Below are 62,466 nucleotides of genomic sequence, written 5' to 3'. Positions count from 1 at the left end.
CCCCCCCCCCCCCCCCCCGCCCCCGCAGGCGCTGGGGACACCTGGGGGAATGTTCCTGGGGGAATATTCGCTTGCTGAGCCTGAGATGCTGGCGGTGCCTGTTGACCCAGCTGATGCCTGAGGCTGGGTTGGGGATGGGGAGCTGTGCGAGGGGCGTGGGAGGGAGCAACAGAGCCAGCTGCCCTGCCTCTAACCCTGTGCCTGCCGGGCATAACTGTTCCCAGAATCCTGCGGGGCAAGGCTCAGGGAGAGCAGGGGAGCCAGGGGGGGGCTGATCTGGGGGAGCAGTGGCCTTGAGGCTGCCTCGGCCTTATTCAGCAGGAACCATGCCTCTGTGTGTGATCACGAGTGTAAGCCCATGTGGGGTCTGCATGCGTCTGCGAACCTGAATGTGGCTTCGGTGTTTTTGTATGTCTGCGGCCTGTGGCCTGTTAGTGTCTGTGTGTTTGTGTGCCTGTGGGATTTCAAGTGTGGGTATGAATTACTCTAGAGACAGTGATGTGTCCCTTCCCTGATGTCCCAGCCCCAGGTTGGGCCATCTCCCATGTAGGGGCTGGGATGGCAGCTGGCCTCTGGGGACAAGTGCTCTTCTAGATGGCCTCCTGCAGGAACCAAGGTTCTCTGTCCTTCCACTTCTTCCTACTTAGCAAAAGAAAGGGCAGGCAGGGCACAGGGACATCTCAGTCTGCTCCAGCGGCCCATCTGCTGGCCCCTTGGCAGACAGAGGGACCCAGGCTCAGGTGCTCCCCCAGCTTGGCCTAGTGCTGGCTCTGGGCTTGGGGGACTGAGTGGAAGTGGGAGGACAGGGCAGAGTGAGGCACGCAGATGCTGTGGCGTGTCTGCCCACTTGGCACACTCAAAGTGTTAAAGGTGAGACATGGAAACTCACTCCTAGGGGGGAAACTATATATTTTTAAAGTAGATTAGCACATTTCCCATAGGTCTCTGCCATTCGAAGAGAACCCTAGAGAGTGAGCCCCACCTCCTCTGGCTGGGCTGCCTCCTTCCTTGGCAGGTGGCTTAGAGACAGGACCAGCCGGGAGCCCCAGGGAAGGCCCTTCCCCGGGGCCTCCTCCATTGGCCTCAGCCTCCCAGGCGTTTCCTGTCCCTGAAGTGGGGCCCTTCTCCCCACACCCATCTGTAGAAGTTTCAGGCTCATGCTTGGGCACAGCCAATGCAGAGATCACATACACACAGTGGGGTCCACGGGCCAACCCTCTAGCCCGTCATCCTTTTGTTCAATTGGTCTTTCAACCCCGTCCTTCCTCATTTATTCTCCCTCCCAACCGGTCTTCTCCATCCACCCACGCACAGGGTGGAGTCACTCTCCTTCCTTTCCCTCATTTTTCTCACTGAGGCTTTCTTGGGCAGCCCACTCCCAGAGATAATATGAAGTACATTCCTTTCCCTAAATCTGAAAACATTGTGTTCAGCGTGTACGGTGTCACGCTCCCATACAGTAAGTCCTTTAGTCCTTACAAACCACCACCGGGCGCTTATCTTCATCCTCATTTTACCAAGGAACCGGCTAATCAATGGGTCCCAAGCTTCAGCGCCAAAGAGCAGAACCAACATCTTGGCCATGCCTTCTGGCCCCTGGACCACTGCTCGACAGTGCCCCCAATGGCCCCAACAAGGGCTGGGGGGGGGATTAGGTCCCTCCCAGTATGGAAGCCCTTTACTGGCTGCACCAGAAGCCCCCCAGCAGATGCGTTCCCCCTCCCTTAAGTCTCCAAAGATGCTCCTGTATGCCGTTCAGACCAAGACCTGGTAGGGGGAAAGCAGTCTGCTGGAAACTGTTTCAGCTTGGGGCCCTGGGGAGCTGGGTTTGAGCACTAGACACCCAAGAGGATGCCCTTCCCCGGGGTCCGGCTCACTGCTTGCTCACCAGTCCAGGGGAAGAGGCTATGGGAAGGCCAGGGGATCCTGTGTGGGGCCTTCCCCACTCTCTCAGGCTTCCCAGCTTTTCCTGGGGCCCCTCCAGCCCCAGCCTGTGAACAGGGGATACCCTATTTTTCCCAGGGCAAGAAGAGAAGCACAAGTTCAGAAAATAATTTAATAGAGAAACAATGAATTACATTCTTTACACCTAGCCTCCTGCAAGGAACACACCTCTTGTCCCAAGGAGGCACTAAAGGGCACAAAGGTCAGAGATCACCAGCACCCTTGCGGACTTTTTAAAAAGAGCCCCCAAATAAATCCACTGTGTGTACATTCTTCTCCAGATTAAAGTCACTTTGTCCTCTTAAAAACCCATGTGGGGAGCTGAGGAGGTATTAGCAGCCCCATGGAGAGCTGGGGAGATCAGGCCCAGAAAGGGGAAGGGACTTGCCCAGGGTCGCACACTGGGGTGGCAGCAACGCCAGACCCAGAGCCCGGTCTCCTGATTGCCGGCTCCTCTGCAGCCTGCTGGGTCAGGCAGCCCCAACCTCCCCCCTCCAGGCCAGGACCAGCTCCGGGGCCAGTGGGGGCGATAGACGAAAGCTGAAGACCACTCCCCTTGTGCCCCCTGGGCCAGAGCAGGAACAAGGCATGGCTTTCTCAAATTTGCCCCACCCCTGAAGAGTACATGATTTTCATGTCTGAAGGATTATCTTAGAATTTTGAGAGGGTGGGCGAGGGCCAGCTCTAGGAAAACTGGGGAGCTCTGTGAGGCTGAGTGCACACCGTGCGGTGGGTGGTCCCTGAGGGGTCTTGGACTGCCCCGCTCCAGTGCAAGGAGGGAGGCGAGTCGCAATAAGGGTTCCCAGGAAGGACCAGGGGGGCGGGGGTGCACAGGGCACAGCTGCCTACTGACAGGGCAAGGGGCAAGAGCAGAAGTGCCCTGCAGGGGGCCACCTGCCCTGTTCTCAGAGCAAAACCAGAGGCCTCATGCCCCCGAAATTGACAGGCTCAGAATCAAGCTACCACCACATAACCGAAGTCACACGAATGAAACTCTTCTCCCAGAGTCCTGCTCCCCTTCTCCCAGGGGCCAAGGCTGGTGCTCCCAACACGGACAAGGCCCATTGTACCGTCTGAGAAGTGCAGAGGATCCTGCAGGGGGCTGGGGATCCTGGGACGTGGGGGGTCTCAGTGGCTCATCCAGGAAGCCTGCTCTGTAGTGTTGCAGAGGCCATAGGACTCGGGCGTCAGTCTAGGGGAGTGTGTCCCCACTTAGGGGTGGCTGTGCGTCTGTCCAGTCATCCTTCCAGGGTCACTGCAGGGTGCATGCTGTGGAGAGGCAGGGGGGAAAGTCCGTCTTAAGTCTCTGGCATGGAGGCAGAATCCAGGGTTGCCCCCAGCCCTTCCCCCTCCTTGGTAGAGGGTCCGGGTCCGACCCCAGGGCAGGACTCACAGCTACGAACAGACTCTGATAGTCCCTCTTTGTCCAGGGTCTCAGCGGCCCAGCGAGACTCCCTCATCTGTGGAGCGTAAAGGCAGTGCAGGGGTGAGAGACAGCCGGAGGCGGGCACGGGGCCGCTGAGCGACTGAGCACGAATGCCAAGGACAGAGACAGCGATGGGGAGACCTTTAGAGGAAGACGGAAGGGGGAGACATGCAAGGGGGCGCAGGGCAGAGAGGGGCAGAACACACCCAGCCCACGTGCCCACCTTGACCTGCTCCTTCAGGTACTCAGCTCGAGCCATGAGGTTCTGAACCTACCGAGGGAAGACATGCCCATGGGGGTGTAGGCCGGAGGGGCCTTCAAATTGCTTTCCTTCTCACTCCTGATGCTCTCCAGAACCCTCTACCCACCCAAACAACGGCCCCTCTGAGCTCATCATCTGCTCGCTTCTCCAAGAGGCCTTTCCAACCGAAGCAGCACAGCCCACTTTCCGCTGCTGGGTCCCCAGACCCTGTCTGTCCCCACGCCCTGACCCCCGGCACCCACGCCCCTGATGGAGCGCACGGGGCCCCTGACTTCCCCAGTCTGTGAGGTCTGACTCCCGGACCTGGAACACCCTGAGGGAAGCTGAGGAGGTCCCCCAACATGGGAGCAGGGGGAGGAGGGGAAGAGGAAGCCTCCCAACCCTCCCAACCGCAGCGGGCACCTCGGTGTGAAGCAACTCCCGCCTCCGGCCTGGGGGCTCCGCTACAAAGAAAGGGAGGGTGCGGTGAGGGCTGGGCAGCCCGGGGCTTGGGGGAGTGTGGGGATGGGGGGCCTCACCTGCCAGTAGCACCAGCAACTCCCCCAGGCCGTGCTGGTACAGGTCCAGGGCAGCCTGCTCCCCGCCGGCTTCCTCCTCCTATGGCCACAGGCACACTGGGTCACTTAGGGTCACGCTCTGCACTCTTCCTGCCCCGCGCAGGCCCCTCGTGCTGGGTACAAACCTTGGCTGTGGCGGCTGAAGCCACTTCCAGGGCAGCAAGGAGGCGAGGTTTGTCCCGGGCCATCTCTGGGATGAGGGCAAAGGCTCAGGATGAGGGGAGCAGCCTGTTTTTCATCTCAGGGAACCTCCCCCAGGCTGCCGCCCCTCAGGCTGGAGGGAAGCTGCTGGGAGCTGAGGCCAGGAACCAGGCCTACCTCTGAGCAGATCTCGGGCAGAGGTCCCCTGCCTCAGCAGGGCCCGATTGGAGGAGGAGACGATGGCTTTGAGCTCCTCAGCCCGGGACACGTACTGCCCCACCTGCAGGAGGTGAGGGGCTGAGAAGGGGCTGTCCCACCCCACCGCCCTCACCAGCACCCACCTCCAAGTTCTCCTCTGGTTCCTCAGCGACTACCCCACGCTGTAATGCCAGGGAGCAACTGAGGCGGGCCTGACCCTCCCCGGGAGAGACGTTCTGGTTCTCAGGTCTAAGAAAGCCGGTCTGCAGAGACCCCAGGATCGCTCACCCCTTTCCTTCAGGAGACTCCCTCACCCACCTTTGCTTTAATTGCCTCCTTCCGCTGGGCATCCATCTCATCTGTAGAAAGCGGGGGTTTACATGAGGCGTCTGCCCTGCCCCCACACCAAATCCTCTGGAATCCTCAAAAGGACCAAGCGCCAGATTTACCCTCTGCTTTGTCTCCCACAAAATTCTGGGCGGGGAGCTGCTTCTGGAATCCATCCACTGCAGCCGTGGCTGCCCCACCCCTGCTGCACCCAGGGGCTCTGGGCACTCACAGTGCAGGGCGGGCACGAAGAAGTCCAGCGCCTGGCAGTACAGAGATAAAGCAGCCGCGGCGTCCCCGTCCTGGTCCTTCTTCACGGCCTGCACCACCAGGGCGGTCTGGGGGACAGGCGGTCGGGGGTCAGGCCCACCCCCCATGCTCACCACGAACAGAGACAAGCAGGTACCCGGTGCACCACCGAATGGGGTCGATGAGCCCCCAACCTGCCCTCCTCCCACGCCCTCCTGCTGGCCCACTTACTGCTCGGGCCAGGCTCTCCCCACTGGGCATGTGCTCTAGGTCCACCCAGGGGTGGGCGAAGAAGTCCTGGAAGGAGATGCGACGGTTGGGGTCCCGCTCTAGGAGCCGCTGCAGCAGGTCCCGGCAGTCTCGGGAGAGTGGGGGCCGCAAGGGGAGCTGCGGGAGACAGATCACACAGGGCCCAGCACCTCAGCCCCCCGCCCAGGGGCCGGTTGGGACCACCTGGTGCGGGGACGGCCCAGAGATACGGGTGTGCAGGTGGAGAATCGGAGGCCCGGGAAGAGCAGCGACGGGCCGAGGCGCTGGAGCCAGTGCAGGGCCACGCCCTCACCGGAAGCCTTGCTGGGGCGGCTTCTCCCCTCTCGGGATCACTCCTGGGAAGCCTGGGCCTGGCCTGCTTGCTTTGCTCCCACAGGGGGCCCGCACACAACTGCTGGGGCAGGCCCTTTGCTCCCTGCCGTGAGTGAGCTGATCCGGGTTCCCGGAACCTTAGCACCTCACCCTGCCCTCTAGAGCATGCCCAGCACCACAGAGCTGGCCTGGAGCCATAGCCTGGGCTGTGCAGGTGGCAGAGAAGGCTCTGAACTCAGGGCCCTGACCCCTCTTCCAACAGGTTGCCGGGACCCTTCAAGACCCACCTCAATAACCCGGTTGCTCCGGATCTTCTCTTCCAGCTCCGTGAACGACCTGGAGGCAAAGGGGGGCTGCCCGAAGAGGGCTTCTGTGGAAGGGAGGCAGAGGGCAGGCTGGGAGGGGATAGGGTCAAGCCCGGCCTGGCCCACTCCTTGGGGTCGGCAGGGGGACACCCCTCAGGGCAGGGTCCCCAGGGCCCACAGAATTACATTCGTTAGAACTCTTCAGGAGTGGCCCAGAAAGGCCTTGCCTGAGGACACACAGTAGAGGTTCCGGGGTTGGGGCCAGGGACAGAGCTCTCACCGTACAGAATGACCCCTACGGACCAGAGGTCCACACGAGCGTCATACTGCCGCTGACACACCATCTCGGGGGCCATGTAGAGTGGGGAGCCACGGAGCACATGCTTCTCGTCCCAGGGAGACATGTGCTGTGCGAAGCCGAAGTCTGCGGGCAAGAGGCCAGGCAGCAGGGCCCCGATTCAGCTGCTGTGGCTCCTGCCCTCTAAAGCTTCACCCTGTGCTCCAGTGCAGGGCTCGTCCCCACCCACCAGGCTCATCAGGATCAATCCTACTCTGCAGCCTCTGCTCACACTCTTTCTCTCCAAATTAGCCTATAACACCCTCCTACATCTTCCTCTGGGAGCCAGAATAAATCCCACGCACCCTGCACAGCCCCCTCAGGCATCTCTTTCCAGGAAGCCCACCGTGATTGCACCAGCTATGAGGATAAGGGCCCACCAGCGGTTAGGAGCCGAGGTTTTACCTTGCTTTCTGGCCTCCCAGCCTCAAGACCATTCTTGGCCACAGCCACCTCCTCCTCCACCTCCCACCCTCCAACACTGCCACAGACGGAGTCACAGGTTGAGCCCCAGTCCTGGGGACGGACCAATTCCCAACCCTGCTCACACACTGAGCCCTTCCCATCGTCACACATGGGGTCCTGACCCTGACCCTAGACTGAGCCCTGACCCCATCCAGTCCACTGCTGGAGTTGAGGGTGGGGAGGCCGAGAAATGTTCTGCCTTTGGTGGTAGGGCCCGTCCCTGCACCTGCCAGCCCGTCACTGTTTGATGACTCAACAGAGGGTGCCATGAGAACCAGGGCTGCTGAGCGAGCTGGGCAGCAGGAGGCCTCTGCACGCCCACCCTCCAAACCTCATCCCTGCTGGTCCAGACTCACACCTGCCAGTTTAAGGTGGGGCTTCTCCAAGGAGCTCAGCAGAATGTTCTGTGGCTTCAGATCCAGGTGAGAGATATTCCGTTCATGCAGAAACTGCAGAGCACTAGCTGGGGAATAAGACCCATGTGGAGAAACAGGTCAGAGGAGCCCATCCCTCACCGGCCTCTCACCTCCCCCAGCCTTCCATCTGCCCCTTCAAGCCTGCCCAGCCTGACTTCTGCGCTGGCTGCTCTACTGAATGTTTTAATACTTAAATATCAGGTTCCTGCCACTTCTAAGAATTTGCCCCCTAACCCCTTGGACCGTTTCACAAGTCCCCTCCCCCTCCTAGAAGCCTCCCCAGCCCCCCAGCCCTTACGGTCTTGTTCTTTTCCTTGGCAAAATCCTACCCCTGGGCCCTGGAACATTCTAGAAGTTCCTTATATTATGTTCCATGTGGAAACCTGGACTCCCCACAAATGGGGGCTCCTCTCTGTCTGTCACGGCATCCTTAAGCCAGGGATAGGCACATGGGAAAGATGGGGCCCTAACAATCCAAACTGAGACAGAGACAACTGCTAAGAAAGGCTCTAAGCCTGGGGTGGGGGGTCGAGGGGGGCAGAGATCACCGGAAGGGGTGTCAGGCGAGGGTCAGAGGCTTTTACCCAACTGCTGCATGAAGACACGGGCCACCCTCTCAGGCAGAATCCTGCGGGTATGGATGAAACGAGACAGGTCACCCCCTGCGCAGAACTCCATGATGAGGTAGATGTTGTCGCTGTCCCACTGTGGTTACAGAGGCAGACAGGCAGCTTGAAGAGAATGTCCCTTCTCCAGCTCCCTTTGGAGGTGGCCCCCCACCCCAGGCCCGCACCTGGAAGTCTTTCAGCTGTACAATGTGGGGGTGTCGAATGCCCTTGAGGATCTCAATCTCTGTCAGGAGGTTCTCCACAGATGCCTTGTTCAGACTCTTCTTGGCCACGCACTTTATGGCTACCACCTCACGAGTGTCCTTCTGTGGGGACAGGAGATTTGAGCGTTCTGCCTTGAGGGGGCCAGAGCCCATGCCTGGCCCCTCTTCCCCCATCATTGGGCCTCCCCACTCACACCAGCCTGCAGGCTTCCCAGCTTCCCCTTCTCAGGCCAGGGAGGCACCGGTGTTCTGGAATCCCCGCCTCCCCACCCAGTCTGGTGTTCTCCTCCGTAATCTATTTCATTGTGTTCCCGAGTGCCCCCACTAAGGCATGTCATTCGGGGTTCTAGAGCGGCGCACGCCGATTCCTAACCGGGTCCAGCCTTCCAGAACCCTGTCCCAGACTCCTCCCAGCCCATCAAGGATCCTCCCCGTTCTGCGCCTATCCCACAGCCAGTGACACCGCGCTCCACAGAGGCCTCCATCTGCCTCTCCAGACAAAACAGGGCTGTGTGGGCGTGCGTTTGTTTTTAAGACCTAAGGGTGGCAGTCAGCTCCCGGCTCCTACGCCGAAGGGCGGCCGGCCGCGGGCCCCTCACTGCTCGCACGCCGCGTCTCGCCTCTCTCTCGCTGGACGCCCACCCGGGCTCGCTCGGGGTCTGGCGGGCACAGGGGCCGGGTCCTCATTGGTTCCCCAGCCCCGTCCCTGCCCGGCGCCGGGGTCCCCGGGGGCGCCCCGCCCCGCACCCACCTTGGCATAAGCCTTGTACACCGTGGCGTACGTGCCGCTGCCCAGGCGCTCCGTGAGGATGAAGCCGTCCAGCCGCGGGGGGCCCCAGCCGGGCCCCGCCATCCCGGCCGCCCCGCGCCCGCCGCTTCCTGCTTCCCGGAGTCGCGTTCCGGCGCGCAGCCCAGCGGTCAGGGCGCGTGGCCGCGGGGCGGACTCCACGCTGCCCCCAGCGCCGCCCGCCGGGACTGCAGCGCGGTGGGCGGGCCGCCCTCCCACCCCGCCCCCACGGCCCCGCCTCCCCCAGGTGCTCCAGATGCTGCTCCCGGGCGCCGGCTCACGGGAGATCACGTGGTGGGAGCACAGCGGACCCCGCGGCAGACGAGGTCGCCGAGGGTGGGGGGGGAAATCCCATCCGGGCTTTACGGCTCACGTGAAGGACAAGAGCTGAGGTCCCGGGCTGAGCCGGTGTGCCACGTGGCAGGTAAGAGTTAAAGAAGCTCCCCAGCGTGCCCCGCCCGCTCAGAACCAGCCGCTCTAAAGTAGAGATACTGAGACAAGAAGGTGCTTTTGGCCAAATAGTCTCAGGAAGGGGCTCGGCCCCTCCCACACCAGCCAGAGCAGGGCGGCCAGATGCAGAATCTGGCCACTGGAGCCTCGAGCTCAGTGCAGGCTCTGTGGGCCACTCCCACCCTCCCAAGGCCACCAGACATTAGGACTAGGGTTGTCTGAAAATGTCTTGTTTTTATTTAAAGCACAAAAATTGAGACATAACATATACATTTGTACATGAAGAAAAAAATACCAGAAAGTTTACAAAACCTTGGTTACTGCCATGATCATTCAGTGGCCCTGGGGCTGAGTGGGCTGCCGGTCTGCACGCTGTCCCGGGGTGGGCCCCAGGCCCCAGAGGCAGGCAGTTGGTCAGCTTTTTGAGAAGTCCCCTCAGTCCACACACCCACCCTGTGTACAGCCTTTAGAGGACAGGGTGCAGGTTTTATCTGTTGATTCCCAGGTGCCCATCACACGGACACACTTGACGAATCCCCAGGACCAGTGACAGGTGACCTAGGTTTTACTGAGGGGATGGGGGAGCCCTCAGAAAAGTGGCTCATCAGTCCTGCATGAGGGACGCAGTTCTGGACTGATTCTTGTCCCCCCGCCCCCAAGAGTCATACACATGAGATACTGCTGAACGGAGAAGGCAGAGTGGGGTAGAATCTGAGGCCACGGCAAAGGGCCGCTGTCCTTCAGGAGGAGAGGAAATTGAAACAGGGCCAAACCACACCAGGACAGTCAGACTCCACCCTCCTAGACAACTGTCAAAGGCTGGGCAGGACTACTTGGGGTCAGTGTCCTCCATCCCTTCCTCCTCCCCAAATCCCAGACAACCCTCCTGCACATTCATTAGGTCTAGAGAGGGGAGAGGGCTCAGAGACGGCCCAAAGGGCACAAGTACCCCCACACCAGGAAAGTGCAGGGGGCATTAAAGGGCTATAAATCTGTGAGAAACATTAAGGCAGGGAAGAGCCTGGGAGCGACCATGCCAGAGGCTCTGGAAGCCCAGAGACCACCTCAGAGTGATCTGGGGAACAGAGCTTTCCATCCACGTGGACTGCAGCTCATCTAAAGGGGAGCCCTTGGGAGACTACCCCAGCCTGGGCAGGAAGGAAAGGCAGGACTGTGGAAACCACAGGCTGGGTCTGTGGAGCCAGATTCAGGCCAGGCCTGCTGGGGGAGGAGTGGAATCCCAGGATCCTGGCAGAAATAAAACTCCAGCTGGTGTGGGCCCAGGTCAGCTGGTGATCCCAAGTGTGTGCATGTATGCGACGCACACGTGTGTACGTACGTGTGTAGGGGGAAGTGAACTACAGTCCCACTGCTTCGAACCTACCGAAGCACCACCAGAGAAGGAAAGACAGCTTTTTTCTTTTTTCTCTTGTGTTAAAAAAAAAAAAAAAAAAAGGTCCCTGTCCCTCCCTCCCCTCCCCTCGGGCAGAATGGAGAGCAGGCGGCTAAGGAAGGAGGGAGGGAGGAAGGACCGTGCAAGACCCTCCCCAGGTCTGTGCTGGGCATGACCACTGTTTAAGGCACCACGGCAAGTGCAGCCAGAAGGCAGGCGAGAGAAAAGGCTGGGGCAGAGGAAGGAGAGGCAGGAGGACTAGTTCCCCTGGAAGGCTCCTCGGGCGGCAGAGGAGGCGGCGCTGCGGAAGGTCCTGTTGCTGAAGATCCCCTGGGAAAACTCCTCCTGGGCCTGCTGGAAGCTGGCCCCCGTCCGGCGGTACAGGGAGTGCACCTGCGGAAAGAGGCTGGGCTGAGAAGTGCACCCTGGGGGCCCGCCTGACCTCCCACCCGAAACCTGGGGACAGTCACTGGACCTCTGCGACCTGGGGGGCCCAACTGTCTCCAGTGATGGGCAGCCCCAAGGCGAAGGCAGGAAAGAGGCGCCTGCTTGCTCAGGCTGCGGTTGGCCCAGCGGCCACCACTCACCCGCTTCAGAAGGAAGAGCGAGAGCACAGCGCACAGGGTGAAGAAGCCAGCCACCACCATCATGATGATCGACACAGGCAAGTGGTCTTGCTTCAGCGTAGACAGGGCTGCAATCCAACCACTGCAAAGGGGGGAGGAGGAAGCCAGAGGGAACACAGTGAGAGTGGGCCCCAGAGGTGCCCGTGAGGGTCTCTTCCCTAAGTGGCTGCTGTAGGCTGACCAGCCACCACCCAAGCAGCTCCCTACAGCACGAAGCCGTGGGCCGGAGGCCAGGCCTCTGTGAGGCTGACAGGCCCCACACTGCCCTCGGACAGGAGTCGTCCAAGCCACTCTAGGGGACGTGGAAAGCCTAGCTGCTCACTCCCAAAGCCCACCCTCTGGGAAAGAGGACCACTGGCCAACCCACTGCATTCAGCCTATCACCTCAGCTCCTCCCGCTGGGACCCAGGGCAGCCCCTCTGCCTCCAGTCGGTAGGAAGGTGACCTTCCTGAGCCCCAGTGGTTCTTATCTATAACGGGGATATGCCCACATCTCCTGATTTAAAAACTCACTACAAAGCCACAGTTCTCAAAACAGTGCAGTACTGGCACAAGGACATACAGATCGGGGCGCCTGGGTGGCGCAGCGGTTAAGCGTCTGCCTTTGGCTCAGGACGTGATCCCGGCGTTCTGGGATCGAGCCCCACATCAGGCTCCTCCGCTGGGAGCCTGCTTCTTCCTCTCCTACTCCCCCTGCCTGTGTTCCCTCTCTCGCTGGCTGTCTCTCTCTGTCAAATAAAATCTTTAAAAAAAGAAAAGAAAAGAAAAGAAAAGGACATACAGATCAATGGAAAAGAACTGAGTCCAGAAACAGACCGATACATCGATCATCAACTGATTTTGGACAAGGGTGCCAAGACCCCAGTCTGTCCAACAAACGGTGCCGGGCAGCCACATGCAAAACAATGAAGCTGGACCCGGACTTCAACCACGCACGGAAATGGAACTCAAGGTGGATCAGAGACCTAGTATGAGCTAAAACTAAAATACCTAGAAGAAAACCGTTTACTCTCCATGGCTTTGGGTTGGGCACTGGTTTTAGATATGACACTGAAAACATAAGCAACAAAAGAAAAAAACCGGACTTCATCAAAATTAAAAACTTTTGTGCATCAAAGGACACTAATACAAGAATGAAAAAATAATACACATAAGGGGGAAATGTGTTAATCTGATAAATTAGTATCCAGAATACATTAAGAACTCGACAACAAAAAGGCAACCCAATTACTAGAGAAAGACCTGCACAGACATTTCTTCAACCAAGATACACAAATGGCCAAAAAGCACGTAAGAGATAGCACATAGTGCTAACACCACTAGTTATTCAGAAAATGCCAATCAAAACCACAGCGAGAGGGGCGCCCGGGTGGCTCAGTCAGTGAAGCACCCAACTCTTGATCTCAGCTCAGGTCTTGGTCTCGGGGTCATGGGTTCGGGCCCCATGTTGGGCTCCACGCTGGGTGTGGAGCCGACTTAAAAGACCACCACAGTGAGATGATATACCTCTAAGTTGGGAACAAAACAAAATAAGACAAAACAAGCATTGGTGAGGCTGTGGAAAAACAAGAACCCTTGTACACTGCCAAAGGAAATGGTGCGGCCACTGCAGGAAACTGTTGGCCACTCCTCCACAGACTGACCACGTGACCCAGCAATTTCACTCCAGATACATAACCGAAACAACAAAACCAGGTATTCGAAGACTTGTACAGAAATGTTCATGGCAGCACTGTTCACAACAGCAAAAAGGAGGAAACCACCCCAGGGTCTGTCCACTGATGAGCAGACAAGCGGATGGACGAGTGCTCCATAAAAAGGATGTACACATCCATGTACAGCATGAGCCTTAAAACATTCATGCTGAGTGAGGCCAGCGCAAAAAACCACATGCTGTATGGTTCCACTTAAATGTCTGGAGTAGGCAGATCGAGAGAGAGAGAGAGAGAGAGAGAGAGAGCGCGCATGTGCGTGCACGCGCACAGGCAGCTTCATGGCTGCCAGGGGCTCCGGGAAGGAGGGAGCAGGATGCCTGCTAATGAGTAGAGAGTCTCCTCTCAGGGTGACACAGATGGCCTAGAACTAGACAATGGACAGGGCTGCATAACACTATGGATCTACTTAACGCCACTGAATTTCTTACTTTAAGATGGTTTAAGTCGTCAATAAAATAAATTTTATGTTCTGTGTATTTTATACTTGATAACAAGAAAGGGGGGATTCTATCCACCCAGCCGTGAGGGTTGGGAGGTGAGGTGGGGAGGCGCTGGGAAGCTGGAGGCTGCTGAGCTTGGGAGGGGGGAGGGGGGAGGGGGCAGGGCAGGGGGCAGGGCGGGGGGGGGGGGGGGGGCCTGGACCAGAACTCAAGCCTTCTGACTCCCGAGCTGGGGAGCAAAGAGGCCTTATGCCATAGCCTGTCTTCCAGGATGCCACTGAGGGTAGTGAGTGATGACACTTTCAAAGAGAAAGGGGCCATCCCAGAAACAGCAGAGCGAGATGGATGAGGGGTGGCGGGAGGGCAGTGGGCACGCTCGGAGCGCAAGATGAGTCAGCCCCCTCCCTCCGCCCTGCATTTGCCAGCTCCACTGGAGGGAAGGGACCAAAGTAGCACAGCCCTTCCAGGCTCAGGCTCTCAGCCAAGTGGCAGCCTGACCTTTCTATAATGTTCCCTGTGCACTGGGGCAGAAAGGAAAACATCAGCCAGCAGCTTTTCTTTTTGAGGCTAATTTTGAGCTGAGGGCTCTGGCACCCAGGAAACTCAAGCCAGCTCTACGCTCAAAGCAAGGAGCCAATCCAGGAGAGGCTAGGGCTCCAGCTCCTGACATTACATGGCCTCTGGACAAAGTCACAGCACAGAGTCCACAAAAGGCCAGGGCCTCTGTCCGCAAGTGCCCAAACCCGAGGGCTCGCCTGGGGCCTGTAGAAGTAGCACCAGCCTCTTGGAGGGCACGGCAGAAGCAAAGAAAGAGGACGCAATCCTCCACAGGACGTAGCCCTGGTCGCCTAAGGGTTCAGGGCAGGTCCACCCACAACACCCCAGAAAGTGGTGAACAGGCGAGGCAGGGAGTGGCGACCAGTGAAGAACTGGAGGGGCATGAGGATGCCACCAGCCCCTGGGTCCTCTGGGAGGGCTCTCTGGGAGCGGGGAGACAGGGCGAGAGAGGCCAGGCCGCCTCCCAAGCATCAGCCCCTCATGCTGCCCCAGGTCTCACCTGTCCCCCAGGCCAGGGATGCCAACCAACTGGATGATATAGACCCCTATTTGACAAAAAAACAGGAAGAAGAACACGAAGAAGCTGAAAGAGTTGTCGGACCTGCGGAGAGAGGGGGAAATGCACGTCACAAGTGGGCTGGGGGTTCACTGCTCAGTATTCCTCGCTTGGCATGGCATTAGGAGCCCCGAGGCAGGATGGGAGTGCAGACAGCTCCAGGGGAGCAGCCACACTGTCCAGAGGACACAGACATCCACAACCATAATCAAAAAGGGTTTGCCACTCGTTGCCCTCCAGTTTAAGGGGTCAGTGCTTGCCACTCTACTCAAAGAGCTAATAAAGTTGCTCCCCAGAGGACGACATAAAGAGCCTAACGGTCCATTTCCTGGGGTACGTATCTGCACTTCTTAAGAGACAAGGAAATCTAGGCCAAAGGTATAAATATCTAATAATAAGACTGTTGGCCTGGGTGGAAGAAAAGGTATTTGGGGAGCACAGAACTCTAGACCAAACCTCCATCTCCATGTCCTCGAAGGCTGGTGTACTGCCTGAGGAGTGCATGGGAGGGTTTGGCCCCTACTGCCCCTCTCTCCCTGCGGCCTGCTAGGTTCCCAGGCTTGAAAGCAGCAACTCGGAGGCACCATGCCACAAGCCCTGAGGGTCTGTGAGGTGGAGCCGCTCATGTCCACACTGCCTATTCTAGGTCAACTGGTCTGCACTCAGCAGGCTCAAGAGAGTTCCTGGGGAGGCAGGGGAGAGGCGTAAACAAGCTTGGAGCGATAAGCCATGGAGAGCTTATCAAAGGGGACTCCCTAAAGCCTCAGAAGGGAGCTGAAGAAGCCCCGCCCTCTTCCCAGTGACGGAAATCCTAACGCATCAGACAGCATGGCAGCAGGTGGGAGCGCACGGACCCTTCTCTAGGTCTCCCACGCCTAGTCCAAGGACAGTGCCCAGAGCAGACCCCGGGCATGACATCGCAGGAAAATGGCTCCTGACCCCCGTCTGCTCCAACTGTGGGTAGGAATGGGAAAGTGGATCACACCACCATCCTACTCTGCTCTGAGGCTGGGATGGGGTCCCTGGGCATAAGGCCCTTGGCCTGCTACCTGGGATGCCAGCCATACTCTACCCCCTTGCCCCAGCCGCACTCACCTGAAAGCCTTATAGATGGGTCGGTACCAGCAAAGGAAGGCACAGGGGGTGAAGATGATAAACCACAGGATCGAAAGGCCGAAGTCCACTCCCTTGGAGCTGTCGACTAAGAACCACGCCAGGCAGGCAAGCAGGTTCAGAAACAGAGTCACCGAATGCACTGGGGAGGGTGAGGAGAGAGAGAGATGGGCTGGTGCCAAGGGGATGGAAGGGCTCCCAGGCCTGGCAAACCACCCCCTGGAGAGGACATGAGGTCCATACAGCGAGGGCAGCGGCAGAAACACCACACATCACGAAGAGCCAATCGTGCGGGCAGAAGGCCCCCCAACCCGAGGAGCAGCTGGAGCGGACAGGGCTCTGGAGTGCACCGCATTTTCCCCCCGGAGCTCCGAGGGCGGGGCCAGGACTCACACATCCAGAGATAGTACAGCATCTTGCATATCCGCTGGTAGTCGGCAGGGATCTCCACCGAGAAGTCCTGATAGAAGCAGGGCTTGACAGGGCACCAGAAGGGCAAGGGCGGCCAGTTGTTCTCTCTCACTGTGTACAAAGAGGCAATGAGGTCAGGCTTGGCCTCTGCAGCAGCATGGTGGGGTGCACACCCCAGCAGTTTACGAGCCAAACCAGGGCTCCCAGAAGGGGGCCGGCAAGTGGGGGTCAGGGCTGCTATGGGTAGGCAGTGGGATGGGCAGAGTGGGATGGGGCATGAATACCCACAAGCCCACTCCAGGATAATGCATCCCAAATGCACTGGGAAACAGAGCAAAATGGCCTAAGTGATGATTTTTACGAACAACCAGCCCGTAAGCACAAGGGGTTATCATCATGAAGGTTAGGGGGAATCGCACGCAGGACCAGCGCCCCTTACTCTAGCAAGAACTTTCAGAGCAGGAAGGAGCGTGGAAACAATCTACAGCCGCGAGGACCACCCTGCGGGTCTCCCGGCCTCCACCTCACTGCTCTTCCTGGCGCTGGCAGCGGCGCCGCTGAGATGTTCTAGAGCCCAACAGAGCTGCGGGGCCGCCCCGGACCAAGCAGGCTCAGCGGAGGCTCCTGCGCCAGGCACGCTGGCCCAGAGACCAGTCGCCTCCCCTACCGTGTAAGTTGGCCACTGTGTTCTGCAGCTCCCGCTCCTTGCGCTCTAGCTCGGCTGCTTTCCTGTCCAGCTCTTCCTGCTGCCGAAGCAGGCTCGCCTGTGCTGCGGAGGCCACGGCCTGGGGGGCACAGAGGGTGGGGGCAGCCGGACATGGGAGAAGGAGGGACAGCGTCAGCCTGAGTAGGAAACCAGAAGGGCCTTGCCCCATGCAGGGAGAGCCAATCCCAGCCCCACAGTGTCTTGGGTACCAGAGACCACCACAGAGACGCCAAGGCGACCTGTCTCCTGTGACACCTCTGTCCTCTTAGGTGTTAACCAGCCTTAAGCAGGGCTCTTGTCTCCCCTTCCTCCCTGAGCTTGAGATGAGAGAACTATCCCCCATTCTGGAATCCAGGCAAAGCTCAATTACAGTGACCTTTGGGGCAACAGCAAAGGGAAAATGGCCTCACGAGAGACTAACCTTAACCAGAAACCCGGAGAGCCACACCTCACTTGAAGAGCCTGGAGGGTGTGCGTGTGAAGGGGACACAGTGCAGGCCTGCTAGCAGTGAGTGCGGGGAGGCACACGAGGGCAGACCAAGGTGCACCTAGGGCCTCAGGGATCTCAGCACCACCCCACCCCACCCCCAGGTGCAACCCCTGACGTCACCTGAACTGTGACCAGCTACATCCCAGGCCAGCCCCCTAGGCTTGGCCCTGCTCCGCCCAGCTGTGCATGCCGAGTCCAAGCTTTATCCCCTGTCCAGGCAGAGCAAGGCCTCCAAGGGAGGCATCTAGGGAGCTCTACGTGAGGCATTCCAGCCCAGGGCCCTGGGACCCGCTCCTGCCGGGAGCCACTAGTGCCCAGCTCCTCCTGAAATCTACAGTCCTTAGGGAATGGCTATCAAACCAGTCACCTTGCAGGATGACAAACCGGGAGTATGTGTACATACGTACGTGTGCATGCGTGTGTACGCATACACACGCTCACTCTCTCCCTCTCTCCAAAGAGAGTTTTCGAAGAGCTAAGGCTGCCTTCGGGAGGTAAACTTCACGCCCTGGGGGCAAAAGCAGGACCAGAATTGACCACGCTGGACCATGGTGAGGGTCTTAGCCCTCTCTCCCAAGTCCGGTCAGACAGTGGGAGCAGCTTGGGGCCCACAAGAGTCCAAAGCCCAGCTCGGGCCTTGCCCTCACTCCCGCTCATCTACACTTTGCCTACCTTCGGAAGCCTTCGCATGTAGCTGTCTCTGAGAATACTATCTCCTCCTAGTAGCATCTGCCTCTCTGAGAGCTCGCTCACTGCCAGGAATCTGCTGGCCTGTCTAAGCAGGAGCTGCAACATACGACTCCACTGTGGGTCACGCTCACCAGCGCGGGGTGGCGGGGAGCGCGCGGCAGGGTGGTGAGGGGATGGAGTAGGGGATCAGGCACGAGGCAGACAAGATTTACAGTATTTGGTGAAGGGACAAAGAAAATAAGAAGAAAGGCAGGAATAAAAAAGGTAAAAAAAGAAAAATGAGAGAGAGAGAGATTCTGGGCCCCAAGTAAGAGAGGACAAACCAAAGGGTCCACAAGGATCTAGAACGGCACGAGAGGGGCAAATGCTCTCACCGAACACACCAAGGACTCCTGTCTGGTAAGCAGAGCTTATTTTCGGTGGTAGTAGTGGGCTGGGGGTGAGGATCTAGGCTGGCTGAGCAGACCCTCCATGTGCAAGTGACCAGCTCCAAAGAGATTATCAAGAGGGCCCTTGAAAGGGAGCCAAGAATGAAGGCCCTCTGTCTACCCCCTCCCCCAATCTCAGGGCTCAGGTACTGGTCTGGGTGCTTCCCTTGCTGGAAAGGACAGGCTGAAGGGATCTTGGTCAACAGTACCTGGGGGGTTGGCTGGGTTGGTTCCACCGAGGGCTGGAGAACCGCTGGCTGCGAGGGCCCAGGGAGCTGTGTGACAGGAACTGTTGTCGCTGCATTTGTCTGTGTGGAACACACCAAAGGAGGCAGGTGAGTGGCTCCACCGGTCAGCCACACAGGGACAAACCCACAGCAGGGTAAGTGGCATGCCCCTGCCTGTGAGGGACATTCCCTCTGGGGCAGGCCTGGGCCTACCTCTGTGGCTTCCTGGCCATCAAGCCTCAGGCGCTGGGCAATGTGATGCTTCACCCAGCACCCCTGGCTCTGCTGGAGTCACAGCTCCCCAGCACGGTCCTACTCTCTTCAGGGAGGGGCCCAGATCACAGATCCGGAGGGGAGAACTGGGGACTTCTTCACCCTTCCCCCACCCCAAGCTCATGTTAGGACTGTTCCTTTGAGGGCTGAAGCTTCTCAGAGTTGCCTCTGCCTCTGCCAAGGCTCCTTGCCCCAGAAACCTAGCACCAGCCAGAGGACCCAGGGACCCAGAAAGAGGGCATGCTCACCAACCTCTGAGAAGGGGTTGAATTCAGCCAGGCCACCTTGTGGAGCATTGGTCAGCTGGGTCACAGAGGGATCCTGCAAAGGGAAAAAAACAAAAACAAAAACAAACAAAAACAGCCATGAGACGCCCTGGGAAGAAGAGAGAACCTTGACGAAGGGGAGGGACATCGCCATCTCTCTCGCTCTTTTTTTTTTTTATGATATGTTAGTCACCATACAGTACATCCTTAGTTTTTGATGTAGTGTTCCATGATTCATTATTTGCGTATAACACGCAGTGCACCATGCAATGTGTGCCCTCCTTACTACCCATCACCAGCCTATCCCAGTCCCCCACCCCCCTCCCCTCTGAAGCCCTCAGTTTGTTTCCCAGAGTCCATAGTTTCTCATGGTTCATTCCCCTTCTGTTTAACCCCCCCCTTCATTCTTCCCTTCCTTCTCCTACCGATCTCCCTGCTATTCCTTATGTTCCACAAATGAGTGAAACCATATGATAATTGTCTTTCTCTGCTTGACTTATTTCGCTTAGCATGATCTCCTCCAGTCTCATCCATGTTGTTGCAAATGTTGGGTAATCATTCTTTCTGATGGCTGAGTAATATTCCATTGTATATATGGACCACATCTTCTTAATCCAACCATCTGATGAAGGGCATCTCGGCTCCTTCCACAGTATGGCCATTGTGGACAATGCTGTTATGAACATTGGGGTGCACATGGCCCTTCTCTTCACTACGTCTGTATCTTTGTGGTAAATACCCAGTAGTGCAATTGCTGGGTCACAGGGTAGCTCTATTTTTAACTTTTTGAGGGACCTCCATACTGTTTTCCAAAGTGGCTGTACCAACTTGCATTCTCACCAACAATGTAAGAGGGTTCCCCTATCTCCACATCCTCTCCAACATTTGTTGTTTCCTGCCTTGTCCATTTTTGCCATTCTAACTGGCGTAAGGTGGTATCTCAGTGTGGTTTTGATTTGAATTTCCCTGATGGCTAATGATGTTGAACATTTTTTCATGTGTCTGTTAGTCATTTGTATGTCTGTATCGGAAAAGTGTCTGTTCGTATCTTCTGCCCATTTTTTTGATTATTTGTTTCTTGGGTATTGAGTTTGAGAAGTTCTTTATAGATCTTGGATACCAGCCTTTTATCTGTAGTGTCATTTGCAAATATCTTCTCCCATTCCATGGGCTGCCTCTTTGTTTTGTTGACTGTTTCCTTTGCTGGGCAGAAGCTTTGTATCTTGACGAAATCCCAAAAGTTCATTTTTTCTTTTGTTTCCCTTGCCTTTGGAGACATGTCATGAAAGAACTTGCTGTGGCCAATGTCGAAGAGGTTACAGCCTATGTTCTTCTCTATGATTTTGATGGATTCCTGTCTTACATCAAGGTCTTTCATCCATTTGGAGTTTATCTTTGTGTATGGTGTGAGAGAGTGGTCGTTTCATTCTTCTGTATACAGCTGTCCAATTTTCCCAGCACCATTTATGGAAGAGACTGTCTTTTTTCCACTGGATGTTTTTTTCCTGCTTTGTCAAAGATTAGTTGACCATAGAGTCGAGAGTCCATTCTGGAGTCTGTATTCTGTTCCATTGGTCTATGTGTCTGTTTTTGTACCACGACCATGCTGTCTTGGTGATCACAGCTTTGTAGTATAGCTTGAAATCAGGCAATGTGATGCCCCCAGCTTTGCTTTTCTTTTTCAACATTTCCTTGACGATTCGGGGTCTTTTCTGGTTCCACACAGATTTTAGGATTGTTTGTTCTAGCACTTTGAAAAATGTCATTGGTATTTTGATCAGGATGGCATTGATAATAATTAATAATAATTAATAATTGGTAATTAGTAATTAATAAATAATTACTAATTAATAAACATTAACTATGTTTATTCTTCCGATCCATGAGCATGGAATGTTTTTCCACCTTTTTGTGTCCTCTTCAATGTCTTTCATCAGTGTTCTGTAGTTTCTAGAATATAGATCCTTTACCTCTCTGATTAAGTTTATTCCAAGATATCTTACGGTTTTTGGTGCTATTGTAAATGGAATCGATTCCCTAATTTCTCTTTCTTCAGTATCACTGTTCGTGTATAGAAATGACATCACCAACTCTTGGCCCCTCCTAGGGCCAGCGGGCACCCTCAGGGATACCTGGCTGAAGGGAGACAGATAAGGCCGTTCCTGGTGCCCTGAAAAGCCTCTCAGGAAGGCTCCTGTGCCCAGCCCCTGCCACACCAGAGCTGTGGTCTCTTCTCCCTTTCTGGAAAAGGAGGAGTTCAGCCCCGATGACTTCCCAGAAGAGACCCAGAGCAAGCTTCCCACTCTGGTACCTTGGAATAGATACCACCCATGTCCTTGTTAGTGCCCTTTTCCAGATTCAAAACAGTTCACAGTATTTACATCTAGGGACTAGGGGGGGCAAGGGGAGAAACTTATTTTTTACTTCATAACCTTTCTGTACTGTTGCATTTATTATTTTACAGAAAGCACTTATTCCTCTTCTTTTTTAAAGGACAGTTTCAGGTTCTGGAACAAAAACACGCTGCTGGCTGCCAGTGCTGGTTTTATTAAACCAGGCACACTTGCTAGGAACAGAGGCATGAAGGGCTCAGACGAAAAGCCAGGAGAATGTTTTTGGGTTTTTTTTCCTGGATTCTTTTCAAAAAATGCAAAAATGTCCTCAGACCACAGTTTTTTCCTGAGTTTTCCTTCCTGAGTCTTCCCTTCCCCATCTGACCTCTGCCAAGGCCAGCCCTCTGGCCTAGGGCCCGCACAGCACTCCCTGTAATCTCCTGCATCCCAGCAGCCTCCCTGCTGGCCTGGGGCCAGTGGCCAGCAGCCTCATCCTGCCCCCTCCCCGCACTCTATCATCCCTTTCCCCTCCCCTTCCCTGTACATAATAGGTACGGGGCTCAGGTCCAGCTCGACAGCGATGCCTGGGCTCTGCGAGAAACAGCTGTGAAGGATGGACACGAGGCTGCTGCACTCTGCCAAGGCCCCGGTTACAAGGCCTCCCCTGGCCCCCTAACCCTCCCAACAACCCCCCCCTCCAGTCCCTCACAACGGTCCACATGCTCCCGTCCTGCTGGCCCAGCTTCACCTCCACTGGACGGATTCTCAAACTCAATATTCACATTAGACACACCCTCAGAGGGCAACCCCCTCACATCTCAGATGTGGAAACACCCTCACCACGGTGCTGTACTTGTCTTAGGTCTCAAAATGGTTGGCTCCCTATTCTGTACGTTCACAGAACCAGGGGACAGCGGTGACTGTTCTCTCTGATGTTTTTCACAATACCAATTCTTGTCTTCCCACCTGGGCTTCCGGTTCCGGACCGATGAGACTGGATGGCTGGCTGGCCCCAGGGTCTAGCCCAGAGCTGGGCACACAGCTCCAACTGACTTCTTCTCTCTGGACATACCTCATCTCTGCACCCCCACCCAATTTCTTCTGCAAGGAGGTCACATGGCTATGTCCCTGCCTGGTGGCCCCCGCAACTTGGACAAAGTGACAGGTGAAGTTCAGAAGGCCACCTGAGCTGGAGGAACTGGCCTTGAGGTTATTCGTTGGCTGAATGCCTAGCAGATTTCTCCCAGAATCACTGGGCTGGCTTCCTACAAGAAAGATTTGGAGCTCAGGCTCTGTTCCCCTTTCTGGCTTCACAAAACACCAAGCCACAGCAGACTGGGTGAGCTGAAGTCACTGAAATCAGATCCACCATCCAAGGAACTGGTTACCTGAGTCTGTGTCACAGGACGGAGGACAGAGGGGTGGCTCTGGTAGCAGTTTCGGGTGCTGGCCCACATGTCTGCCTGAGGTGCACACATTTTAATAGGCAACCTTCAGACCATGAAGAGAGGTCACTTCCTTGACCAGAAGGCAAAGCCCAAGAGGATTCCAGGGGTGGGTGAGCTGACTCCTTGGCCTAGAGTGATCTCTCCTCCTTTTCACTAAAATCTTCAACACTTGGTCCTGGCCCCCTCAGCAGTCTCACCACAAACACTGTCTCCCCAACAGCCTGTGACCTCTGCAGCCAGATGCTGCTGTGACTAGTTCACACTTCTGGCTGCTAGTGCTTGCCGAAGGCCCGACGCGGAGAAGCACATGGGATGTTTGAGAGCCCACGCCCTGTGCCCTCCTCCACTTTCTCTGGGAGGCACCGCCCAAAAGCTGGGGGGGGGGGCGCCTGCATCACTGCAGCAGCCCCAGGGCCTCAGAAGAGGGGCCTGGAACACTCTGGGAGACCTGGGCTCTTTCTGAAAGATAAGAAGCTCAGGCCTGGCAGGAGAGGAAGGGAGCTAACACTGACAGTGTCTACTATGTGCCAGGCTTACACAATGACGCTATGGTGAAGTTCTAGTCACCCCAAAACTGGCCACTGTGTCAAGCCGTCAGAAATGAAGGTTCTACCAGCCTTCCTCAACCTGGCTCTTCGAAAGAATTCTGGCCCAACGCCCTAAGGCATCCCCTGTCTTCAACGACCTGACTTCTCTCCCGGGCACCTACAACAGTCCTGGTTCTAAACCATCCCTGAGAATGGAGAGAACCGTCACTTCAGCCAGCTTCTGTGCTGTGGCTCAGCTGAGGAGCCCTGGCTGAGAAAAGCTACAACTCCCCGCCCCCCATGTCAACGCCATGACCACCCTGTAGCTGGAGAAAGCCCCAAATCAGAAAGGGGAAGTAGTCTGTCCAAGATCTCAGGGGTAGTGGCTGAGCCGGATCCTGAATTTGTCTATCTCCAGGGACACACCGCTAAGCCTGAGAGGGGAAGGCCTGCTCAGCAGCGTAGCCCCAAAGCCTGGTGCAGTCGACAGACGGAAGGCGCTCCATGTGCGGCTGAATGAAGGCACCCCACTCCTGAGGAACACCGACAGGGCACATGAGTGAGCAGGACAACTGTTTCTCTTCAGTTCTTTATTCCTGGACTTCAGGGAGTCCTTGGCGAACCCCCATGGTAGGAGACACGCAGAGTTTTGCAGTAAGGACCACACCGAGCGGTCTGAATGAAGACCCTCAGCTTCTAGCCCGAACCACAAATAAGTCACAGCAGCAACCTCCTTTCCCACTCGCCAAACATCAGCGGACTCATAAGCGGGTCAAGTAGCTATTTCAAGGGATGGCAAGAACTAAGTTTCACCTATAGAGAGGTAACCTAAACCGCCTTGGTACACAAAGGACTCAGACTGGCTAATGCCCTTCGCTGAATTTGTAACAAAGAAAACACGCCTGCACGCAGTTCTTTTCATTCAGGGAAGAGTCACGGTGTGAGGGCCACACCACGACGAAGAGGGTGCAACTCTTGCCCTCCTGGAGTCAAGGATCGAGGATTCTAGCAGAGACTTGTGTGTGCAGCACAGGAGCCCAGGGCAGAGTGAGCAAGGGAAGGGGGGGGAGACAGCGGAGAGGAGGGGCCCACCACCGCTGGGGAAGGGGAACCCTTCGTGTAGCGGCAGCGAGAGAGGGAAAAGAGGCAGGCAGGCAGGCTGGAGCTCCGCAGGGAAGGGCCCGGGAAAAACACGCTTGTTTCCGGTTTGGCAGTCACTTTCCATGTCACAGGTCCCGGCCGTGCTTGAGCTGTGACTTTTCCTTGCTTTTCCATCCCACACTCCACCCACGCTCCCCATGTGGGATTTCAGGTTCCAAATAAACACATTAAATAAATACCTCATGAACAACAACAGAAAACACTCGGCCATTCTCTCTGGGAGGCAGTGTTACCAATACTTTGGAACCTCTGTGAAGTCCTATTTACTTTGGAGACAAGGCTGTGCGTCATGGGACAAAAAAGGGCAATCATCCCCAGCCCGGCTGGCTGGGTCCCAAGTGAAAAGAGCCACAGTTAACCTCGGTACTGTCCTACCTGAGACTCCATCCTGAGGAAATACGATAAAAATGTGTAAAGATCTGTAGCTGCAAAGATATTTATTGCACCAATATTTACAATAGGAGAAAAAATACACGGGCGCCTGGGTGGCTCAGTCAGTTGAGCATTTGACTTCAGTTTCTGCTCAGGTCATGATCTCGGGGCTGGATTCCGACGGAGCCCTGAGCCCGGCTCCGCACTCAGCAGGGAGTCTGCTTGAGATTCTTTCTCTCCCCTTCCCTCTGCCTCTTCCCCCACTCACTCTCATTCTCTTTCTCTTAAAAATAAATAAAATCTTTAAACAAAAATCGGGAAATGACTTAAACATCCAATGACAGTGAGCATAAGAATGTTTTGGTACACGTTCCCTCAATGGTCTGCACAGCCATGAAAAATCACAACTATGAACACAGGGCAGCAACACAGAAAAGGCTTTGTTATATGAACCCCAAGTAACAATTCTGTCAAAAGCACTCATATGAAAAGAGACTGGCAGGAAAACACATCAAAAGAACAATGGTTGCAAAAGGCAAGAAATCTAAACGATCTATTTTGTCTTCCAAATTTTCCATGTGATTATGTTATTTTTACCTTAAAAAAGCACATGCGCCCACGCCTTTTTTAAAAGAGCCTGAGGACCCACCAAATGAGCAAGGTGCACGCGGGGCCTCTCTCCCTGCCACGGCAGTGATGTACAGAGCAGCCCAGAAAAGTGAGGCTGAACCACCCCGCCGGGCACCTGAGGCCTCCAGGCCTTGGCACCTGCACCCCGGGCAGCGGTTGGTCCGTGGTCAAACTGAGCCACCTGCCACCCCTTCCACCTTTGTTTCCTCCTTACACAAACCGTCCCACACCATGCACAGGGCTCAGACACCGAAAAAAGGCCTTGGTTCCTGCGCTTGCGAAGAGAACAAGCAGGAGGGCGGAGGTGCGGCAAGATGTGCACTGAAGAGGGCGACGCACCTGCTTCATGGAGGAGGGAGGGACTAAGCGGCCGGAAGTCAGGGAAGGCTTTACTCAGGCGGCACCCAAGTCGGATCTTGAGCGATGACAGACGTTTAGCAAGCACGAAGGAGGGCGGCAAGAGCAGTGTTGGCAAAGGCGCAGCAGCTCGAAAGGATGTGGGACCACCCAATCAGGTGGCCGCCAGGATTCACCCAAGGCAGGACCAAGGACACGGAAATTGACTGAAAACCCTGCAAGGGAGCAGTGGGCAGGACAGCAAAGGAGAGACGGTCTGCCATGAAGCAGGGGCGGGGGGCGGGGGGCTATAGTTAAGGGAGAAGTGAGGAGGTATGGGAACGTATGGCATTTTCCCTTTTTGGCACCTGTGCCCAGTTGTAAGGAGCCCACTGGTCAGCAGGGGCTTATGGATCTTCTGAGGTGGGTCACTTAATAAGCCTGTTTGCTTTCAGCTAGGGGGCCACTGTGGGCCCTTCTACCTGACTCAGGTTTCCAGTGCTCAAACCCGTCGCTTAAAAGCAGCTTCTAGGGGCACCTGAGTAGCTCAGTTAAGGGTCTGACTCTTGGCTTTGGCTCAGGGTGGTGAGATCAAGACCAGGGTTGGGCTCTGCGCTCAGTGGGGGATCTGTCTGAGATTCTCCCACTCCCTCTCCCCCTACCCCCGCTCTAAAATAATCTTTAAAAAATAAAAAAAAATAAAAATAAAAGCAGCCTCTACACCGGAGAAGTTTCCAGGGGCTGTGGAGTGAACAGTATAGACAGAGGAGCCAGGAGTGCCAAGGAACCAGCCTGAAGCAGGGGTCCGGGCAGGCTGCAGGAGTTTGGACTCCACCCGTGGGCAGCGCAGGGCAACTGGAGACTGGCGTCTGCCGCAGTGCAGAGAGTGCAGTGAGCAGCGAGCAAGGCCTGGACAGGACCGCAGTCCACAGGGGTGACAGGACCAAGGCATGACAGCTGGGAGCAGAGAAGAGGGGACAGACTCCAGACGCCCTGCTCAGGGAGATGCCACAGGCTCGGCCACTCTCTGGGCAAGAAAGGAGGAAGGGAAGTTGAGGGACTGGGTGGCTAGCTTGGGTGACTGGTGAACAGAGCCACTGCTGAGCAAGATCAGTGATCACGGGGGAAGAGGAACAGGTTTTTCAGGAGTGGCTGTGTGGGAGCAGGAGAGGCCCGGAGAAGATCCCGAGTTGGTCTGGAGACAGCTACGGACTAGGTCTGCTTGAAAAGGTTGGCAACGTCCAGGTGAAACATGAGACTACTGGTTTGAAGCTCAGGAGAAGGTAAGGGCTAGAATTCTAGGTCTTTGTCTGTTTTTTGGTTTTTTTTTAAAGTAGGCTCCACACCCAACGTGGAGTCACACACTCTACCAACTGAGCGAGCCAGGTGCCCCCAGAGCTCCAGATCTGCGACCGCGGGGATGTGGGTGCTACTCTGAGCCACAGTGAAAGAGGACTTCGCGGCCCCTGTTCTGACCTCAAGCATTCTAGCTGTGTTCTTCTTTCCAGCTGGTCCCTGGGCGCAGGCTGAAGACCCTGAGGGCCAAGCGTCCTCTGATGGGAACCGAAACTACCCCCTCAAGCAACAAGGACTGTCCTGAGCCAGCAAGACTCCACCTGTGATTGCCTTGAAGACAATGAGGGATTTAACGTTCACTGCAGACCTGCACAGACCCAACCTTTGCCCCACACTTTCCCGACGTAAACCTGAAAGCCCTGTCCCGCACTTGGGCGACCCTCTTTGGGATGCTAGCCCGCTGTCTTCCCGCTGTCTTCCTGGTATCGGGCTCCCTGCGATTAAGTCCTCTCTTGTTTCACCACCACTCATCTCTCCGCCTCTGGATTTTGTTAGTGGCAAGTGGCCTGTTTGGGTCCCCGGAGCCAGGTGCTCCTGCACCCCACATGCTGGCTACAGTGTAAACGGAAGAACTTAGAGAGGTAAACAGTGAGAACAAAGTCAAGGACAGAACTCCAGGTTTCACAGCCTGAAAACAGGCAGAAGGTGGTGACAGTCCCAGCGTTAAAGAGGCCAGGGCAGAGAGAACCACCAGAGGGACTGGCCAAGCTAGCGAGTGTGCCCCAAGCAGCAGGCATGCCCCAGGCCCACAGTGGGAGAGGCGGCAGGCTCTCAGGGGGAAGAAGTGCCTGGGGCTGCAGGGCAACAGCAGGCAGAAGCGACTTTTGGTTCTTGGTGCTCCGTCACCAGAAGTAGGAAATACCCTCTCTCCCCATCTGCCAGGCTCTCTGCTCTCGGCCTAAGCCTGTCTACCACAGGACTCTGCCCTTCCTCCTCAGATCCCTCACAGCTCCTTCTGGCAAGTTTTGACTACCGTCCTCATACCTACAGTGTTATCGTGCGCAGCTAGCATTTCTTGGCTCTCCTGCCAGGTCAGAAGTTCTGGCAGGCCACGGGCTCATTTACCTGCACCTCCGGCACAGGCCCTTGGAGCAGCAGCAGCTCAGTGCTGCGCATACAGGTGTCGGCATCTCAGCGGGGCGCTGCCGGACAGGTCACACCTTGCTAATGTGCACAGCACTCTTCTCTGAAAGAGCGGCAAGTACCCCTTGTTGGTCCTGGTTAAATATTACCACCGCTCTGAACACAGAATTATCCTACTCCAAGCAGCTGCAAAGAAAACCGAAGTGTAGGATTCAAGTTCAGCAGTGTCTCCAGCCAGGTGCTTTCTAGCACCCAGCCTGGCTCCGGGTGCCAGCCAGAGGCAGGGAGAGGACTCCCCTCCACCCCAGTCTGCCAGCTGTCTGGACTCCCACTGTCTGAACTTTACCATTTTCAACTTTCTTGAGACAATGCTCCTATTGCACAAGAAAGTTCTAACAGGTCCATCTGGTGGTTTTAAGAATTCCCGAAGTTACAGTCAGCTGGAGCCCATCCTCTCTGGGAAGTGGCAAAGCCTCGCTGTCTGTGCAGGGAGCTTTGTTCACACCCAAATCACGTTTCTGCCACCACTTTCTCCTCCCACGGGAGAGAAACGTTTTAAATCCTTGGGAAGCAGCCACACCACTGAGATTATCTTTTAATTGCGAGGAGGCAACGTGTGAAAGTGATATTGTGTGATCTGGCAACTCAGGACGCTGAAAGGTTTTCTCTGTTCAAGCACCACCAGCTACTTCACTCCCCCTCCTGAGATCGATGCCGTCTGCCTGGGGCAACATGGCAGAGATGCCCAGTAGGAAAGCAGCCCTGGCGCTGGCCTGGGTGACCTGCTTGTTGGCGGACTGCTGGAACCTTCAACAGGCGTGCCAATGCCCACCTGCAGCCCTCTCCCTCTTCGACACCCCGACAAGCCTTCCTGAGACGCTCTTGGGAGCAGCCACGCTGGGATCAGTCCAAAGCAGGACCCGCATACCCAGAGATTGCAGAGCAGATGCACCATAATTAACAGAGGGATGAGGGAGTGCCAGGGGAGGTTGTGAAATCGGTAATCCTTGGCTTGCAGTTTCCTGCTTCCTCCTGGAAGTTTGGTAAAACTTCTGCTGCGCTCTTGTGACAACTGTGTGCTCTCCGCTCTTACAAGGCAGGAAGTTTGCTAAGAATCCCAATCACAACTCTATGCAAAGAAGAGGTCATAAAAGCCCATGCCCACTGTGCAGGGGGGAAGATGGAGGCGGGGAGCAGGAAGTGGATAAAAAAACACGGGGAAAGAAGTCAATTTAAAGGCACACCGGAAGTTGCACGGCCTATTACAAGAGCTGGCAGAAAAAGGATTCCATGGTTGGATAAGTCTGAGAAATGCCGGGTCAGACAAAGTTGAGCACATGTCTTTACTGCAGGACTGCTCAGAGCCTTTCACAAACTAACAAGCCTTGTCAATCTGCAAGAAAAATGGAATTCAGAGTGACTCCCAAACTTATGTGACTACATAACCTTAAGCACCTTCTAGCACTGGTATTACTCAGAACATATGCAGCTAAAAAGCACAGCAGATGTGTCTTAAAAAGCTCAATATAGGGGCGCCTGGGTGGCACAGCGGTTAAGCATCTGCCTTTGGCTCAGGGCGTGATCCCGGCATTGTGGGATCGAGCCCCACATCAGGCTCCTCCGCTATGAGCCTGCTTCTTCCTCTCCCACTCCCCCTGCTTGTGTTCCTTCTCTCACTGGCTGTCTCTATCTCTGTCGAATAAATAAATAAAATCTTTAAAAAAAAAAAAAAAAAGCTCAATATAATCTGTATTATTCCAGCCCCACACACTGGGGAAAAACTTGCGTAGCTAACACTAATTAGTGAGTACTAACTAAAACTCACTTAGCTAGTACTAATCACCCCTACCAGTAGTCTCATTCCAAGAACAGGGGCAGTGATGACGAAGATACATTCTTTCCTTAGCTGGCCTAAAAAACCCCAGCGCAGTTTAAGACCAATATGTGAACTTCAAAAGCCCCAGATGTGGGCTCCTTCCTGCTGCGAATTAGCTGGTGACTCTGGCACGTCCCGTCCTTACTGGGTTCCTGGTTTCCTCCTCTCGGGACTGAGGGTTTACAATAGATTTCGGAGGATGCCCCCTGGATCTAATAGGCCTCCATGGACTCTGAACACTGAGTATACTTTCATGACCTACCACGGACTGACGGAAAACATGACTCTGCTCTGAAAGCTGGTTAGGTGTGACAGTTTCTGAGCCTACTGCCTCTCCCCTTGCTCTCTCCTGAGCTCTGTGCTAACACCCTGGGTAAATGAAGCTGGGCTCACACCCAGTCAACCCAGGGCTGCACCCTCCCAATGACCCAGCCCTGGCAGTCAGGGAAGCAAACACTTCCATCACAAGGACAGGGAGGGCAGCTCTCCAGGAGAGCTTGAGGGCCTCACGTCCAAAGCTCCTTCTCCCCACGGGACTGTGTGCCAAGAGGAAAAACCCAGGCCAGCATAAGGAGGAGCGGAGCCACAGCCAGCCAGCTTTCGTCTTCCCACACAGGATTCCCCACCAGATGTTGCTCTTTATAGGGCCACAGCTGCTTCCTGTCCTGCCATATCCTGGGGCTGCCTGATGGACAGACTGTCTCACTTGAATGCAGAAGTTACTTCTACCACAGTTTGCACAATCATTCCTGGGGCTGAAGATGCGGTTTCAGCCTAAGACTTTCAAGCTGCTATTAATACAGGGCAGCATTCAGGCCAATTATCTTGCCCACTGCTAGCGCTGGGGACAAGTTCTTTGCATCTTTGGACAGCTGACTGCCTCTCAGATAGCAGCAGACATTTTATTTCTGATTCTGACAGGAAAAAAAAAAAAAGCAAATCATTACACAGAAGGCATTCCAAGAGACTACTAGATCCTTACTAAAACTCAAAGTCCAGTGTTATAAAGCAGTTTTGGAATTAAACCAAACTCTTACCAGATGACACCAGCAGAAAAAAAAATGCAAATGTTTTTTTCTTACTCAATTGAGATGACTGCATTACATAAGAGACAAGGTTCCATCAAGAAGCATTAAGCTGCAAGAGGAATGTTCAGGATGTTACAAAGACCAAACTACTAAAATTTGCCCTGAGGGCTCCCTTTGACTAAGTACCTTGAGACCAAGAAAGAGGCATAAAATGTTCACTCTGACAGTATACAATTATTCCCTGCTAGTCTCCTTTGTCTTTGCTCTGACCCTTGAAGGAATTCAAGGTGAGAAAACTCATGCTGTGAGCTGCAGGAAGGACCCCTCTAAGTACTTCCCCCACACCTGCAGGAAACTTTGCAGCTGCCAATGGCCAGAATAAAATACAAGCAGATGAGTTAATGTGCCTGGTGACATCCTGACAGAGCAGAAACCTCGGGGCTCATAAATCACCAGTCAGCACAATCAAGCTTCCCTAGAACTGGTTTTGAGCAGACATGAAACGAGACACAGGAGATGTGGAGCTAACAGAAGCCCCAGCACTTCGCTGTGTTAAAAGAATATCCCTGTACCCTCAGCTCAAAAGCAGAAAGGTTTCGGCTTTAAGTAGGAAGACTTCTTCCGCTATCCTTTGCTCAAAAGATCAGGCCAGCTCAAAGGTCAACACATCTCTACTACCCTAACAACACACACAGGTCCATCAGACCACACTTCTTGTGCTTCAAGACCCTCAGAGCCCCCTCACTTCTCCCTCCCTAACCTGGGCTCTCCCTCCTATCTAGCTAAAATCCCAGTCCAAACTAGACCCGTGGCCAAGGTGTGGAATTCTTATCAAGTCCGTATTTCAGCGTGTGTTGGCTACCTCCCCACCCTCTCCCAATCTTCCTTAGCAAATCTAGCAAATCTCAGTGGGCCTTCTATACCTTGTAGGCTAGTTTGGCTGTTCGGGGGGTCGGGGGAGAGCTGAACTTGGGATCTCCTTCCCACTAGAAGCTTCCACCTCTTCATTTTGTTGTCACCCTCTTTCCTAATGTCACTCAAGGCAGGTGTCTCGCCAAGACTGCGGGATGGGGTAGCCACACTTCCCCCTCAGTTGAAGTCGCTTCTCTCCTCGACGCTGGGGTGGGTCTCCCTGACCGCGTCTGCTTCAGTCCCCTTCCTTAGCAGGGTCCAGCCAGAGGGGCGACATCCGGAGAGCTAAAGGGTCCCACCACCTCTCCCCGAGCTAGGGGGTCCCACCACCTCTCCCGAAGCTACAGCGCCCCGCCCCCTCCGCAGTTCCACCTGCTGCTAGTCCCGCCCCCCCAGACACTACGATAGGCCAGCCCCCAGAGCCCATTCTCCCATTGGGCAAACAGCCCGTCTCTCCTACGCCACGTCTCCCGGCTCCAGCGAAAGACGCCCGAGCCGCGGCCTTTGGCACTAGAGAGAACTGAGTTGGGGGCTCTACCTGGAAGGGGTTTACGTCCACTGGGTCTGCGAAGGGGTTGGTGTCGAAGGACGACATGGCGGTCGGAGGCTGACGAGCGAGCTCCGCCAGCGCTTCTGCCTCCGGGCACCCAGACCCAGCGGCGCTCTCCGCGCAGACCCTCCACTTCCGGGAGCGAGGCAGCCGTTCTGGCGCAGGCGCAGCGCCTTCCCAGGGGGCGTGGTCCTGACGTCACAGAGGCCCGCCCCGCCCTCCTGCCCAGCCCACTACAGAGCGGCCGGTGGGCATTCCGCTTCCATCCGCTCCTTTCCTATACTTGCGCTTCGGGCTTAGGGGCGGCACCCAGGCACAAGGGAGCCGGAGGCGGAGACGTTCCCAGCAGCCTCTCGGTCTGATAGCTTCTAACTCTGTGTTGGAAAATTACCAAGTAAACTCGGCTAAGTGGAGTTGGAAAATTAACCCCTTCATTTCCCTGGAGGGCAAGTTTGGGAAGTCGCACTGGTCCAGGCAGGAGACTGGAGTCTGAGCCTATTTCGGCGGGAGTGGGAAACGGAGTTCCTGACCCGAGAGGACCTCGCTGAGCCAGGCGACGGTTCTGGTGGTAGAGCCGAGCAGAGGGGTTCTTATCGGAAGAACCGACGGTGCAGCTGTCCCACACACGGGCTCACGAGCCCTGATTCTTTTAGGTCTTGCCCCCTGCTGTCAAGTTTTACCGTTTTAGTGATGAGGATCCCTGAGCCCAGGACAGGTTTAGGGCCTGAGCTGGGATTTGAATCTGGACATCAAGCATTTGTTAAGTGAATAAGAGACTTCAACAATGGGGTTGATGGCTGCTCCTTCATATCTTTCTGCTGGTCATTTCTGCTGCCACCGAATCCAGCCACTGTCATTCTTTACCCTGCTCTGCTACAGGGCTAGTAATTGGTCCATTGTTATTTATGTTGTAACCAGAGATCGCTTTAAAGGGGACAAAATACTATAAAATATCATTGTAACAATATTGTTTATTTAAAATACAATTACAAAATAATATTATTATATTATTTTAAACCTTACTGCTTAAAGTCTTCCGATTATTTTCCATAAAGACCCGAATTCTTGTATGGCCGCTAGGTCCTGTAGGATCTGCCCAACCTATCCAGCCCTCCTAGTGGCTTTTCAGTTCCTCAAACTTCCCTTGTTCCCTCCTGCCTGGGAACCTTTGCCCATGAAGTTCCCTCTTCCTCTTCCTGGTATGCTTTTAGCCCATGCCCTCATCAACCCCAGTTAACCCCTACTTATCCTTTTATCCAAGCACAGATGCTCCATCATCAGGAGTGGCCTCTCCACTCTATAGGTTAGATCACCTCCTACCACAACGAATGCTTATGTTACCTTATAGTTTTGCTTCATAATAGTTATTGCAGATTGAAGTATACACTTGTATTGATGGTTATTTGTTTATGTCTGTCTCTCTCACTAGGCTGTAAGCTCTACAAGGGCAGGAGTAGGGTCTGTTTTGCTCACTGTTGTATTTCTGGCACTAACATAGTACCAAGCACATGATGGACAATAAGTAAATATTTATTGTTTACCTCATCCACTTTTCTTACCTTCCTCTTTCCTTTCTAAATTCCAACTTCTCCCAGAAGTTTCATATGGCTGGGGGAGTGGGGATGAGGAAAAGGAGAGGTATTCAAAGGTAGGAGCTTTGTGAGATGTGCTGTTTGTAGGATTCTTGTATTTTCCATTTTATTATTCCTTAGTGTATGGTGAAGCTTCCTTTGAAGTGCAGGCTGATTTATCTGAGCCGGGGGACCCCAGGGGAGGTGGATGTCCACAGCCGGGCAGACCATTACAGAGCAAACAGCACCCCTTATTTCCCCTGGGCATGTGAGGTAGAGACTGTGGGAATTGGGAAAGGGGGGAGGGAAGCAGAGTCAGGGCTGTAGCCCCTCATTCCAGGTGCCTCAGCTTCCTGCCCTCCTCCTGGGTTGCTGACTGAGGTCTGGATGTCAGGGCCTATTTCTGGAGGATTTAGCAAGATTACCCCACAAACAAGGCCCAGCCTTCAGCATGCACAGTTCCAGGTGATTCTCCCTGACATCTGTGTGTGTGACATGTGAGCAGCTCAGCCTGGAGGAGCGACTGGGGTTTTGCGTCTGCAGTACTTCGGGCAGGGAGGATCAGAGGAGCACCGAGCACTGACTGCTTTCCTGCACCTCACACCATCCCATCTCACTCTCCCACACACCTGTCAGGCTGACGTTGTTATCTCCATTTTATAGAGGAAGAAACTGAAGCTGAGGTGGTTAAGGGCCTTGCATGTGACATTTGTCATCATCAAGCATCAGTGAGTCCCTACTTAGATCGCAGCAATTCTTTGCTACTGACTGAGCTACTCAGTAAAAGCTGAAGTTCTCGCAATGGCCCGCAAAGTTCTGCCCACCCCTTTCCTCTCTGATGACCTCAAGTGTACCCTGCCCCCACACACATGCTCACTCTGCTCCAGCCACATTGGCCTCTAGCCTATTTACTGCAGAATATGACCCGCACGTTCCCACGTTCCCACGTTCCCATGTTCCCGCCGTAGAGTCTTTGCTCAAGCTATTTCTTCTGCCAGAACATTCCTCCTCACCTCCAAGTCTGTGCTCAAGCCTCCCCTCCTCAATGAGGCTTACCTTTAAATTTAAAATTCTGCAACTGCTAAAATTTAAAATTTAAAATTCTGCAAACTGCCTCCCACTCCCTCCCCTTACTTTTTGTGGTACTTATCTTTCAACATACTATATGATTTACTTATTATCCTTATTTGCCCATCTTTCCTTCACCAGAATGTAAGCCCTATAAAGGCAAAGGGATCTTTATCTTGTTCTCATTTGTATGGCCAGCCCGTGGCATTTTGCCAGTGCTCAGTAAATCTGTGTCCAATGAAGGAACGAACGAATGAATACTGAGACCCAGGATTGCGGGCGGGAAGTCTCTGGGCTGCTGGAGGCTTCTGGTGACGGCTGGAGGGTGGGAGAGGCGTTCAGAATCCGCACAAGGAGCACGGGCCTCCAAGGAGGCCCTCGAGGAACTACATTTCCCATGAAGCTCTGGGAGCAGAGGGACCGCGAGTTCTGCCGGGAAGGGCATACGTGCCAGAAGCCTGGTCCGGTACCGCGAGGATGGCGGTTCAGCAAGGTGGGCTGTCGGCTGGGGTGCAGAGGAGCGTGGGGGTGGGTCGCGTCGCGGGGACCCTTCCCGACCTGATATGCCAGGTGGGACCCAGGCTTGCGACTCCGCGGAAAGACGGGTGGGCTCTGGACAGAGGAAGGGGCACCTGCGATAGGGATTGAGCCGTTATTTCAGCCCTCGCAGGAGGGTCTTGAGGGGACGAGCCGCGCATGGGTCACTTCGAGACGGGGTGTCGCGTAATAGGTTCCTCCCGCTCCCTCCCCGTCCGTCCACGCAACTACCTACCTCACGTCTGCGGAGAAGCCTTACTGCCCACTTTACAGATGGGAACATCGAGGCCTGCGGAGAAGGGTCCTACAGACCCCCTATTTGACTTTGTCCCCCAGACAGAACCCTCAGCTCGTGACTAGTTTTCTCAGGACCGTAGGGTCAGGCCTCAGGAGTGGAGTGGAAGCTGACCCACTGTCTCTGTCCCCCTGCCCCCCTGCCCCCAGTATTCCCACTTTCCTGTGCGGTGCAGCACTATGCCTGGGGGAAGATGGGTTCCAACAGTGAAGTGGCTCGGCTGCTGGCCAGCAGTGACCCACAGGCCCGGATCTCAGAGGACAAGCCATATGCAGAGGTGAGACCTGGGTTGTATTTCACTTTATATATCTTTTTAAAGATTTTACTTATTTAAAATGAGAGTGCAGAGCAAGAGAGAGCACAGGTTGGGAGGAGAGGCAGAGGGAAAGAAGCAGACTCCCCACTGAGTAGGGAGCCCAATATGGGGCTCCATCCCAGGCGAAGACAGAGGCTCAACCGGCTGAGCCACCCAGCTGCCCCTGTATTTCACTTTAACAGCAGATGAACTAAGGGATTCCTCCACTCAGAGGGCCTGGGGTAGGTCGTGTGGATCAGCTGGGAGAGGGAGGCAGCAAAGAGGGAGGAGGTCCTCTTGGCTCTTCAGATTCCAGCAGGTGATGAATCCAAATGGTAGCACCGAAAGAAGAGAGGTTTTGTCATAAGAGGCTGGGATTTTCGGTACTGTCTTTCCCCCCAAGAACTCTCAGCACTTACTGAATTTTAATTCAACCCTCTTTGACAATTAAAACTTTTACTTTGACTAGCTTTTACATTTTAATAGCCTAATATATGTATTTTTCCTGCCCATTTAGGTGAGATAAAGCCAAAGCATAGCAAGGCCTACTTCTGAGATTGGACTAAGTGAATGTTAACCCTTCTCAGAGGCATTTGAGAGAGCTTTTTAGTGATCTCGACAGTGCAGGTGTCATTCTCATTGGACAGATGAGAAAATCGAGGACCGAGGGACCAGAAATAACTAGTCCAGGCCTCCACAGCTGGTTGGAGGCAGAGCCTGAACTGGGTCTCCGGACTACTGGTGTTCAGGGGTCTGCTGCCTTCCTGTATGTCTGTGATGGCATGAGCATTTATACCCAGGCCTGCGAGGCCCATCTCAGGATTCAGGTTGATGGTGCCAGGTTCTTCCTCTGTTTCTCCAGTTGTGGATGGGGTCCCACCCCCGGGGAGATGCCAAGATCCTGGACAATCGCATCTCACAGAAGACCCTAGGCCAGTGGATCTCTGAGAACCAGGACTGCTTGGGCTCAAAGGTCAAGGACACCTTTAATGGCAAGCTGCCATTCCTCTTCAAAGTGCTCTCAGTTGAAACGGCCCTATCCATCCAGGCACACCCTAACAAGGTACAGGATCAGAGTGGGGTGCAGAGGTCAAGGTACAAAAGAACTCATGTCAAGGCCCTCCCTCTACTTTTACTGCTGTTTTTTTTTTACCCCACCCACACCGCCCTCCAGCCCAAAGCTAAATCCAGGCCTGATGACTCCTAATTTAGCTCTGGAAGGCTAGACGCTGGTGACACATGCTGGCAGCTAAGTCTCAGCGGACAGCTGGCCAACCCGTGCCAAAGGAGCTTCTCCATGCTCTTTCTTGGGTTCCCCTCATCCAGCGAGGACTACTCATATCTGCTGTTTTCCACCCTGGCTCTCTGGGGGGAGAGCTGTTAGCTGTTGCCTCAGCTCCTAGGCATTTGTCTGTCCAAACTTCTCGTTTCTACAGGGAGAGTAAGACCCAGAGAAGACAAGGATGTAGCCAAAGTCACACAGCTTATTCATGTCCGAGCCTGGCTTGGTGCCTGGGCTTCCTGATTCCCAGTCCAGGCCTCTTAAAGTCTCCCCCAGATTTGGCCCGTGTTCCTGCCCTGGGTTGGCTGAACCCTGAGTTTCTGCATTATGCCCTGACTGGGCCCATTGCCAAAAGTATGAAGCCACTGCTGTCTGGTGACGGGGGAGGGTAGAGAGCAAGGGCTGGGTGGGACTGGTGTCCTGCTAGGTGATGGCGGCACCTTGACCATCCCCCCTCTTCCCCTGGCCGTCCCACAGGAGCTGGCAGAGAAACTGCACCTCCAGGCTCCGCAGCACTACCCTGATGCCAACCATAAGCCAGAGATGGCCATTGCCCTCACCTCCTTCCAGGGTTTATGTGGTTTCCGGCCCGTTGAGGAAATTGTGACGTTTCTGACAAGTAAGGGTGGGCCGAATGCTGAGAACATGCATATTGGGCCTACAATGCATGGGCAGCCCCAGGCAGAGCTGGAACAGTGGCAGAGAATGGAGGCTCAGTGTCACAGGAACTGAGCGGCTGGTTGGCTGATGAGTTCTTGAAGCCACTGGGGCGGGCCTGTGAGTCCAGGATCAGGTGTGGCTGCTGAGGCTGGTGGCGAGTGGTCGGTTTTTACCTCAGAGTTTGCTTAGCATTGCCTGGCTCCTTGGTTAGGGATGGTATGGGCAGGCCTCCTCCGACTTCCCACTTGTTCGGGTTCCATCTTGCTCTTCCTGACACGCGCCCCGGCCCGGCCTTCCCGCAGAGGTGCCTGAGCTCCGGTTTCTCATTGGGGATAACGCAACAGCACAGCTGAAGGGAAGCACGAGCAGCGACTCCCAGGTGGCGGCCTCTGCGCTGCAGAGCTGTTTCTCCCACCTGATGAAGAGTGAGAAGAACGTGGTGGTGGAGCAGCTCAGCCTGCTGGTGAAGCGGATCTCCCAGCAAGGTGGGTGCTGTGGGCCTGGGGGCAGTGCCCCGTCCTGCCTTACCCCAGCACAGACACTAGTCCATGGGGCCAGGGTTCTCAACCCTTTGGCTCAAGTGGAACACCAAAATGGGCCTGAGATGACCGAGATGGTCTATTAGCAACTGAGCATTTCTTCCCGTCTTTGTGGAGCAGGGCCCTAGGTAGAGTGCTGCTTCCTAACTGGCTCTTTCTCTGGGGGTCTGGAGACAGATGGGCCTGGACAGCTATTAGAGGTCCTCCGCCTAGGCTTTCTGAGACTTCCCCGGCCCTACAGCTGCTCGCCATGGATGGATTTATACTTTGGGGCTGGAGAGCAGGAAAGGGACAAGGGGATCCTCATCTCCTTCTCTCGAAAGGCCTGAAGCCCAGAACTTTCAATCACTAGATCTTTCCTTTTTTTTTTTTTTTTTAATATGTATGCATTTCCTTAAATACCTGCTCTGTGCCCAACCTTGTGCTAACTAAGGAGAGTTCAGGAAATGACTGTGATGGGTGTGGTTGTGGCATCTGGGTTGGGAAGGCGGTACAAGTAGCGTAAAACAAGGCAGAATGGACTCCAGCTATGAGCTTATGTGGCGCATGTGGTGAGGCCCCAGCTCCTTCTCTAGGAGACCCCGGAGCTCTTCTGGTTCTCTCTCTACACATTTCCCCTGTTACCGCTGAGCCACAGAGAACTATTTTATCCAAGCATATCCTTTGTTTTCTTTGGGGTTGTTTTGTTTTGTTTAGTTTTTGGTGTTGTCTCTGCTCCCATGCCTCCCCTTTGGGCCTTCACTCTCAACAGAACAGATTACTCTTGCCAGGAGCTCCCAGAACCCCGTTCCTATGTGAGGTAGAAGCTTTCGCACCTGCGAGTCTATATCAGCACATGCAAACTTGTGAAAACCGGGGTTTTCTCCAGGCCAGGGACCTGTCTCTTCGAACTTTGTGTGCTCCCAGTGCTTAGGACTGAGCGGATATTCACATCTTTGTGTGAAGACTCAGAACCACCCTCCAATCCAGACCAGCTGGTTTCTTCACTTTGGCACTGACACATTCCGCTTTCACTTACTCATGTCCTCCCCCCTTCTCTGCACACTCAAATTTCAGCTCACCACCCTCCCCCCCATTTCCAAAGCCTTCCCCCAGTACTCTAGCCCAGGCTGAGGACACATTTTTGGTCCTGGGCATATCCTGCCTCTTGCTCTCTGGGGTGACCAACCATCTCAGTTTGCCTGGAACTTTGTGATTTTCTGAGACACAGTACTTTCAGGGCTAAAAAAGAGAAGGGCCTGGGCTGTCTGGGACAGTTGGTCACCCCATATGGAACTCTTGGGTTATCCCCTAAATAGATGGAGCTCTACAGCAGTGGTTCTCAACCAGGGGACACTGGCAGTTGTCAGAGACATTTTTTGTTTCAAAACATGGGTTGGGGGTGCTGTCTTGTGGGTAGAGGTCAAAGATGCTGTTAGCCATCCTACGATGCACAGGACAGCCCCCACGACAGAGATTACCTGGCCCCAAACTTCAGCCCTTTCAGTGGCTGGAATGCTGGGCATATAGACAGAGTGGGGACAATGGTGTCTGTATGGGCTGGAAGATCAAGGAAGGCTGGCCCCCAAAGGGTGTGGATGTGGCTAGGAGAACACACCCACCCGTTTCTGGATTCCTGTAGGCAGGGCCTTCCCCAGGACTTGCTGGCCAAGGTGGGCTGTGAAGACTTCTGAGTGTTCCTAAGTGGCCTTGGGGTGCTCTGTGACCCTCAGCTGCTGCTGGAAACAACATGGAAGACATCTGTGGGGAGCTCTTACTACAGCTGCACCAGCAGTATCCAGGGGATATTGGATGCTTTGCCATCTACTTCCTGAACCTGCTTACCCTAAAGCCGGGAGAGGCCATGTTTCTGGAGGCTAATGTGCCCCATGCCTACCTGAAAGGAGGTGAGCCACATTTGTTTAAGATTTTATTTTTAAATAATCTTTGTACCCAATGTGGGGCTTGAACTCACAACCTCAAGATCAACAAGAGTCGCATGCTCCACTGTCGGAGGCAGCCAGGTGACCCAAGGTGAGCCACGTTTTAGCAGCAAGCCCCATTAACAAGCCTTGCATCCTCATCTAGATAAAAGGGGGAGGCGAAGGTCAAAGGTCCCGTCCAGCTCTGACCTCCCAGGGTTCCTGGGGTGGGCTGGGTAGTGGTCAGTAGGGATGAAGAATGCCAGCTTAGTGCTGGACACTGCTTGAATCTTCACACGGACCATGTGAGGTCAGGATACTCTCATGCTACCCTGTATGCATGCGTGGGAACAATCTAAACCCAGGCAACATTGGCTCAAGACCTTTCTTCTCTCCCCTGCATCACACCACCTTTGCATGTCTGTCCTATCTATCCAGAAATTTTTGTGAGAAAATACATTGCCCCAGAAAGGGGTCACATTTTGACTGTTGGCCATTTATCCACTCATGGACAGGATTCTGTGGTAGAATAGAGTCTGGGGAGGGTTGGGGCTTCCCCAGGGGATAACATGATGCCCCCTGACAATAATGGGTGACCTACCACCTGTTTTTGGTATCTGATACCTTAGCCCATTCTCCTGGATTATGCGTTTCACACATTTTTGCCTAACTCTGCAGGGGGTTCATGGCCCTCAGGTTAGGAGGCCCGGGCCTGGTGAGCCAAACTCCAAGACATCCTTCATCAGGTTAGCACATGACAACTGTCTGTCCCCAGACTGTGTGGAGTGCATGGCGTGTTCAGACAACACCGTTCGTGCTGGCCTGACACCCAAGTTCATCGATGTGCCAACCCTGTGTGAAATGCTCAGCTATATTCCCAGCAAGGACAGGCTCTTTCTTCCAACACGGAGTCAGGAAGACCCCTACCTCTCTGTCTATGACCCCCCTGTGCCAGACTTCACGGTCATGAAGATGGAGGTGAGTGGGAGCAGGGGGGGCTATGGTGGGTGTCTTTTGTATGGCATGAAAAAGCCCGGCAAGGACCACTTGGAGTATACCTGGAGCTGGGTTCCCTTTCTTTTAAGCGCGCTTGGAGGTGGCAGTGGAGGGTGGGGGCGCACACACGACACAGCCACAGGGCCTACCCATTCCTCTTTGTACCAGGGACCAGACATGGGCCTCCATGCTGACAAGAGCCTGAGCAGTGGGGGAGAAGGTGGCCGAGCTCTCCCTCTCGCTGCCCGAGGTTATCCCCCCCACCCCCATGAGCTGACAGGCACAGAAAACGAGCTGCATCACCCTGTTGTCCTTCTGCCCAGGTCCCTGGCTCCATCACTGAATACAAGGTCTTGGCCGTGGACTCTGCCAGCATCCTACTGGTGGTCCAGGGGAGAGTGACAGCCAGCAGTCCTACAGCCCAGACGCCAATCCCCCTGCAGCGTGGTGGGGTGCTTTTCATTGGGGCCAATGAGAGTGTCTCACTGAAGCTCACCGTGCCCGAAGACCTACTGCTGTTCCGTGCCTGCTGCCTGCTGTAGACGCCACAGCCTTCCTGGCTCTTCTCTGACAGTCACCCTAAATCCTGGCCAGCCTCTTCAGGCCCAGCTCCAGCCCCATCCCTGCTCTGGATGAGCGGGGGTAGAGTAGTGAGCTTGAAGGTAGTGACTCCGGAGCAAGCCTCAGACAAACCATCTTTCTCCTGGGAGAGGACTGTGGTGAGGACTAAGACCTGATACTCCTCTCGTATTCTCACTATACTTGAGCCAGGCTCTGTTCCAGCCAATAGCATTAGGCAGGCTGGTAAAAATCTATGATTAGCTCAGCATCACTCCCAGCAAGAGGGGAGGTAATTAATTTCTAAGAACAGGGTTCTGGCCTTGGGACTGCCCATTTCCTCAGCTGCAAAGGCGGGGAGAGTAGGCCTGTGGACTAGTATTACTCATTGTCACCCTCTGGCTCTGTCAAAGCAATTAAAGATCACTTGTGTTGAGGCTGTGAGGTAGAGCAGTCAGCCTTCCGCGTTCCAGTCCTTGAAGTGGGCTCATCGAGCCCTTCCCGGATGTCCAGTGTTTGCTTTACTGCCTGCTTCCAGCAGCTCCCCGAGGTGGGTATGTATGGAGCCTTCTTACAGGAATGTGTGGGTGGGGCAGCCAGCTTCAGCTTTAGACGCGGAGCTTGCAGGCCAACCTCAGATCCTGCAGATGGGGAAGGAGAATCTCAGATAGGTAGTCGGTGCAGGATTCCTGAATGTTTTCAGTTGGCCTCAGGGCAGGGCTCAGCACTCAAAGGCCAGCAGGCTGGATCTGGCCACACCCATCATTTACAATCCGTCTAGCTGCTTTCAGGCTACAGCGGCAAAATGGAACAGATGCACAGACTGCATGGCCCGCAGACCCCAAAGTGCTGACCGGCCCTTCACTGAGAAAGTCTGTCAGCCATTTCTTAGAATACGTTCAGTCGTACATACAGGGATTCGGGGACAGGACGATCCAATTCGTGTTGTGAAGAGAAACCCAGCTTTCTCTAACTGGCAGAAAGTATGGAGGACATCTACTCCCCTGTGCCTACCCTCCACAGGTGGGACACCTCTGCAGGAGGTGGCATCGCTGTCTGAGATCCCGTCACCCCAGACTAAGCGGAGCCCCAGGCCGTTCACTCCTTCCTGTGGAGTAAGGGTTTAGACTGGCACAAAAGGGTCTTTCTGGGCTGCTGCCCATACTAGACCGCCTGCACAAGGGAAATCTAGGAAACCACTTCAAAAAAATTCTGGCCAATCTGTTCTGGGGGTTTTTGGCCTCCACATTTTCTTCAGCTAAAACGAAAGATGACCTGGCAAAAGAAAAGGTCTGCCAGAAGGTAGGCCGTCTGAAGAGAAGTGCTGTGCAAAGGCCTGCTCGCTCCAGTGACGCAGCCCGAAGATGATGCCCACTGGGAATAGTAGGGAGAGGGAGGTCCTAGGAGGACTGGCCACAGCTGGGGCTGTTAGGCTCTTCATTTCAGAATTCAGAGGGCTGCGGTCTAGGGCTTGTTAAAATCCTATTGCAACAGAGACAGCTTAACTAGCATGATTGTATTTATTCTTAGAAACTTCCAGGGCTGTGGAAGCCTAAGCCAAGAGTTCTGTAGAGTACTCTGTAAACACCATACACTTACTCCCGTGTGAGGTTAACTGCGAATACACCCCCCCTCCCCAGGACACTGTCACCTGCAGAATACCTAGACTCTGAATTAAGGCAGTTTGGCTCTAGGCACCTTGGTGCCTTTACGGGTGACATTTAGCCTGGGACCTCTGGCCCCAAACAACAGATCATTTCTAACCTGCCTAGCTGGCCTGTTCCTATAGCTTTCCCCACAAAGGTAATGCCTTCCACATGGAGTCAACCAGTTCTGGAACATCCTCTCCAGGAACAGATGCAGGCAAATACATGTTTACAGTAACAACCACCTGGAGGGCCTTGGGCTTGGGGTCCTGCTGCCACCTTCACCCACAGCTGCTGCTAAATGCTCAGGCTATTCTGTCCTAACCAATTCCCCCACACAAATGTGGCCCCACACTGGGCTTCCAGCTACCACCGCTGTCTCTTGACACGGCCCTGCATCTGTGCCCTCTCTGCATGTGCACTTCGGCACCTCTGTGGAAGCCAGGAAGGCCTGAGACAGTCTCGGTGGGTGGGCGAGGGCTCTGGGATGAAGATGCTCCCCCGTCTTCAAACACCTGCAGGTGCTTGGCATGTGAGGCACCTGTGTGGCACCGCAGAGACCCATCCCGAACCCGCCTGCGTCCCCGGTTCCCAGACCCCAACCTGAGGTGCCTACAGCCTCCGTCCCAACTCCCTCCTGCTGTGATGCTGCCAGATCATAAAATGTTAACCACGGCTCCCTGGATGCCATATATTCTTCTTGACTTTCTATGCTTCTACAGAAGCACCAAGATAGAGGCCAATCAAGCACTGACAGACCACCCTAGTCATCTGGCAAGGTCTTTCTAACTGACCTCCTCAGCCTTCCAATCACCTCATGCGGTAGAACAAGAGTCTGTGCCATCCCTCATTCCTCTAGGGGCCACAGGACATCAAATAAATCACCAGACTAGACACTTCCCATGTGGGACCCACACCCCAATCCTGACTACCATGCGCCTTAGGCTGGGAACCATGTCCACTCTCCTTCAGTCCTCACCACGGCTCTAGGTGGTCAAAAAAAAAAAAAAAAAAAAAAAAAAGGAACCACTGAACACAATTCTAGAGAGGACTGGTAGAGCAAGAGATACCATCTGGGGTGGGGGCGTGGTCACTGGGGAGATTATGTCTGTCTCAGCTGTGCTCACACTGAGGGCTGAGGCTGGGTTGCCCCAGAAGTTTACTGTAAAGCCCAATCCTCAGTATCTGCGGGAAGACCCATGCTGGAGTGAAGGGAAGCCCTCCGCAATGGCCGATTATCTCCTCAGGCAAGAGCCTTGGGAGCTGGCACGCGTCCCTGCCCATCCTGTGAGCCTCTGTCCACGTCAAAGCCCACACAGCTGCACCCGTACACTTCTCACCCATTGCTCTTCTCAAGTTTCAAAAGCTAAATAGGAAGGCACCTGACCGCTCCCTGCAGCTCCCTCTGCTGGTAACCCAAACCTGCAGGCTTCTGGGCTCCAGGCCCTTCACCCAACCTTTACACTCAAAAGACTGGGTGTTGAACTAGCCAAGACCAAGGCAAAGAATGGTAACCAAGGAAGGACAAATAAATAAATATGTACATAGTGGAGCAATTTTTCTCTAACTAGGGATGAGCTGACCCAGCTGGGGATGCTCTGAGTCCAGGGATTCTGGAAGACTTGATCCTGCTGTGCCATCAAGCAGCGGGCTGTATTCCCTGCCAGAGCCAAACAGGTGCAAGGGGAAGAGGGCCAAAGGGCCTTGCTTTATGCTTTCCTGAGGGTCCCATCGTGGAGCCAGGAAGACGGAGCATTATGGAATTTCTTAAACTGGTTCCCAAATAGTTCAGCTATTTTTCAGAGACTCCCAGCTGCAAGCCATAAAGTGCTATTTTCTGCTTCCATACAACACCATCCAGCACAGCCTGGGCACAAAAGCTCGCTGTCTCTCCACCGAGCAAGACAAATACCAGTCAAGATATCTGAAAGATATCCTTAGCCAACTTTGTCACCACAAGAATCAGAATCCCTCTGTTCCTGCCCGTACTAAAGTGGTTTTTCCAAACTCTGCTCTAATAGCAGAGGAAAACCGCAGAATTCCACCTATCACCCTATGGCCCAGATGGGGGCCTCTGGCCTGAGAAGCACCAGGTAAGGCGTAACTGCAGGTCATTGACCTTCCCAGAGGGTCAGTGCCTCCAGTGATTCTGGGGCTGACTGCAGCCCAAACTGCACTCTGTGACCTAAGAAGGGCCAACACGGCTCTGCAGGTATGGTGAGCAGGGCCCATCTTAGGGGGTTATGTCTACTGGAGGGTACAGGAGGAAGAGTCCCCAAGACAGCACCAGCAGCAGGAGCACGTTGAAGAGGCCATAGGCTTGGGAGGAATGAGGTCCAAGTCCTCATCATCTGGAATCTCATCCAGGTGATACCCATCCTGGAGCAGCTGCCGGCTCACATCCTGGTTCACCTGCTAAGAGCAGAAGAGGAGAGAACTGTAAGCCAGGTGGCAAAGCAGAAATAACTACTGCCCAAAAGGCAGACCTACATTCCCTTACCGGGGCTTCCTGTCCACAGTCCACCCTCAGGCCAACTCCATGCATCACTGGACTACATGAGGAAGTAGGCCCACCCAGCAGTGAGGGGCCCCCAGCAACCTGAGCCAGTACTGTCCAGGCTGCAGTGTCACTAACTCCCGGGAAGCTGTTCTCACTAAAGAATCCTAAGGCATCTGGTGTAAATATCAGATTCCAAATTGATTACTTTTGAAAGTCAATGGCCCGACCGTTCTGGAACAACTGGTCCCTGTGAAGGCAGTTGAAGAATATGGGACAATGATACCAGAACAATGGGGCAGAAGACGAGCTACGTAGGAACAGGGTGGGGAGCAGCTCTGTCTGCACTGCTGGTGAACACGTCAGCCTCACCAGCAGAGCCTGTTCCCTGCAAAGTGGAACCTGTCAGCCTCGCTTTACCAGTTCTGCTGAGCAGAAGGAACAGGAGGTTGGGAACAGTGCAGGACTTTCTCTGGCTCTTGGCTAATTTTTCTTTTCTTAGTTTTAACAATCTTAGGCACCTAGATATTCAAGGAGGATAAAATTTACAAACTGCTTCTATTCTCTTTGGCAGAAACTCGGGGGGTAGCCAAGGGTTTCCAGAACAAGGAAAAAATAACAGTGGCATATAGTCATGTCTCCAGCACTCTGCCTCTATCTAAGGAAGTAAGCTGCACATGCCAGAACTGTCCATCCCTGTGTCTTGTCTGGGACCATCACTCTGGAAATGTGTCCAAAAGGCCAGCTCACTGGCATCTCAGTCTGAGTCCCACTGATGGAACAACTGAAGGAACACAAGTTGTTTGGCCTGGAAGCAAGCAAGCCTGGTGGAGAATGGCCAGGGGAGGGACAGGAATGCTGATCTCGGATAAAAGGCAATCAAAGGAAGGGACACTAGAATACTGGGTGACACTGGAGGGCAGGCCTAGGACCACTGAGTCCATCCTGCAGGAGACATTTCAAATTAATAAGGAGACTTCTCTAAGAGCTACCTAAAGAAGGAATGTGAGTGTGTGAGTGTGTGTGTGTGTGTTGGAGGGAGGGCAGACAGCAAGGCTTCTTGGAGGGAGTGAGTACCCAGTTACAAGCAGCATTCAAGCAAGTAGAGGCTGGGAAACACTTAGGTGGGATTTTTCAAGAGGATTCCTTTTCTAAGTGGTCACCTGGGCTAGAAGACTTGTGAGGTCCTTTCAGCCCTAAGGGTCTATGGTCTCTTGGATTTTCAACAGCTTTCCTCAGACACCTATACTTCTGCTGGGGGAGTAGGGCAGAATAGAAGATTGGAGAACAGACCGGAAGTCTGGCATAGTGCCGTGCATACAGCAGGCACAAGACAAGCATTTGGCAGTGGCGGTGACGCTGCCTGCAGCCTGGCCCCGTGCAGAAAGGCGCTCTGGACTTGCCTCTGCAGAGGAATACCCGGAGGAGTATCTGGATTCCAGCTCCCCATCACTAGGAGAAGAGGAAAATGGTCAGTTCAGCGGGATGCCTGTGGAGCCCAGCTGCAAATGGCAAGGTGGAGAGCATGCAAGGGGGTCTGGAGGACTTGTGAAACAAAGACCATCACAAAACTCAAGCCCAGAATCTGCCACGAGTACCACTGGCTCTTCACATTGGCTCTAGCAGGGATGGGGTCACTCTCACCAACAGCGAAGATGTAACAGGGGAGGATGATTCCCCCACACAAGGCCAGTGCTCCAAATCGAAGAGCAGCATGGTCACCGAGTCCTCTAACCAAGCTATCCTGGGAAGGGGTAATGCCCCGAAGACGACAACTCTGCAACATGCATGAAGGGTTTTGGAAGAGATCTGCAGTTTTGCCCAAGTCACTCCCCAGGGGGTATTTTCAAGGAGAGCACTCACCTGTCAGAGTCAAGGGACACCAGGTTTTCATCTGGACTCTGACTAAGGGCAGTATAGCCCTTGTTAAACTTCACTGACCTGAGGGGAGATGGGGAAGAGACCAAGCATAGATGAAGCAACATTTCACAGGGAAAGCGAGAGTGCTTGCCCTTATGGAAAAAGAACTGACTGTAGTACTCCCGTCTTGCCTTCCGTCACACGGCCACCACTGCCTGCCCTGTAACTGGCTACAGCCACTGGGAATACACGCACTTCCCCACACCACTCCCCCTACTGCTCCTGAGGAAAAGCACACCTACTCTTTTGAGAACCGGGAAAGCTCCACCACTTCACCTTTACTTCAACCAGAGAACAGAAAAACTGCCAGCCCTGGGGGAAATCTCTTCTTCACCTCTCTTGAGTTTGAACTCTTATGTATAAAAGGCGCTGGATAAGGTTCTATCCAGCCCTCAGTTTACCATTCTGTTGAAAAAGAAATTCAGCACTGGCTGTTCCCACACTGCTGCCTATCCTCACTCCTAGGGAACCCAGCCACTGTGCTGCTCCCTAGTTGGACACTCAGACAGTAAATGATCCTATGCACTGACCAAACTGTTATGCCAAAGCCCTTTCCTAGACATCACTACATCCTTAAAGGGAAAAAAAAGTCATTCCTCTTCCCACTTTAAAACAGTGAAAAAGACGAGTTAGCGTCAGGTGAATCTCTAGCTCGGTCTTAAAACGTGAGAACTCTGCCTCCCAGCCTGAGGACCAAGGCCTTTTCTGGAAATTGCTTGCACTGAGGAGGTGGCGCCTGCTGAGACCTTTTCGCTGAAGAGTCGGGGCGGTTCGGCGCGGCCCCCAGCATGCCTTTTCTCCGCAGAACAGCCTTGGCCAGGTCCCGGTGCTTCTCTGGAAGTCAAAGGGCCCGGGTCAGCGGGGTCTTCCCTACTCCGCCGTGTCTCCCAAACGCCAGGAACCCGCTCTCTCCGAACAGATTTTCGGGGACGGGAGCGGGCTAGAGCTGCCCCACCGGGGTCGCCCCAGCAGGGCTCCGGAGCCCGCCCGGGGGACCAGGTAGCCCGCCCAGGCAGACACCCCCCATCGGGCCGCACTCACGCAGCTTGGCCTGAATGGAAGGCGCGCGCGTCACCATGTACGGCCCCCTCTTCTCCACAACCGCCGGGGGCCGCTCCCCCAATCGGGGGACTCCACTGCCGCTTCTCCCGAAGGGCAACCCCTTAGTTGCCGCTGCGCAGTCCGGGGTCCCGCCGGGGCGGGGTCCCGGGGTAGACGTCCGTACCCCGGGCCCGCTGGGATCCGCGGTCGCCATGCCCTGGCCACGGCCCGCCGCGACGCAGAGCCCCGCCTCCTGGCTTTACGAGTCCTGGGCAGGGAGGGAGGCGGTGTCTTCCGAGAAAGATGGCGGCGCGCAGGCGCGGGCCATTTCCGCCCAAGCTTTCCGGCCCCGCCTGCTTTGGGGGTGGCACAATTGTTCCGCACTCCCGGGGTCTGGGTGCTTTCAGTTCCGGCTTTCGAGACACACTGCGCTACTAGTAGTCGGCCGGAACCTGGGCACGTCGAGGCCAATTCTGGCCCCAGTGGAAAAGAAAATATCGATATTTACGGAAGGCCACGGCTGTGCGCGCGCTGGGCGGAGCTCTTTACCCCCTGGCGCGCACGCGCTCTCCGCAGTGTTGCCGCGTGGGTCCTCGCTACATCCCGAGCTCCCAAAGGCGAGCCTGGAGAACCTGGGTTGAGCCGAAAAGAGCTGTGTGAGGAAAGGAGATATTAAGTTCCCTTCTCCAGAAAAGGAAACAGGTCGGAGAGAGAGGTTCAAGGCCTTTGAGGCGGTCGGACACTAGAGGCATTGCCTGGGCTGATCCATCTAACGTCAAACCCACGTTATTTCTAATACTACTTGGTGCCCGACCCTCTCTAGGCCTCAGTTTACGCATTTTAAAATGGAGCCAACATCACTACCCGTCGTACAGCGAAAAATAAGTGCAAAATAGGCTGTGGAAAGAAGGGTGAAAGTGCACTGAGTCTGTGTGTGGCGGGGCACGGAACTGTCATGGCTCTTGACTTCTCTGGACCCCAAGGGATGTGCTTGTGGCTGACTGAAGAGAAGTTCCAGATCCTTGTAGGAATTGCCAAATCTCATGAGGCCGCCACAGGCTAATTGATTGGCCTCCACCGGGTAGATAACAATATGCAGTCTTGAGTCCCCAGGGCCACCCAAACAGTTGAGCAGGACTATGCCTTAGGCAGGATAGGAAAAAAGAATTTAGGACTGGGGTTTTTGAAAAATCACACAAGAATGTTAACTATTTTGGTAGATTCCACCCTTTTTAAAAAAATATATTTATTTTATATAAAGAGAGAGCACGAGCAGCGACAGAGGGAGAGGGAGAGCGAACCCCAGGCAGACTCCCTGATGAGTGCAGAGTGAGAAGCGTGGCTGGGTCCCGTGGCTGGGTCCCACAACCCTGAGATCTTGACTGAATGGAAACCAAGAGTCCTTCGCTTAACGGACTGTGGCGCAAGGCGCCCAGACCCCTGTTTTAGACTTCCAGAAACAGCAATTTCATATAGCTCAACCTTTTTTTTTTTTTTTTTAATAGGCTCCATTCCTAGTGTGGAGCGCATCTAGGTGTTTGAACTCAAGACCCTGAGATCAAGACGGGAGCTGAGATAAAGACCTGAACTGAAATCCACCCCTTAATGGACTGAGCCCCCCAGGTGCCCCCATATGGCTCAACTTTATATTAAATTCTCATGACTTCCCGCCATAGCCAGTTATTCCTATCATGCAAATGAGGCTTAGACTTGGTCAAATTCACCAGTTAAGTGGGAAACCTGGGATTTGAACTCAGGTCCCCGTGGACACCAAAGACATGTTTTTCTCATGGCTATGCTGCCTATTAAACTGATGGGGACTTCACCAAGGGCCAAAGAAAACGGGGCCAAAACCCGCGTGATGTCACAAAATCTCCGGTAACTTGTAGCTCTCATTCATGCCCCTCCTAGATCTCCCATCATTAATGCTCAGTTCATTGCTATCTGATTGAACATGTTCTGCCACTTACTGGGCAGGTATTGAACCTCTTTATATCTCCATTTCTTTAGCAGAGAAATGGGGATAATAATAGTATCTATCGAACAGAACTGTGAGGTTAAATTTTAAAGCGCGCGGAATGGCACTTCGCATATAAGAGCTCAATATATGTAACCTTATGGGGGAACACGCAACTCTTGATCTCAGGGTTGTAAATTCAAACCCCTGAGTGGGTGCGGAGATTACTTAAAAATAAAATCTTACAAAAGAAAAAGTAACCTTAAAACACTTAACAGTGTTCTAGGAACTTAGTGTTTATTCTCACTCGGCTTTACACTCCCCAAGGGCAGACTGCCTTGTTTATTTTTTAACTCTTGTTTTGATCCCTTTCACCTATTTGCCACACCCTGGCAACAACCAATCTGTTGTCTGTATCTATGAGCTTGGTGTTTTTGTTTGTTTGTTGTTCTTATTTGAGAGAGAGAGAGAGAGAGAGAGCGAGAGAGAGCGCGAGAGCATGAGCTGGAGGAGGGGCAGAGGGCGAAGCCGACTCCCCACTGAGCAGGGAGCCTGATGCAGGGCTCCATCCCCGGACCTCAAAATCATGACCTGGGCCAAAGGCAGACCCTTAACCAACGGAGCCACCCGGGCACCCCAATTTTTTTTAAGTAATCTCTGCACCCAGTGTGGGGCTCAAACTTAGAACCCCGAGATCAAGAGTCACATGCTCTATGGGCTAAGCCATCCAGGTGCCCCTGTTTGTTTTTTAGATTCCACAGATAAGTATTTGTTTTTCTCTGTCCAACTTATTTCACTTAGCATAATACCCTCTCAGGCTCCATATATGTTCTTGTAAATGGCAAGATTTTATTCTTTTTATGACTGAATAGTATTCTATTATATATATATATCATATTTTATTTATCCATTCCTCCATCGATGGACACTTAGGTTGTTTCCGTATCTTGACTATTGTAAATAATGCTGCAGTGAACATGGGGGGTGGTGCATATATCATTTCAGATTAGTGTTTTCATTGTCTTTGGATAAATACCCAGAAGTGGAATTACTGGATCATACAGGAGTTCTATTTTTAATTTTTTGAGGAAAACTCTATATACTGTTTCTCATAGTGGCTGCACAGTTTGCATTCCCACTGACAGTACATGAGGTTTCTTTTCTCCACATCCTTGCCAACACTCATTATTTCTTGTCTTTTTGAGAAGAGCCATTCCAATAGGTGTAAGGTGGAATCTCACTATGGTTTTGATTTGCATTTCCCTGATTAGGGATTTTGAGTGCATTTTCATGTGCCTATTGGCCATCTGTATGCCTTCTTTGGGAAAATGTTTTTTAGGGTCCTCTGCCCTTTTTTTTTTTTTTTAATTAGAATGTGAATGGGGGGAGGGGCAAAGGGAGAGGGAGAGAGAGACTCTCAAGCAGGCCTCTAGCTCAACACAGAGCCCAATACAGGGCTCGATCCCATGACCCTGAGATAATGACCTGAGCTGAAATCAAGAGTTGGACATTTAATTGAATGAGCCACCCAGGCACCCCATCCTCTGCCCATTTTTAAATCAATTTTTTTTTCACTATTGAGTTGTATGAGTTCATATATTTTGGCTATTCACCCATTGTCAGATACATGATTTGCAAAGATTCCTCTCATTTAATAGGTTGCCTTTTCATTTTGTTGATGGTTTTCTTTGCTGTTCAGCTTTTTAAAAAAGATTTTTAAAAAAATTTTAGAGAGCACACATGCGTGCATGAGCAAGAGGAGGGGCAGAGGGAGAGGGAGAGAGAGAATGTCAAGCAGACACCCTGCTGGGCATGGAGCCCAACGCAGGGCTCCATCTCACAATCCTGAGATCATGACCTGAGTCAAAATCAAGTGTCAGATGCCTAACTGACTGAGCCACCCAGGCACCCCACTGTTCAGCTTTTTAGTCTGGTGTAGTTCCACTTATTTTAGCTTTTGTTGCCTTTGCTTCTGGAGTCAGATCCAAAACTCATCACCAAGACCAGTGTCATGAAGCTTACTGCCAATGTTTTCTTCTAGGAGTTTTATAGTTACATTCAAGTCTTTAATCCATTTTGAGTTAATTTTTTTATATGGTGTAAGATAGTAGTCTAGTTTCATTCTTTTGAGTGTGGCTGTCCAGCTTTCTCAACACCATTCATTGAAGAGACGGTCCCTTCCTCATGGTATATTCTTGTCTCCTCTCTTGTAAATTAGTTGACCATATATATGTGGCTTTATTTCTGGGCTCTCTATTCTGTTCTATTTTTTTTTTAAGATTTTATTTATTTATTTGAGAGAGAGCAAGCTAGAGAGAGAGAGAGGGAGAGCACAAGCAGGGGAAGGGCAGAGGGAGAAGCAGATTCCCCACAGAGCAGTGAGCCAGATGTTGGGCTTGATCCCAGGACCCTGAGATCATGACCTGAGTTGAAGGCTGACGCTTAACCAGCTAAGCCACCCAGGGTCCCCACTATTCTTTTCTATTGACCCATATGTTTTTATGCCAATACCATACTGTTTTTTATTACTATAGCTTTGAAATATAGTTTGAAATCAGGGAGCATGATGCCTTTAGCTTTGTTCTTCTTTCTCAAGATTGCTTTAGCTATTCAGGGTCTTTTGTGGTTTCATACAAATTTTAAGATTCTTTGTTCTACTTGAGAAAAATGCTGTTCAGATTTTGGGAGGGATTGCACTGAATCTATAGATTGCTTTGGATAATATGTATATTTTAACAATAGTAATTATTTCAATCCATGAACATGGTATATCTTTCCATTTATGTCTTACTCTGTTTCTTTTGTTAATGTCTTACAGTTTTCCAAGGGCTTTCACTTCCTTTATTCCTAGGTATTTTGTTTTTGAAGCAATTGTAAATGGGATTGTTTTCTTAAATTTCTTTCTGATAGTTCATTGTTGGTATATAGAAACAACGGATTTTTGTATATTGACTTTGTATCCTGCAGCTTTACCAAACTCATTTATTAGTTCTACCAGTGTTTTGCTAGAGTCTTTACGGTTATCTATATATGACAGGTTATCTGCAGATAGTGACAGTTTTACTTCTACCTTTCCAATATGGATGCCTTTTATTATCATTCTGGCTAGGACTTCCAACACTGTGTTGAATAAAAGTAGTGAGAGTGGGCATCCTTGTCTTGTTCCTGATCTTACTTTCAGCTTTTCACTTTTGAAAGTGATGTTAGCTGCAGGCTTGTCATATATGACCTTTATTATGTTGAGGTATACATACACTCTATACATACTTTGTTGAGGTTTTATCATATATAGATCTTGAATTTTGTCAGATGCTTTCCTGCATCTATTGAGATGATCACATAGTTTTTATCCTTAATTTGTTACTATGGTGTATCACATTGATTTGTGATTTGCAGGGGTTGAACCTTCTTGCATCCCTGGAACAAATCTCACTTGATCATGGAGTGTGATCCTTTTAATGTATAATTAAACTCAGTTTGCTAATATTTTGTTGAGGATTTCTGCATCATGTTCATCAAGAGTTAATTTTTCATCCTGCTACTTCCCTCTGAAACTCTTTTCCCATCTCACAGGTTTCAGACTCTATTTAGCCTTTGACTTCTCCCCTTATTGGTAGAGCAGATAACTGCATCAATCTGCAGGTCTTTGTGGGGTCCCAGGTCACCAGCTCCACTTTCATACCCACATTAATTCATGTCACTTCCTTCCAGGGAAGATACATTTCCCAATCTTCACCACATCCTTATGTGGCACTATCATACTCACTTCACATATGTATAAGGAAAGTGAAGTGAGGGTCACAGGGATTAACTGATCTGCCAAAGACCACAAAGTTGTAGAGGTGAGGGTTGAATTCTTACCTGCCTCAAAAGCCTGTCCTCTTTTTGTACCAGTCAGGTGTGTGCCTTTAATGTTATAAGACTGAATTTTATCCACCCCCTACCCCCATTCATATGTTGAAGCTCTAACCCCCCAGGGTAACAGTTGGGAGATAAAGTCTTTAAGGTAAAGTGATTAAATGAGGTCATAAGGGTGGGGCCCTAATCCAATAGGACTGGTATCCTTAAAAGGAAGAGACACCAGGGATGTGTGAACAGAGAAAAAAAACCTATTTTTTCATTTTATTATTACATTATTGTCTCCCATCAGCTGATGGATAAATATAATACAAAGATGCTAGGATATACTCATCACATCTGTCTTGAAGGGATCTAATTGGAATTTCACATCATCTGTGTAGTATTCTTTATAATTTTTATTTTTAAAAAAATATTTATTTATTTATTTGAGAGAGAGAGAGAGAGAGAGATTGAGATAGAGCAGGGGGAGGGGAAAAGGGAGAGGGAGAAGCAGATTCCCCGCTGAGTGTGGAGCCTAAGGCGGTGCTCGAACCCAGGACCCTGAGGTCATGACCTGGGCTAAAGTCAGACGCTTAACCAATTGAGCCACCCAGGCACCCCTTAATTTTTAATTTTTTAAAGTAGTCTCTACACCAAACGTGGGGGTCAAATTCAGGCACCCCTCATCTGTGTAGTACTCTTGCCAAAAATGTTTAACTGGATTTTAATAATGAGGAAACAATGCAGATTGTACGGCATTCTACACCACCACTGGCCTGGACTCCAGAAAAATGGACTGTATGTATTTTATGGCAAACTTCTTGAAGTATATGAACAGTATTATGGTAGTATAGGAAGAGAAAGTCCTTATTTTTAGATATCTGCTTAAGTATTTAGGGGTAAAATGCCATGTCTGCAATTTACTTTCGAGTGGTTGAGGAAAAAAGTGTATATATACTAGGAGTAAAACAAATGTAGCAAACTATTACTTTTTAATTTTTCAAAATAAAGAATAAGGAAAGAAAAAGCTTAAGACCTCATTCTGTTAGGGTAGAAGCCCCTTTCATCACCAAGCTGTGGAAGCATGTTTTTCTTCAAACTGTGAACATTACTGTCTACTTCTTTTAGGTGGAACTAGAGTCCATTAAGCTAACAGAGGTACCTGTTTTCCCCAGCACAGTAAAGGCATCAAATTTGACTTATAGAAAATAGGGGAACTGACAGGACAAAACGGGCATTTGATAGGAGTAAGAGATTTATCAGTAGACTTAATTTATCTAATCACCTCTGCCTCTTAGTAATAGGCCTATGATTTAGAAGTTAGCTTGCTTTGAAAATAATTTCCATTCTTTTAGATTAGGGGTTGGCAAACTTTTCCTATAAATGGTCAGACAGAAAATATTTTTGACTTTGTGGACTTGCGGGTGTCACGCAGTATCTATCCCACCTACTCAGCTCTGCCACAGTAGTGCAAAAGCAGCCATAGAAACTGCACTACGGGGGCGCCTGGGTGGCACAGCGGTTAAGCGTCTGCCTTCGGCTCAGGGCGTGATCCCGGTGTTATGGGATCGAGCCCCACATCAGGCTCCTCCGCTATGAGCCTGCTTCTTCCTCTCCCACTCCCCTGCTGTGATCCCTCTCTAGCTGGCTGTCTCTATCCTGTCGAATAAATAAATAAAATCTTAAAAAAAAAAAAGAAACTGCACTACGCAAATGTACTTAACGCCACTGAACTACACACTTAAAATGGTTAAGATGGCAAATTTTATGTGTATTTAAGCACAATTTTTTAAAAACTCAAAAAAATCAGGGGCACCTGGGTGGTGCAGTCAGTTAGGCATCTGACTTCTGGTTTCAGCCCAGGTCCTATCTCAGAATCCCGATTATCAAGCACAGTGCTTAGAATGGAATCTGCCTTAAGACTCCCTCTGGGGACAGTAGGGTGGCTCAGTTGGTTAAGTGTCCGCCTTTGGCTCAGGTCATGATCCCAGGGTTCTGGGATGAGTTCCTGCATCAGGTTCCCTGCTCAGCAGGGAGCCTGCTTCTCCCTCTGTCTGCTGCTCCCCTTGCTTGTGCCATCTCTCTCTCCCTGACCAAAAAAAAAAAAAAAGACTCCCTCTGCTCCTGGGGGGTCTCGCTTGTGCATGCGCATGCACTCCACTCTCTCAAATAATCTTGGGACACCTGGGTGGCTCAGTTGGTTAAGCCTCTGACTTTGGCTCAGGTCATGATCCCAGGGTCTTGGGATCAACTGGTATCAAGTCCCGCATGGGGCTCCTCGCTCAGCGGAGAGCCTGCTTCCCTCTCTCCCTCTGCTGCTCCCCCTGCTTGTGCCCTCTGACAAATAAGTCTGTAAAAAACAAACAAACAAACAAACAAAAAACACTTAAAAATATATAAATAAAAGCTGAAAAAAGCAGCCACAGGTAATATGCTAATGAATACGTGGCAGTGTTCCAACAAAACCTTGCTTATGGGCAATGAATTTTGAATTTCATATAATTTTTTAAAAAGATTTTATTTATTTGACAAAGAGACAGCGAGACAGGGAACACAAGCAGGGGGAGTGGGAGAGGGAGAAGCAGGCTTCCCGCCCAGCAGGTAGCCCGATGCGGGGCTCAATCCCAGGACCCTGGGATCATGGCAGACGCTTAACGACTAAGCCACCCAGGTGCCCCTGAATTTCATATCATTTTCTGTCACAAAATCTTTTTATTGATTTTCAACCATTTAAAAATGTAAAAAACAATTCTTAGCCTGTGGGCAGCAGAAAGAGAGGTGATGGCCTGGATTTAGCCCAAGGGCCATAGTTTCCCACCCTTATCTTGGCAATAAAGGAGATACACAATGAGAGCAATTTTTAAAAAAGATTTTATATATTTATTTGACACAGAGAGAGGGAACAACCAGGGGGAGCAGCAGAGGGAGAGGGGGAAGCAGGCTCTCCGTTGAGCAAGGAGCCCCATGTGGGACTTGATCCCATGACCATGGGATCATGACCTGAGCCAAAGACAGATGCGGGGCTCAATCCCAGGACCCTGAGCCAAAGACAGACGCTTAACCGACTGAGCCACCCAGGCACCCCAATGAGACCAATTTAAAAGGCAGTGCTTATTTCTGCAGTCTCAGGCACTGTTGTAACAAACTTTAAGGGGCTTAAAATTAAAAGTTAGCATTTACAATAAACTTAGAGCACCCATCTGTTTCGAGTAGCACAAATGACTTAGGCAAAAACAAAATGTAGAAATCTCAACAGAATGTAAGATGCAAAGAAAACAGTAACTTCCAGAGAGCTACCAATTCTTTCCAGCTCCATACAAAATCTCAGCATGTTGAAGAAGTGCCAACACTTTAACTACCACCATCTTTCCAATTACCCTCTTGGGACTTAAGATTTTGTCTGTCAGAAAGAGCAAACACAAGCACAGGGACCAGCAGGCAGGAGAAGCAAGCTCCCCGCCAAACAAGGAGCCCAATGCCGGACTCAATCCCGGGACCCTTGGATCATGACCTGAGCTGAAGGCAGATCCTTAACCAACTAAGCCACCCTGGCGTCCCAGGATTAACTATTCTTCAGGACTCCTCCCTCCTGCCTCATTGCCTAGAATCACTTCTTCACCACCTCTGATTCAGCCACAAGTTCATTATAAAAGCCATCACCCAAGCTGAAACACCCAAACCATGGAATATTATGCCCCATTAAAAAGCAGGAGACAGACTTGTACTAATTGATATAGAAAACTGTCTAGCAAAGGGGAGATAAACAGGTTTGTAAAGCAGCATGCAAAAGTATATACACACGCACAAAGGAGAAACGTCTGGAAAGACGGTCATCAGAATACTACCAGTGGTTGTAACTGGGTGGGTATTTCAGGTGTGTTTTATTTTTGTACTTTGTTTGATGAACATGTATCATCTTTAAAATGAGAACACCCAGGAGTGCCCGGGCGGCTCAGTCAAGCATCCGACTCTTGATTTCGGCTTGGGTCATGATCTCAGGCTTGTGGGATCGAGCCCCATGTCAGCTCAGTGCTGGGCATGGAGCCTCCTTGAGATTCTCCCCCCCCCTCACCCCACACTTGTGTGTTCTCTCTCATGCTCTCCACCTCTCTCTCAAAAATAAATAAAATGAGAAAACCCAGTAAAGGTATTTTTATTTTAAGGAAAAAAGACCACCATCAAAAATTCCTTAAAAAAAATTTATTTATTGCAGTTGTGCTTAAATATAATTTGGAGATATTATAAAATATTTATTTACAGATGAAATGACATGATACCTGAGATTTTATTCAAAATATTTGGGGGGCGCCTGGGTGGCTCAGTTGGTTAAGCTGCTGACTCTTGATTCTGGCTCAGGTTATGATCTCAGGGTTGTGAGATTGAGCCCTGCATCGGGCTCTGCACTCAGCAGGGAGCCTGCCTGAAGATTCTCTCTACCTCTGCACCCCCCACTCACTTCACTCTAATAAATAAATCAATCTTCAAAATATTTGGAGTGGGGGTAAGAATATAGACGAAAAGTGTGGCCACATACTGGCAATTGCTGAAGTGGACTGATGAGTACCTGGGAACTTACAATACCCTTATCTTTGTAATTAACATTTTCTGTAAAAGTTACTCCTCTCTTTCCCACTAAATGTAGTTGCTTCTGCAATTTCAGCCATTAGACTACATTTGCCTCCAAATGATCTTAGAAATCCCCCCTTTTGCTGTTTCAAACCTTAAATCTTAAATTCTTTACTCTTCGGCTCTTTCCAGAACTCTATGCCTATCCTACCCACTGATGGCTGTAATTTGACAGGTCCGGAATCCAATGTATTTTTTTTTCTTAAAGATTTTTAAGTAATCTCTACACCCAGCGTGGAGCTTGAACTCACAACCCTGGGATCAAGAGTCATGTGCTCCCCTGAGCCAGCCAGTTGCCCCAAATGCAGTACTTTCTCCACCCTGCACCAAGCTCCTCTTTTTGCCAACTCCAATTTTCCCAAAAATGGTACCATCTCTGAAATCTGTAAAACGGCCTTCCTAAGAGCTCTGTTTCCCCCTCACTGAATTAGTAACTACACTTAAATATTTGACTCTCAAAGTCATCTCTTCCCATTTCTACTGCTACCATCTTGATTTAAAATACTTATTAAGTTAAAACTACACCAAATAACTTCCTAAATTGTGATCCTAACTCCAATTTCTCCAGGCTCTAAATCTCTCTCTCCTATTCACTGCTATTATCAAGTATCCGGCACAATGCTTGATATACAGTAGGCACTCAATAAACGTGGTGTGAAAACCATCATAGCACTCATTTCTTACCCTTGTAGATAGCTGTATACATATGTTCCCTCCTCAGGCCCCTCCTATGATCTTAAGAGCAGAAACCATTTTCATCATTTTGCATTCCTCCTTTAAGGTAAAAAGCCCATGATACTGACATGGCCCTTTTTCAGCTAGTTATAGTAAATCATTTAGATCTGGGGAATTGCAAAAGCACATTTAAATGTGATTATGTATGCATATAGGCTAGCTGTCAAATAAAAAATCTCTCCTCCCCACCCCAATGGTGCAAAGGTCAGACATGTCATGTAATAAAATTACTATTTATTTACTTAAGATTTTTTTTTAAAGATTTTATTTATTTGACAGAGATAGAGACAGCCAGCGAGAGAGGGAACACAAGCAGGGGGAGTGGGAGAGGAAGAAGCAGGCTCATAGCAGAGGAGCCTGATGTGGGGCTCAATCCCATAATGCTGGGATCACGCCCTGAGCCGAAGGCAGACGCTTAACCGCTGTGCCACCCAGGTGCCCCTACTTAAGATTTTATTTACTTATTTGACACAGAGAGAGATAGCGAGAGAGGCAACACAAACAGGGGGAGAAGGAGAAGCAGGCTTCTCATTGAGCAGGGAGAGTGATGTGGGGTCCCATCCCAGGACCTCGGGACCATGACCTGAGCCTAAGGCAGACACTTTATGACTGAAGCACCCAGGTGCCCCTAAAATTACCTTTTAGATAAAGCTGTGGATAAATAAACACCCCCAATCCTTTAGGCTTCAACTTAAATGTAATTTCCTCTCACAGTACCTGTATGTATGTTCACAGAACTTTAAAAATCTCTGCCACGATGTCTTTATATAGGTGATTGTTCTGTTTATGACCCCACCCACCCCCATCTCTAGGATTTGGGAGGCAGACCTACGATGATGTCACCCCTAGGGGAAAGGAACCTGAAGAGAATCTGGAGGAAAAACAGAGCAGTGTGACTGGGACATTACACTACACGGAACGATGAGGGGAAAGAGCTGCCTACGGAAGGGTCAAACCGAAGAACCATACCTGCCAACTGCACAAATAAGCATATATGGCTGTTTTAGTTTATTTACATTTCCACTTCTTTAAAAAAAGGGGGAGGGAGACATTTTGGTAGGGAACCAGTTTTTCATAAAGGTTATTTGTGTTGATACCTACCAAAACGGATTTTACTAAGATTTCCTTACTTCGTTTTTAGAGAAAAGACAGCTAAACCTCAACCTACTATTAATCCTATTTCCCTGACACTGCAGTCTGAATAACTATACTAGAAGTCACTCAGACTTAGAACCTCTTTCTCCAACAGCTGGTCTCCAATAATATGGGACTTCTAAACTAAGACGGGATTTGTGTATTCTATTAATTCTCTCAAGAAGTAAACCCATTTATTTAGTTATCGAAGCACTGAAAATCTATCATATCCAGTTATTTGACATCCAAGGCTAATACTGCACTGCTAGAGAAGAACAGGAAGGGAAGGAAAAGGTCACTAAGAGAGAGGCTGGCTACCACATAGCACATCCTCAAGACTATCTCAATGATCACTTTTAAATTTCATGTCAGATGGTTTCCAGAGAATTAAGGCAGTTCTCTCAGGACGCAGTGGCAACAAAACCATGAAATCTATGGCTCTATGATGGCTCATTTTCTGCTTTTCAAAGCAAACACATGGAGCAATACCTAATTTCAGTTCAAACTCATTTCCCTTTTATTAAAGTCCAAGTTACCATTACATGGTTTGGTACTCAATAAAGGAAAACTTGTTCAAATAAGGTAA

The 62,466-nt window shown here is 52.2% G+C and overlaps 5 protein-coding genes across 19 annotated transcripts in view; 1 reads left to right on the top strand and 4 right to left on the bottom strand.

Annotated features, from left to right (window-relative positions):
• Window positions 1-2,042: 2,042 nt before the first annotated feature.
• On the bottom strand, window positions 2,043-8,929 carry ULK3 (unc-51 like kinase 3). Of its 6 annotated transcripts, XM_040642989.1 has the most exons (16): window positions 8,793-8,929; window positions 8,003-8,143; window positions 7,794-7,914; window positions 7,152-7,256; window positions 6,272-6,415; window positions 5,974-6,056; window positions 5,336-5,491; window positions 5,088-5,193; window positions 4,847-4,887; window positions 4,508-4,610; window positions 4,315-4,379; window positions 4,151-4,229; window positions 4,035-4,075; window positions 3,594-3,641; window positions 3,338-3,404; window positions 2,043-3,213 (listed from the first exon to the last, which is right to left on the bottom strand). In XM_040642989.1, exons 1-16 carry the CDS (start codon window positions 8,892-8,894, stop codon window positions 3,197-3,199), a joined length of 1,419 nt encoding a protein of 472 aa, XP_040498923.1. In that variant the 5' UTR covers window positions 8,895-8,929; the 3' UTR covers window positions 2,043-3,196. The 6 variants fall into 6 exon arrangements, 5 of the variants coding, with proteins under 5 accessions (XP_040498923.1, XP_040498921.1, XP_040498925.1 ...); XR_005838123.1 differs by lacking the exon at window positions 4,035-4,075; XM_040642987.1 differs by lacking the exons at window positions 3,594-3,641; window positions 4,035-4,075 and having other exon boundaries at window positions 3,338-3,511.
• Window positions 8,930-9,492: 563 nt separating this feature from the next.
• SCAMP2 (secretory carrier membrane protein 2) lies at window positions 9,493-32,949 on the bottom strand. Of its 2 annotated transcripts, XM_008708472.2 has the most exons (9): window positions 32,771-32,948; window positions 19,157-19,225; window positions 18,614-18,712; window positions 16,758-16,875; window positions 16,073-16,201; window positions 15,662-15,821; window positions 14,510-14,611; window positions 11,259-11,379; window positions 9,493-11,064 (listed from the first exon to the last, which is right to left on the bottom strand). In XM_008708472.2, exons 1-9 carry the CDS (start codon window positions 32,825-32,827, stop codon window positions 10,930-10,932), a joined length of 990 nt encoding a protein of 329 aa, XP_008706694.1. In that variant the 5' UTR covers window positions 32,828-32,948; the 3' UTR covers window positions 9,493-10,929. The 2 variants fall into 2 exon arrangements, with proteins under 2 accessions (XP_008706694.1, XP_008706695.1); XM_008708473.2 differs by lacking the exon at window positions 14,510-14,611 and having other exon boundaries at window positions 32,771-32,949.
• A 2,902-nt stretch (window positions 32,950-35,851) lies between these two features.
• On the top strand, window positions 35,852-42,925 carry MPI (mannose phosphate isomerase). 3 transcript variants are annotated; one of them, XM_008708468.2, is made up of 8 exons: window positions 35,852-35,914; window positions 36,403-36,530; window positions 37,411-37,611; window positions 38,308-38,449; window positions 38,793-38,975; window positions 40,742-40,915; window positions 41,706-41,908; window positions 42,250-42,925. In XM_008708468.2, exons 1-8 carry the CDS (start codon window positions 35,899-35,901, stop codon window positions 42,466-42,468), a joined length of 1,266 nt encoding a protein of 421 aa, XP_008706690.2. In that variant the 5' UTR covers window positions 35,852-35,898; the 3' UTR covers window positions 42,469-42,925. The 3 variants fall into 3 exon arrangements, with proteins under 3 accessions (XP_008706690.2, XP_040498915.1, XP_008706689.1); XM_008708467.2 differs by lacking the exon at window positions 35,852-35,914 and adding an exon at window positions 35,974-35,991; XM_040642981.1 differs by lacking the exon at window positions 42,250-42,925 and having other exon boundaries at window positions 41,609-41,848.
• Window positions 42,926-42,996: 71 nt separating this feature from the next.
• Window positions 42,997-49,833, bottom strand: FAM219B (family with sequence similarity 219 member B). 7 transcript variants are annotated; one of them, XM_040642984.1, is made up of 6 exons: window positions 49,589-49,833; window positions 49,294-49,381; window positions 48,491-48,568; window positions 48,031-48,079; window positions 46,418-46,545; window positions 42,997-43,125 (listed from the first exon to the last, which is right to left on the bottom strand). In XM_040642984.1, the coding sequence occupies exons 1-6, from the start codon at window positions 49,800-49,802 to the stop codon at window positions 43,119-43,121; spliced, it is 564 nt and encodes a 187-aa protein (XP_040498918.1). In that variant the 5' UTR covers window positions 49,803-49,833; the 3' UTR covers window positions 42,997-43,118. The 7 variants fall into 7 exon arrangements, 6 of the variants coding, with proteins under 6 accessions (XP_040498918.1, XP_008706693.1, XP_040498917.1 ...); XM_008708471.2 differs by lacking the exon at window positions 42,997-43,125 and having other exon boundaries at window positions 43,993-46,545; XM_040642983.1 differs by lacking the exon at window positions 42,997-43,125 and having other exon boundaries at window positions 43,993-46,542.
• A 12,540-nt stretch (window positions 49,834-62,373) lies between these two features.
• The window catches only part of LOC103679121 (cytochrome c oxidase subunit 5A, mitochondrial), a 12,829-nt gene continuing 12,736 nt past the window's right edge, over window positions 62,374-62,466 (bottom strand). The window contains exon 5 of the mRNA XM_040642980.1: window positions 62,374-62,466. This exon is cut by the window's right edge and continues 74 nt beyond it. The gene's annotated coding sequence lies outside the window, so the exon portion shown is untranslated.

The sequence above is a fragment of the Ursus maritimus genome, unplaced genomic scaffold, assembly GCF_017311325.1.
Source record: "Ursus maritimus isolate PB19 unplaced genomic scaffold, ASM1731132v1 scaffold_27, whole genome shotgun sequence".
Classification (NCBI taxonomy): Eukaryota; Metazoa; Chordata; class Mammalia; order Carnivora; family Ursidae; genus Ursus; species Ursus maritimus.
This window is presented reverse-complemented; position numbering and strand designations above follow the sequence as displayed.

What these genes read in the sequence shown, in the direction of transcription:
- ULK3 (XM_040642987.1), bottom strand. Translation starts at nt 8,894, where the DNA reads ATGGCGGGGCCCGGCTGGGGCCCCCCGCGGCTGGACGGCTTCATCCTC. An exon ending in TACAGCTGAAAGACTTCCAG is followed by an intron (nt 7,915 to 8,002) that starts GTGCGGGCCTGG and finishes CTGTAACCACAG; the next exon opens with TGGGACAGCGACAACATCTA. An exon ending in GCCCCACCTTAAACTGGCAG is followed by an intron (nt 6,416 to 7,151) that starts GTGTGAGTCTGG and finishes TCTTGCCCGCAG; the next exon opens with ACTTCGGCTTCGCACAGCAC.
- SCAMP2 (XM_008708472.2), bottom strand. Translation starts at nt 32,827, where the DNA reads ATGTCGTCCTTCGACACCAACCCCTTCGCAGACCCAGTGGACGTAAAC. An exon ending in CACAGTGGCCAACTTACACG is followed by an intron (nt 16,202 to 16,757) that starts GTAGGGGAGGCG and finishes CTTTGTACACAG; the next exon opens with TGAGAGAGAACAACTGGCCG. An exon ending in ATCCCTGGCCTGGGGGACAG is followed by an intron (nt 11,380 to 14,509) that starts GTGAGACCTGGG and finishes CCCCCTTTGCAG; the next exon opens with TGGTTGGATTGCAGCCCTGT.
- MPI (XM_008708468.2), top strand. An exon ending in AGGACAAGCCATATGCAGAG is followed by an intron (nt 36,531 to 37,410) that starts GTGAGACCTGGG and finishes CTGTTTCTCCAG; the next exon opens with TTGTGGATGGGGTCCCACCC. An exon ending in CCATGCCTACCTGAAAGGAG is followed by an intron (nt 40,916 to 41,705) that starts GTGAGCCACATT and finishes GTCTGTCCCCAG; the next exon opens with ACTGTGTGGAGTGCATGGCG.
- FAM219B (XM_008708471.2), bottom strand. Translation starts at nt 49,802, where the DNA reads ATGGCGACCGCGGATCCCAGCGGGCCCGGGGTACGGACGTCTACCCCG. An exon ending in CCCGACTCTTCAGCGAAAAG is followed by an intron (nt 48,569 to 49,293) that starts GTCTCAGCAGGC and finishes ATCTCCCCTCAG; the next exon opens with GTCAGTGAAGTTTAACAAGG. An exon ending in GTGTCCCTTGACTCTGACAG is followed by an intron (nt 48,080 to 48,490) that starts GTGAGTGCTCTC and finishes CTCTTCTCCTAG; the next exon opens with TGATGGGGAGCTGGAATCCA.